Here is a 65,496-nt window from a genome sequence, read left to right on the forward strand (position 1 = left end):
TTGCTTCATTCTGCCTTTCAAAAACGAGGTGTACATCTTATCCCAGGGCATGTTGCACATGACAGAATATGGTAATGTGCTTGAGAGTGAGATGAAGGGGAAAAGTGTAGGAAGAAAGCTGAATGTGATCACACTAAACCTCGAGCCACTTGAACAGCTGTTTAAATAAGTCGAGGAGTCCAAGTTGCATCCTACCTCTAAATCTGCTACATGGGTTGTGCTGCCAGGGCATATATTTAGGGGGTCTACTTAAACCACATTTAGATGTACCAATTTTTACAGGTTGATCATGACATAAAGAGCAAATTCTATGCACATTTTGCAGGTGTACCCCGGCAGCCCCACCCCTTGGTACCGATTGGCAGAGAAGCCCGGGGGCAGGGAAGTAGAATGATGAGGGGGTAGTGGCCATCTTTTTCACCTCCCTTCATGATGCCTTGCCAGCCAGTGCCTTCTCCCCACAGGCAGGCTGCAAAGCTGGGCAGCAGCAGCAGTAGCAGCAAGGACATCTGGCTCCCACTGGGGAGCCAGCATTTTATTTTTATTATGGGTTTTTTTGTTGTTGCTTTCATGGACAATCTCTGATTTTGCAATTTCCACAAAATCTGCAAACCACAATTTAAAGTAGACCCCTACATATATTTAATGAAACGTAGAGGAAAGGAGATTTTTTTTTCTACATGCATAATAAAATACCATGGGCTAGATCACTCCTTGATCTCTGAATCAAAATCCAAGGAGGAAAATAACCAGTGACTTTGGTTAAAAAACACAAATTGGCCTCTAACATTAATACGGCTCCAATCTGTGTTCATAGGCTGTATAAGCTGTGAGTTCAAACGTACCACCTTAGTGCTTCGTCCAGTCCAGTTTTCAGTGGCTCTATTAATGAGGATCTCCATGTTCAATGACAGCATCCACCATCTTCACATTCAGTTCACCGTATGACAATACACAGAACAAATGTAACAGCTCAGAGTGACAAGTGAAACAGCTTCAATTGAGCAAAGAGAGAAGTCGAGCTTATTCTCCAAATGTTCTGGGTCAATCACTATTTGTGTTACAAGACTGTAATGCATGTGTGGTAAGGTAGTGATTAATAGCTTAACTCAGGGCTGTCCAGCTGGTGGTTCACTAGCCATATCTGTCCCCCAAGGGGTAAACCGAGGCTCCCAAGCTCCCAGTATGAGCATCGCTGTTGCTCTCCAGCTGCTATCACTAGATTCACTAAGCCCCCCTCCCTCCTCCTGCTTCCTGACCCATGCCCGGGGGCAGAACAGCATGGCCCAGAGCTGAGGGTCCGCAGCTTGAGGGCTCATGGAAGTGCAGGGACCCCCCTCCCCGTGCAGCACACAAGGGACCCGACATAATCTCAACGCAGTGCAATGGTGGTGGGGAGAAACATGATGTGGCAGCACTGACAGTGCCGGGAGATGGGGAGGGCACGAGGCACGGCATGCAGCCTTTGCAGTGTGAAGCTAGACACAAGTTGGGCAGCCCTGGCTTACCTCCCCCACTTCTGAGGGATTTCAGCAGCTTCTGAAATGATAAAGGAACACAGCCATTATAAAAAAGCCATTTATTGTTTCACTAACCATATTAGATAAATATATACATATTTACACATGCAAAAAAAGTGACTTTATATACATTTACACCAGTTCAATTGTTATTACAGTGCAATTTTTTTTTTTTTTTTTAAAAAGGTACCAGACAGCCTTTCGGGAAGTTTTAAACAGATCTTTGGGTTAACCAATACAACAAAGAGAGATGGTAAAATGCCAGTTTTAATGATTTCATAAAATGGCTAAGCAACAATGTTTGTTCTTAGCAATTTTCTTGCGCTACACTCCAAGATGAACAATGGATTTTCTGAGGACTTCATCTCAATTAACAGAGTTAAGTGGAGAGAGATTTGAACTGTTTTTAATGGCTAAAGGTCCTGAGAAAGACACCGATTCCCTTTTAAAGATCTGATTCGAGGTGCACATAATCCAACACTCTGACCCAGACCACAGGGACTCAAATGGCAAGACATTCTTTTTATTAACTCTTGAAGCCCTCAAATCAGGGTGAACATTTTTTCCCTGCCTTGCTGAAAGGAAGTACAAAGCTACACATCATACAGAAAGAAAAAAAAAAAGAATTAGTTTGGGCAGTGTTGAACTAGATCAGTCCTTGATCTCTGAATCAAAATCCAAGCAGGTAAAAATGCTTAGAAGTGAACGTGTGCATTCAGTGCACATGGCCTCACATGGGTTTTGCAGCCAGACTTACCCACATTATAGAACAAAAATCCCCCTTAAAAAGAGCAAGGACAAAGCAATTAAGATTGGTAGTCCCAACTAGAGCACTGTTCAATCACTACACCAGTCTCACCTTGCATCTAATCTCATGACAGTTACGTTAGGGAAGGCAGAATTTTGTACTAATGAGTTTTTTTTTTTTCCTTTTCCTAATGAATCTCAGGTCAGGGGAACCCTCTACAGCAACCCAATGATACGCTTCAAGCCTCTGCAGCAGATGATGTGGAATCCAGGCTTTGCCAATTCCAGTTCAGACATTGCACAACCTACCCCAGCAGCCTGCTCCGATTGCTTTGTAGTGTATCTCTAGGCACCGGCCCTAACTGTAAGAGCTCCAGGTACCCAAGTCCAGGCAAACAACCTGTACTCGACACATCTTTTAGAGACAAGCATATCCCCACCTGGATCATGGTCCGTGGAAGATAGGGGAAGTGGGGGGAGGAGGGAATCCTGTTAAAATTTCTTTTTAATAACTATTTTACCACTTACAAATGACGCTCCTAGCCCTTTTCCTGTAGGTTTGCAGTTCCCCATTGAAAAGAGTGGGCTGTTACCTGGTTAAGGGTGCCAAAAGGTCCAATGCATTGAGCAAGGTGCTAGAATCTAAAAGAATTTAGAGAAACCCTGCAAAACTCTGTTGGCACAAAAATAACCAACCACCACCAACCCGAACAACATGATTGTCTTTGGGACACTGGACCTATCCAAACCCAATGAGTTTTCTCCATTCCCCCACCCATTTTACCTGCAAATTTCCTCACATAAAGTCAGTAACAACCTAGGTTCACTCCATATTCTAACCCATGGGTGCACAACCTCCGACCCACGGGCCAAATGCAGCCCGAGGAGCCATCACATCTGGCCCGTGGGGCTCCTTGCAAGTAAAAGTTTGGTGGCATGGGAAATCTGGTGGCATGGTGAGCCAGGCCAGGCACGAATCACAAGTTTGGGGGGAAAAGCAGATGTCAGTGCAATATTCAGACACGTAAGCCTTAACTGCCTCGTTCTACCACGTAGTTGTGCCACAGAGGTTGTCAGAAGGAAGCAAAACATTTTTCCTGCTTTTTGCATTTCAGGTGCAATCTGAATAGTAGCTGCATGTTCCACTGACTACTAGAGCAGAAAGTTAATTCTGATGAAAGTTGACATGGGTTTTTTCATATTAAGGTTTCAAAATAGACCCACCGAGATGAAGGGGAAAATTAATTCAATCGGGGAGCTTATTTCAGACTGCCAACAGATTCAAAACGACAGCTCCCCAACAATTCATTTTTATGCAACTACTAGAAATAGAGACTTTGTAAATTAAAGACAAAATTCTTGGCAATTCTATATATACTATAAAATAAAGGGCCCCACCATAAAACAAAAGAAAAAGATCTAATAAAAGTACCTCCAAAATAGTACACCTGGTGTTTCCTTTAAAATGTCCCAATTTGGTGATTCTTCCCTAACTCTCCAAGGATAGCTGCACGAAAAGTGTTATATATTCTTTAAGCAGACAGAATAAAATATTTAGAAAGGTTGAGAGAAGTTTTAAATGTTACTATATACTTCAACACATTAAATATATGCATATTCAGTGCAGCAGGAGTTGAGAAAGTCAGCTTTTAATGACTATATTCAAAAGTGCATGCTCATAAATTTGCCTAACCACGAGAGCTTCAGTACTAGTAGCCAAAGGCGTCTGTAAAATAGAGAACCTGCTCTTGCTCTCCATTATGGGGAACTGCTTTCTAGTCACAAACCATATACTTTTAATAGGTGAAGCAGCCATCAGACTGTCCCAAATAAGCTTTTGTCTCTGTAGACCAGACAGACGTACAACTGCCCTATCCGCCACCATGACCTCCACCAGGAAAATAAAAGGCTACTCAGGCTGAAAGTTCAATTACATCTGCTTGGTTTGTTTTACACAGCTTCAAGCTGATCTGCAACTGCCCAATGAGTGCACACCTACTAAACCTCAAGACATCCAGCTTAACCACAGGACATTGCCTTTTCTGATTTTGAGCAAAAGGCCAAGGTGTTTTTCTTCCTTTCTAAGCCCAACCGTTCTAGCTCACTTTTAAGACAGTTATTCACTAGAAGTCATTTTCCCCCCAAAACAGTTACTAACCTAACTCTTCCTCAGCTCATTTTTGTTGAGCGCGTTGAGCTCTATATATGAAGTGCCAAGTGTTATTATCCACCATTTTAATCCGTCATGACTTTAACATCCATCTTTATATTGTCCAGAGGCAAATTGCTGCGTTTTCACATTAAAATACTAAATGGTTACAAAGCAAAATGTGATGAACCGGGGGGGGAGGACTAAATGTTTTTGTTTAAGGAACACAACAAAGACTGAGTAATAAAGATCCCTCATGGCACTAAGAACTAATAACCACTTACAACCAGAGCCAGTCCATGGGGTAGGTCCAACACGGGCGGCTCATGCAGTGAGCCCCATGCCAGCTCCGTGCACAAGTGCCAGCACACACTGCATGCAACATGCAGGGCTGGCCCAAGACGTGCTGGATGAGCTACCCCTGCTGGATCAGCCCCGGATGCTGGCTCCAGCAGACGGGACGGGATGGGACAGGATGGGACGGTCCATGGGTCTGAGCCATCCTCCAGACCCTCCCCACATCTCGCATCCAGCCAGCAGGCCAAATGAGATTGGCATCCCTGACCTACCATGTACCATTACAGTATATGGTTAAGAAAAGCAACTAAATTCCTCCACGTATTTTTCCAAGTTGTTTCAAAATCCCTTGGGACAACCATTGTTGCAGATCTTTAAGAAAGTCCAAGTTGGTTTTGGCTAGTGTGAGTAAATACAAAAAGAGTTCTTAAAAAGCAAGTAACAAATCCCCAGTTTGTTTTCATACTCCAGGATCAGGCTGTTTCTCCACCAGTTGCCTTGTCAGGATCTGATATGAAGAAAGAGAGGCCACTCCTATGTGGAAGAGTATTTGCCAGATGTTCCTTAATCCATACAAGTACATATTGCATAGACAAATGGAGAAAAACAGTACAAACACCATCATCTTCCTTCCTGAACTGTAGAACAGGTACAAGTAACACTAGAACAGCACAAAAGAGGTCATGTTAGCATCCAATCAATTGTACATAAACACAGATCGCACAAATTATCAGCACATATGTCTGGGTGTCAAGAAGGTGAAAACTTCCTCCGAGTCTTATCAGTTACACTGTCAATCGGAAAGGGATCGGCGGCCTACATGTTGATGTTGCTGAATAATCTACAATGAAAGGAAGCCACCAACGCAACAGCATTCTTGTTGGTTCAAAAAAGGAGCGGCATGGATTCACGGAGCATGAAACTAAACTACCTTTTAACATCCAGGTGTGTTCTTTATAGGTCAAGGTTGATGCTCAAATGGCAGGCAGATGAGGCAAATTTACTCCTACTTCTGTTGTACCTAGTCAGGGCTCCAGGGCTAAACAAGGTATTACCAGAACAGAATTCACTTCAAGCCAGATAACGTCATTTCTATTAACGAGGGGATTCAGAGTCTGAGGGTTCTCTGAAACTCCCAAGGCAGGGTCACCCATTACTTCAATATATTTTAAGCATTTTCCTATAGTGTCTAATGACACAAGGTAACAGGCTACAAGGGCTGTTTAACTTGAGCAGTAGCCACTCGAGCATTAACACGGCAAGTCCCAGGTTTGCATCACATCAATGATGCAAACAGGGCTGACTTTGTAGGCAGCACTACTCATCCGAGTGTAACATATGTCTAATCACTCCATAAAGCTGTATGACCAGGGTCTAAGATGGCAAACAGGCCAAAACAAAGTTTGCTTGCTCTTCCTTATCTCAGGTGAGAAGGGAGGGGAGGGGAGGGGAGGGGAGAGACGGAACAGATCTAGTCTGCCAAAAGGTCCAATTGACACGCACTCAAGTTTCAGGAACAGATCTCTATCTCCACCTAATGATAGCTGGATATGAAACACCAGCCTAAAAGCAGCTATGTTTTTCTCTCTCTCATGCCTGCAAAAGACAATATTCCTGGGAAAGTCAGCAACTGTAGGATCGGAGCCTAAGACCTCTGGATCTAAGAGTAAAAGAGACTCGACTGCATGAGCTTAGAAGATTCAAGCCAGTCTTACCTCAGGGCAGTAGCAGCCTCAAACCTCTGTGGTTTAGCTACTAGAAGGGGATGCATATTGCAAGCATGTTACCTATATACCCAAGTGCGGAGTGGCTTCACTTAAGCTGCATCTTCCTTTTGTGGGCAGGGAAAACAATCCAATGAATTTAAAAGGATTCTGAAATACTCTCTTGCTGAACTGTATTGCAGAATGAAGGTGAGCTAGAAGTCATGAGATGCACCAAAGGTGTAATCCTGGAGTACCCTTTTAAATCCTGTAGTGACTTTTTTGCTCTGTTTCTGAAATAGTGCCTGGACAAAAAAAAAAATCTGAGCTATCACACTGCATTTTAATAAGCATTTGCCTATGGCACTGTAACACAGCAAACAACACCTTTCTAGTTATTCATACCATACGGCACTGTACCAAGATACCAGTGAAAATAATCCTATAATTTTTGTCAATGCCTTCGTTTAGAGAGGTTTGCAAGTGTATCGCACTTGGAATTAGAAGTACAATATCATGCCAATCATGATACTTTGAAACAGTTCTTTTTTTTTAATCTATGCTCGAGTTTGAACACGTGATGACACACAACCCTATAACCAGGATTTTAGCCACTTTCAGCTTTCTGGGAAAGACTCGCTTACCATGCTAAGCTGTTTGCCACTTTACAGCATTAGTTGCGCTGTATCAGGCCTGCAACTATCTTGTTTTGCTTTCACTAATATTTGTGTTATGTCATGAAACATAGTGAAATTCTGGAAGTGCCATCAGAGGCCTCGGTTCTCTGTGTGTGATATATATAAGAACCTTAGTTTGTGCCCCAAAATGTTTGCCCTTCTGTTGGAGATCTAACAGTGATCAAAGTAGCTCACTTACTCACTAGAAGAATGCCTGGACAGGACATAAACAGCAAATACTTAATAGGTTTCATATTAGTAAGATTCCTTTATTTTAGTAATGGGAGTTGGTATCCAAAGACAAGGTTAGCAACACTGAAATGTTATTAAATCAGGATTTTGGCCAAAACAGTTGCATTTTAAAAAGTAACAGGTCCTTTTTAAGGGTTATTTTTAAATAAATGGACAAAACTACACGTCAGTGTCAGTTATGCAAAGTTCAAAGTACTCAGAAAACTGGACACAATCAAGCACTACATGGCACTGATTTTTTTTTACTGAGGGGGGGCACTGGTATTTATTTGTACCTTGCCTTATTAAGACATGCACATTCACTCATTAAAGCCTTAGTGCAAGTAAAATCAGAAAGAACCAAGAGAGTATTTCAGAAACTGAATGTGCCAAACCTCTAGGGAATGCGAAGTGTGAATCCTTGTTTTTCCACCATCCTGCACAAAAGAAACCTCTTTTTTTGCAAAAATCACAGAGAAAGGAAGGGGGCTACTTTTAATGTAGATACAGTAGCTTCCATCTGAAGTAATATAAAAAAAAAAAACTTGATCCCTACTTTAAGGAAAGAAGAAGGGTGGAAGAACTCTTGGGGAAACAGCTTATACACCAGACCAAGTTCATTGCATAACAGCCTGGAAAACTAGAGCAACCTCTACCCCACCACCTCCCAGACCTATTTCTAGATAAAAGTACAGCAGCAGTAGGTAACACTAAAGTCTGTGAGAGCTAATCAAATCAGTCAAAACTGTGCTAGCTAATGCTAGAGTGGTCCATAGAGACTATCGAACCACAGCAACCTTTGGTGAGCATGCAGAAATGGAACGTCAGGTCAGGTTACATTGGTTTATCACTTGCTGCAAGTTACACCTTTTGCTTTAGCCATGCTTTTCCTTGAGGACCATAAGGCCATCACAATATCCAAGAGGACTAAAAATATGGAAAGATCTTCATAGCTGGCCAAGGGATTATTCATCAGCAGGAGAGGAAAAGGGAATCCCAACATAAGAACAATGACCAACATTCTGCATCTAACAAGTTATTTTGCAGAGCAAGCGGATGTGTCTCAACACTCCACAGATGTAAAGGCAGGCTGCGCAATTTAGGGATGTATTAAATGCCATGCTGAGTAAATGGCAGGATTGGAACAAAATTTAGGAATTTCTGGCTTTTCTGTGTGCGACGATTACTGTGAAGTAGGGCTGCATGAAGCTTTGGATGGTGATTCCATTTAGAGGAGATCCAGCCCGATTTGGTGGCTGAATCTCCGAATCGAATCAAGGGACCGGTTAAATGGTCTGAATCAATTTAAAGCTCTCTGAATCTTCGGAAAAGATTTGGAGAGCTTCGATGATTCAGGCAGTCCCTGGTGGGATGATTCAGCCAGTCCCTGCAGGGAGCTGCAGCTGACTCTGAGCTGGTAAGCACTAGGGGCAGGCGGGGGGGGGGAATTGGGAGGGGACCATGGGGGGGACCCCTGCCAGCTCCCATCCCCTGCCAGCTCCCCCAGCCACCCTGACCCCTGCCCATTCCCCCAGCCCCTGCCCCCCCCATGGCTGTCCCACCTGCCCCAGCTCCCGACCCTTTAAAGAAAAGCTCCAGTATTCACCAGGTGCTGCCAGGTGGGGCGTGATCCCTGCTGCCCCCCACTGTGTGGAGGGCTCTGCACGAGCCCCCTGACACCCCTCTCCATGCTCCCTCATAGCTGCCCCACCTGCCACAGCTCTGGCCCTTTGAGGGGGGAAAAAAAAAAAAAAAAAAGAAGAGAGAGAGAAAAACCCTGGGACTCTCCACTCCTGCAGCAGCCTTGGGGCTTCATGGGGCTCGTGCAGAGCCTTCCATGCAGCACAGGGCAGCATGGATCTCACCCCACTGGCAGGAACAGTGAGTCCCGAGGTTTTATTGTTTTTTTTTTTCCTCTTAAAAGGGCTGGAGCTGTGATATGCGGGGAAGGCATGAGGGAGCTGGGGGAGTGGGCGGGGGTAGGGGGGGCTTGTGCAGAGCCTCCCACACAGCGTGGGGCAGCAGGGATTGCCCCTAACCTGGCAGCACCCGCTGAGTCAGGGCTTTTTTTTTTTTTTGTCTCCCAAAGTGCCGGGATCTGGGGCAGGCAGAGCAGCTATTGCCAGGCTGGGGGGGGATAAGCATGGCTGATTAAGCCAAATTGATTAGGGACAGTGATTTGAATCACCAAATCGAATCACTGTCCCCCAAATCCAAACCAAATACTAGCCGCTTCGCACAGGCCTACTGTGAAGTACTGTAAACCCTGACAAAAGGTTTGTGCTACTGAAACTTGAGAACTCAGTGTTAAAAAACTGTTACAGTATGTGTGTGAAAGAGCTTTAAACTTACTAAAACTAAACGGTAAAGGTTTTTAATACACATGACCATGCCTTTTTGAGACTTTTAAGAGAAAATACAGCAGCACTGGAACACCACTAACCAAATCTATCCTTGCTTTTCAGAGTGTTGACTTTGTAAGCAGTTATTGTATAGGGGTATTTCAGAACGACAGCAATTTTGGGCCCACCTATAAAATGAAGGCAATGCAAAACCCAGAATAGGGTTGAGAAGAGCTTAGTCACTACTGCACTGTGTAAGACATGTACATGACCCTTTATCTGTACGTTGCATCTGCCAAGCATTATTCATGAGCATTCAACATCCAAAAGCAGAATCTCACCCAGCAAACTGATGATGTAAATGTTCATATTACTTCACTGAAGTGACTGATTTCAATCAACAAAACATTTTATTAGACTCAGCATGGTACAAAATATGCAGAATATCAAACAAAGCACAATACTTAAAGTTAACATACCTGAAAGATGCAGGCTAGAAAAGGTAGAAAAAATGCTATTACATTCCCAATTCCCTCATGGTCTTCCTGTTGAGGGAAAAGAATGGAAGAAAGAGAATTCAGAAGTTGCATCAGTTAAAATGTTAACTGGGTACTACCTTATATTTCAAACACGGCACTTCCCCCACTTTGGCACAATCAATTAATGTGAAGTCAAGACTGATGTTAAATCAATAGTCGCTGAAGAAAATGCCCAAAATTGAGAGGTACGTAGCAAGTTATGTCACAAAGTAAAACCGGAACTTTTCTAAAAAACATTGTGATTTAGCGCGATTCCATGATGAGCTCTTCCCCAAATCTGTAAAAATAAAGCATCCAAAACAAGAAGCATGCACTTTTTTTTTTTTTTTTTTTTTAAATGAGTACATTTTTAAATGTGCTATGTTCACATAAGATCACTCCAGGCTGGCAAAAAAATTAAGATTCTCCTCCACTTTTCAAACATTACCTCCCCTTCTACTACACCGGGGAAAAAAGATTTTGCAGTACACCCCAGTTCAAACTCTTCCAGATCTAATGCATGAAGTATATTCAGTCACCTACACAAAGCTCAGTGGACAAACAAAATACCTGTTGGAAAGAGTACAACTTAGTTGGCTGTTGCACACACCATCTGGCACCTGAGTAAACCTCCACCTCTACTTCCCACACCCACATTTCAACCCCAAGTCAAAGGCAGTCCAAAGTTACCTGAAAAGAATATTCTGCCAGGTGAACTCCTCGAATGAGATTCAGAGCCCCGCACATTATGTTGAGAATGAGAGACAGTATTCCTATGGCAGTCACCGGTTGCATTCTGTAAGTAGGAACTTCAGATGAGGGAAGAAAGAGGGACAGACAACAGTAAAAGTTAGTTTGAATTACTTCTTTTAGAGCCAATTCAAATATAGCCTGTGAGAGTACACCACCTTCAAAGCTTCAAGTACTCTGTAGCAAGAAGGACCTACGTTCTGATGCAAGACCCCCTGTTTCTCTTGCACTAGGACTGTTGAATTCTCTGGGGACCTGTAAACTCTGCAGCAGCTTCAAGTAAACTTTGTGCAATTTTTAATGGACCAAAGGACAACATTTGTGGCTGTGTTTGTTATGTTGCTATTTCAAGTCTGATTTTAAACTGCACCTAATGACAGATATTAGTATTCAAGCTGGGTCACTTCCTTCAACAGCACAGCCAGAAGCATTAGCACTCAGAAATTATGGGAGGTGGGTTAGTGTTATGGCACTCAAGACAGACACAGTAAAGCTTTTGGTACTGCAGAGGGGATAGAGATCTCCTCTTTCATGGCTCCTGTGGGCAGAGGTGACTTAATACATGGCAGTAGAAGTGAGCTGTAACTCCTGGTTCATGACCTCTGCAACTTTCCACAGCAATACTGTTGGCACTTGCAACCAAAAATGATGGATTAAAGGATATTATCCGCTGACATTTAAGATGCCCTTCAGACCCAGAATGAATGCCACCATTGAGAGTGCTATGAACAGGTACTTTACAGCTCAGTTACTGGGCCTGGATTTCTTTCTGCATCAACATCTAGGGAGAGAAGGGTCTGAAGCTCTCCAGGACCCAGTCAAAATGTAGCCAGCTGTTCCCAAACTGTGAAACTCTGCCACGTTGCACTCACTTCAACCCCCCGCCCCACACACACACACACACACACACACACACTCTACATGCACAGCAGAGCCAAGGAAGAGAGAGACATATGGCTCCACTAGCTTTTATACAGCTGAAAATTCTCCATGTGGTCAAGTCTGGGTGAGGCAGCTGTCACTGGATTCCAGCACTACTTTGGGGGCAAAGCAGCGGAAGCTATTGTTTTATTTTTCCAATAGCTGGGCAGCCTGAAGAAGGAAAATCACCCCTCCTGATCATATCCAAAAATGACAGCTTGCTTGATCGCGTGAGTTTAAAGCAAGCCGCACTGTTATTTTAATACAGTGATATGCATCTTTTATAAATCGCTCTGCAATCCACTCATCTGACATCCCCACATCCTTCCTGCTTTTCTTTCAGAGCCTGTAGCTATATTTATCTTATTAAGCAATAAGCCACGTTACATAGTGCTATTATACATTATTGCAACACAAGTTTCCAATTAAATCAATGATGTGGGTATCCCATCATTTTAAAATGTGACTTGGCTGTTCTTTATTATTATGGTGCAATGAAATGTAATGGACAAGCTGCTCACTGAACGACATTTAATTAGATATGCTGCCCCAATGCGTTTTGTTCTCACGATGCTCTGTGTATACTGTTAGCTGCATATTACCCTTGATGGATTCAATCCAGTTATAAAAAATGATGGTATACCCACCTCCCACACAGACTGCTGAACACAAATCATTATTTCCCCTTCTTTCAGACTAAATAACCCTTGGTTGCAAGATGCTAGGATTCACTTTTGAGTGGAAGATTGCCGTTACTGCCATTTACTGTTAGCAATGTGAGAATCATTCTCCCTGCTTGAACTAAGCATGTCACTGCTTTTCCAGTCCCCAATAAGAAACAATGCAAGTCTCAATAGTGTGCTTCCAGAAGATGAAGAATCTAGACTAGAAACTTATGGGGTTTGTCTCTATGCTCCGACACCAAATACTTGTCACTGTTTCCTTACTTGCAGTCTTAGATTATGGACAAACAATCTTATTAAAGCAAGTTTACAATGCTGAGACTTAATGTAAAACATAGGCATGTGGTAACTGCAAAGTTAAACTACCAAGACAGCTTACCCCAGGTGAAAACAAGACAGTTGCCTCACTCTAGCTTACACTTATCACAGGTTAACTGCAGATCCACACAATTAAACTGTATCAGCTGTCCCACACTAAGTCTGTGCCACATTAACTTGTTCTATTTTGACCATTAGTCCATGCCCTTCAGCAGAATTTGTGCGCAAAAGCTGAACCACTTTAACTGAATTGTTTCGATCCCTGCATTGGGATGCTTCACTTTCCTAAGTGATAAAGCTCTACTAGCAGAAAGTATTCTTACCCACCCGTACAACTGCACCCACACTAGCGGTTGTATCGATTTGATTACTTCAGTCAAATAAATCATACCCCCATCTAGCTGACAGTTAAATAAGTACAGAAACTTCACATAAGAGTCCTTGAGGATCACAATTCTGTGATTTTTAACCAGTGGCATGTGCATAGCAAGTAAGGAAATCAGGGAAACATCTCCTAACAAGACAGATTTTCCAACTCAGGGCTCTGGGGCTATTTAACCGAATACAGACATAAATACTTGCAGCAAACCCCAAGCTATTTCATCAAGGTATTGCACTGCAAGTGGGTACCGATGAGTCATACAGGGAAACAGAGCACCATTAGCAGGGCAAAATGTGACTCCAACATTTACATGTAAAAACTGGGGAACTGTGGCATTTCAAAATAAGCAAGACACTTATGAGGAGAGTATATCACACCCTCCTAAGATATAAAGACTTTTAACTACTGCTTTGCAAAGCTGTTCATGTGAGCATACAGAGGCTAATAATTTCAACAGGGAGAACAAAGCTGCACAACTTATTACCATGTTTAGCAAGCAATTAAAGCAAGATGCTTTTCTACTGATATTAAATCTGTTTAAGATGTAAATAGTTGAGACTATTTCCAGCATTTCACATTTTAGTAATACAACACCCCATTTCCTTCCAGAACTTCATTCAGCTATAGACACCATCGAGACAGGAATCCAGCTTGGAAGAGAGACAACAGCCTCATGCACACTGGCCCAAGAAGCATCTTAAGCAACTTTCTGCTGAAAATTAGATTTAATCGTGGTTCTTTAGCAAGGGCAAAAAAGAACCCTCTCACCCTTGCTAAAGAAGACAGGACTACATGGCTAGACTATACTGACTTTATAGCAACTTTACTGATCTTTCAAACCTCTTCCATGCTAAAAATAAAGGCCCAAGGGATTTGGTGACATCATGGTTACCAAGCGTAGACAGAAACAAACCTCATCAGTAGAGGCAAAAGCCTTGAACGGTCCTTGTTTTTCTGTCTATACTATAAGTTTTGAGAAAATACCATTGACAGTTCAGGTGCCCTATTTAGTACAACTGCCCCATAGATAGTACAAGTAAGAAAACTAAAGCTCCTGTCTCTAGGACTGCTTCAGCTACTTGGAAGCAGCAGCGCACAATTTGGCTGCTACTGCCAACGGAAACAGACATACTGATGAAAACCAGAAAAGCTGGCTCAAGCTACAGCACAGAGCTGAACATGAAACCTGTTCTTAAACGAAGGGCAGAACGATATACGCAAGTGCTCGTGTTTGACTACTGAAGACTGCCACAACCACAAAGCCAAATGGAAAAATGGAGAAATGCCATTACCATATTTACTTAAATAGAAGACGACCCCGATCAAGACAATCCCCCAGTAATTAGATTCAATATATGGAACATTTATCAATTTGTTACAATTTTCCAGGTAAAGACTCTAATGATTGGAGGTCTGTCTTGAATTTGTCCCTCTCCCACTGCTACAGCAGGGAAGACAAATCTGGGTGGGGAGGGGTCAGGTAGCCCTTTGCTTTCTGCTTGCCCCCAGCTTCTTTCCCTGGAAGCCCCTTCCCCCTCTCCTTACTGTCAGACCCTGTTCTCCTTGAGCACATGGAAAGAAGAAGCAACTTTGAAAACAATAAGCTTGAAATTAAACATGACTGTAGCAATTTGCATATAGTATCTGTGCACTTCGTTTATCCAGAATTGATGCATGTTACCTTTTTTTTTTTTTTTAAAAGCTGCTCAAGTTTTAGCACAGGTACTCCATAAACCTTCTTCTGAGCAGCATGTTGGCACCTGATGTTATGGATGATGTTAGTCCAAAGCCAGAAGCTCATGATTTACTACAAAGTTCATTGGGCAGGGGCCCGCCAGAATTAACAGCATCTCAAGCTATGGTGATGCTGTAGTTCAGCACTGCTCAGTATGTGCATGTACTTCAGATACCTCCACAAAGGATCCATGAGCTAATTACTACCCCCCTCCCATGCCTGGACCTAGGTGTTCTTGTTACAAGTGCTCCAAAAAAATATATGCATATGTAGTGCAGGGCAACCTGGTCTGGCTTCACCTCAGGGAAGGCAGAGTCACACTAATATGCATCAGGCTGACAGAAAGAGCAACAGAGGGATGCTGGGTCAACTGTATGGAATGCCGTGGCTAACCATGACTTGAGAAAGAGTTGGCAGCAAGGGGGACTGCACTCAGTGGGCATTTCCATATGTGCTACACAAACCTATTCTTGTGGTATCACAACATCAGCATGTTTGCCCAATGTGGGCCATGCGTTTTACAATCATGCTTAGTGTTAGGCTGCATTTAATCAACTTCACAGCTAGTTTCCATTGCTGAGCACATGCTGTTTTTGGCAGCAGTTTAATGATAGACAGCATATTTACTGAGATTTCGCTGCATGTCATTTTAAGACAAGGGGCTTTTTTTCCCCCCATGCCAACAGGGGGGGAAAACATTCTGCTTGTATTCAAATAAATACAATAAGCATATTGGCTTGGAAACATTTACCAGTGCTGAAAGTATTTGTACTGGTCCAAAGAATTTCAAGACCTGACAGGTCATGAGATGAGGTATTTTCCCTCTAAGCACTGTTTTGAGAAGCAACTTTAAAAAAAAACAAAAACAAAAAAAAACTTGCTAATTAAATAAGCTTATTTTATAAATTAAAATTTCTCTTTTAGTGCTGTGTAGTCAGCCTAAACTACACAAGCTAGGCTGAGTTCTGACTTGCCCATCAAGAACAATAAGCTGATGCAAACAGAAATAAAATGTATGGTTTATGGAACACCAACAAAGAGAATCCACTTCATTGTCTCATGCCATTGGCAGAATAAAGGCTGCCAACAATATTAAGCAGACAAGGTTCTTTGGGTAAATCTGATATAATCTTTCAGGTATAAATACTAAGAGGAATTTTTCCAGCTATTTGAATAAAAGATACTAGATTTACCCAAACAACCTTGTCTGCCCGTTTCCTTAGACCAGCATGGCTACAACCTATACCCATTACAATATTAAACAGCATTTAAATGTATTTTATTAAGTAAATGAAGCATCAATGACTTTGGATATATCCAGCAACCAACTTATATAAAGCACCATTTTTACAAAAATTATGCACAGTAAGACAATGCTCAATGTGAGGGAAACATTTCTCAGTATTTGTAAGAAGACACCACCTTGTTAAACCACTTCGTGTTGTTTGTGCAAGCTGTTTACAGCAACCTGTAAAATCCCAATTCTGGTTTTTATGAACTGAAGCTTTAAAAATGCAAAACATTATATTATCCAACTCCTGGGAAACAGAGAAAGTACAGGGCTGTGAACTAATTCAAGATGCAGGAGATATCTGCCCTGTACTTAAGACATTTATTAAGTAATTTTCATCCTTAAACCTAAATTAAATCTAGCCTGGAATTATGCATTGGGCCTTTTTTTCTCACAAAGATATAATGTCACATTTTCCTCAAGTAAAATTCAAGTTTCAACTTGTTTAAATGCAGGGCAGTCCTGATTATAATGAGCTTCCACACAGAGACACTGTAGTTAAAAGTGCATAACAGAAGGAGACTTCACCATTTATTGGCCAGAACACAAAGGACTGATGAAAAAGTTTGCCTTTCCCCCAAATGTATGTATTTATATGGATTCCCAAGTACAGTGAAGACCACGGGTTTTCTCCAAACATCCCCCCCACCCCAATCAGTGGATGTTCACAAGAGACCTGCATTGCTTACTTTGCGTACCAGCACTTACCAGACCCCATGTAAAGTTGTGTGTGCCCACCATTCGTCAGCCCATTCATCAGCTCCATATCCTCCAGTTTCAGGAGCACAGGAGGCCTGAACTTCAGCTCTTCCTGAATTTTCTCCAGACTGATCTTCATTTGAGAGCAGCCCGTGTAGTTAAAGTGATATTTCACTTTTTGAATAATATTGTCTGTAACATTTTGTCAAAAAAGGCTTCAATTAGCTCAGGCTTAAATTAAGACATTGGACTGTTATAATTAGTGTGATTCCTGAAGGTCTTCCCCCTTTGTTTAAGCTTACTAGTACGAGGTCTAGCATTGTTTTGTTCACCATTTCCAGCCAACTATCTTGCCTTCTACTTGCTTTGTAATGCACGCAGCTTAGCTCTGGATGCCAATCAACCACCCTATCCCCCCACCCAATATGCTTAAAATATAGGCAAGGGAGAGGTAACCTAACCATCTTTTAATTAAGCCTACAAACTGTTCTGAAGCTTGGAACACAATTAGATCCCACCTACTCTGCAACATAAAGGCATCTTTCAATAGTAGCAGGTATCCTAGATTTACTACACAGAGACCTACAGTTCAAGCAGTGCTGGCAGTAGTACAGCTTCTCTGGACAGCAAACACCTACATCTGAGACTTGTGCAATACACCACCACAGTAAGTGTGCTATAGTCAGATTTTTATAACACTGTTCACATACAAACCTGTCTTTGCAGGTTTCACAGCTGATTTGATTCAAATTGCCAATGCACTAAGGTGACTAACTCCACTAAGACCTCAGTAGTTGTTACCCATCGCTCCAGGGTTTGATCCCATATCACCAATTGTTCTCTCGCTCCACTGATTTTCCCAGTATTGACTTTAAAGTGTTCAGGCTTTTGCACTTTTTAAACACAAAATATTGAAATATTTAAACAAAAATATTACTTCTAGTGTTACTCTGAATATTGGCGCTATTGAAATGTAGTAATCTACTAACTGAATACAGGGAATTTGTATTTACGTCAAATAGAGACATGATCTTTCAGCTGGAAGCCAAACAAAAAGAGCGATACCATGTTATTTAGGTTAGCTACTGTTGCTATGGAACATCAAACATCTGAGAAAGCCTAAAGGAAGATTACAAACTGCACTAAGTGCTCTGAGACAGAGAACAGGGCATCAGGTGAAAATAGAGGATTTCAAGCCACAACCACCAGAAAAAGCTTAGCACTGAAATATGCTGACTGAAAAAGCTGCAGAGATCCATAACTGCTAAACAGCAGTTAAGATCTTAAGCTATATTCAGAATAATGCATTCTCCTGGATTTTATTAACCAGCACGTAACAACGTGAAAAGATGACGACACAGGGAAAAATGTGATTCTGAATACAGAAAAAGATGCAAGGAACCTAGAACTTCTACATATTGCTCTCTCAATAAATGGCCAAAACTCCCCAAGCCAAAAATGAAGAGGTATGCAAATTCAGCACAGAAATAGCCAAAATTAGAATGGGGCCTGCAGCCACTTCCCTCATAAAGACAGACTTCCACACGCCATGTTTTTCTCTAGGGACTTATTGTTGGATGCAGGACCTGAACTTTCTTATTTCAAAGCTGGATGCTACTGGATCCAATGCATTCTCTCATCACTCAGAGTATGGATTCTCTCATAAAAAGGGGATTGAAGTTAACTAGATTTTTCAAAATAGTGAGGATCACCCCAGAGTGCCAGATGGTTGACAAACCAACCATGTATTTACATCCACAAAGAGAAACCCACCCTGTATGTTTAAATGTTTCACTGCAGCACTTAGGTTCCTATGTCATCTTCCAGTGTTTTTTGCTCCCAGTCTCCTTCTGTTGCGATTTGTCTTAAATTATAAAACGCACAGGGCAAGGACAGTCTTTTTGATCTGTGCTTCTACAACAAGCACAAGATGACACTTGTCTATACCTGAGGCTCTTGGGTACCACCACCACAACAACCTATTGGTGTCACATAATTAAGAGTCATTTCTCCCTTTCTGCTCTCTCATGCTGTCTGTCTTCCATCCAAGTAAAGCCACTGTATATGATTAGGCATTATCATTGCTCCTCATTATAACCAATCAGTTTGGTACTAGAAAGAAAAAGACTAACAAGGGAATAAAACTACAAACCAAATTCGAGAAAAGCATATGGTCTGGAAGCCAAACCTATGCTTGTAGTGTCATAGGCAGCAGCAAATTCCCACTGGAGCTCCTCCAGGAAGCAAAATGCCATGATGGTCGAGTAACTGCTGGAACAGATCACCATGGAGGCGATTTCCCCAGAAGAGAGAAAACTGAAAAGAAAAATATCCATTATAAGTCACAAAAATGTAGCAGGATCCTGGAATCAAAAACAAGTCAGTTTTAGATGTGTTGCTCACAAAAACATACCAGAAAGGGGGAAAAAAGGAAACAAACAAACGCAACGCATCTGGTTTGTGTGTCAGTTATAGTTCTGTTTAAAGATAGCTAGTCTCCATCTAAAAAAAAGAAGAAGCCTTTTCTGATTCATCATTCATTCAAAGCATTTATGCCCCCACCACCACCACCACTTTGTGCTCTTCTTCATTACAAAGAGCATTAAATCTAAAACTTGTTGCTGACAATGTTGTAAGATTAGAAATAGCATCTTTATTCATGCCTTGTAACATCTGCTCTAAAGGAAGATTAATTAAAATGGTAGCTCTTTTTTCACTCAGTGAACACCAGTTCATTCAATCTCTACTCATATAACAACACGCACTCCCACCACTACTTGCAAGTTTTAGTTCAGGACTCCTGCACGCAGTGCTCAAACTCTAACCAGAAGCGCAGGCTCAGATATGAGCTAAGATAAAGCACCAAATTAAGCCCAAAGATTACGGTTGTAAAAATTAAACAGTAATAAATATTCCTTTTAGGAATTGCCAGAATACCCACAATATATACTTTTCTTAACATATAAAGTCTGTGCATTTTTTTTGGCATCCTTTCCTCATAACACTAAAAAAACATTCTCCTGTAAAACAGGTTTCTTAATTTCTTGTCCACAAATCTTAAGAATTCAGAGCCTACAATTTTTAAGTTTTACAAGGCAACATTACTTATAATTGACAGGGGAAGGTTTGTTGTTCACCAGGACTTTCAGATTACTAATTACATTACCTGTGCATATTATAGCACGTATCTTATGGTACACCACAGGCAAGGATCTGAATAGTTCTGCTACCAAATTAGAGTTTCAGAAGTGTAACTTTGCAAAGGGTACATTATTAACCAATCCATGTCAGAATGGCAAGAGGTTTCAAGTGGAGTCTGCGCCCAGTGCTGTTCAATGTGTTTATTAATGGGTTTAGATGCTGGCACAGAAAGCTTCTTCAGCAAATTTGCAGATGACCTAAAACTGGGAAGGATTGTGAACATGCTGGAGGATAGGAGCACAACTCAGCAGGATCCCAAAAGACTGGGGAAAAAAATTGTTTAAAATTCCCAGTTTAGGGAAAAAAAAACTCACAAAGAGGGTAGCAAAGCACTGGAAGACTACCCAGAGAGGTGGTGGACTCTCCGTCCTTGGAGGTTTTTAAGATCCGGTTAGACAAAGCCTTGGCTGGGATGATGTAGTTGGGGCTGGTCCTGCTTTGAGCAGGGGATTGAACTAGATGTGACCTCCTGCGGTCCCTTCCACCCCTCATTTTCTATGGTTCTGTGATTGGAAAGCTGGGTCGGAGCTAACAGGATGACAACCAATACAGACAAATGAAAGGTGCTACACCTCAGGAAGAATAATAAAACAACCCACAAATACAAAATGGGTGATATTCCTGATTGTATGGCAGCACTATGGAGAAAGATTTGGGAATCCTGGTAGATCAAAGACTCAGTACGAGTCTGTGCTGCAATACAGCTGCACAACGGGTAAATGTGTTTTTGAGATGCATCAATCAAAGCATTAGGAGCAAGACATGGGAGCCAATAGTGTCTCTCTACTCTACACTGGTTAGGCCTCAACTGGAGGACTGTGGGCAGTTCTCATCCTTTTTAAAATGTGGAGCCCAGGAGACATTAGAGAGGGTGCAGATGTGAGCAAAGATAATAAAACAGCTTGAAAAGCAAGTCATATGAGGAGAGGCTAAAGGAGCTAGGTGTGTTCAGCTTGCACAAAAGGCACTTAAGAGGGGACATGACGTCAGTCTTCAAATACCTGAACTGCCATAAAGAAGAGGAAAAGTAGCTTTTCTCTCTTATTGCAGAAAGGAAGACATGAACAATGGCTTGAAGTCGCAGCAAAGTAGGTTTAGGTTGGATATCAGGAAAAACGTCTTCACTGTTAAAGCAGTGAGGCAGTGGAAGAAATGCCTAGGGAAGTTGTGGACTCTCCATCACTGGACGTCTTCAAGAGGTTGGACAGCCTTTGGTTCAGGATGATCTAGGTGCAACTATACTTCTGTTCTACTATGGGTATTTCCCAAGCTTCCAGGTTTTGCTAGTTGCTCCTGCACTTTCTTACGTATCAGCCTGTTTTTAAGCCTCCCTCAGAAGCACTGGGTGTTGGCTGCAGCCAAGTCTTGGTATTTGACTGGGCTGTGTCAATTCTCCTGCTGGAACTAAAGCTAGAGACTCCTGGTCCTTGCCCCTCTGTGCAGGATCAGACCAATGAACATTTATGGTCGGGAAGTAACTTTCCCCGTGATCAAATTGGTATGGATTATGGGGTTTTTGCCTTCTTCGGTAGCAGGAAGCATGGCCCTCTACCTGGGATCCCATGAGCATTTATTGACAACATTTCATAGAAGCAGGATATTGGCTATTGTGGTTCCCCTGCTTTACCTGTGGCAGGTTAGGGTTGATAATAGTTTTTGGAAGAGTTTAAATTACAGACTGTACAGGATGGTTTGGATAGGGATGATCCTCCCTCAAGCAGAGGGCTGGACTAGATGGCATCTGGACGTACCGCCCCCCTCTACTTCTCTAAGTGCTTAAGAGAAGACTACATCCAAAAAAAGGATTTGGATAGGTGTTAGTCACCACAATGCTAACATTGCGTCTCCTAGCCCCCAGAATGGAATCCAAACTCAAAGCATTGGGCACATGGGCTCCCTACTGCCTGAATGGGAAAAAAAGAGAAGATGAGTGCCTTAGAAGAAGGAGCCAAAACAGCCAGCACACTGAGCAAGTAGACAGGAAGTCAACAGGAAACAGCAAGCACAGGGCCATGTCTGAAATCCTGCCCCTACCTAGAGCTCAGGTGCCCAAGGTAAAGCCAAAGTTGGGATCCGGAGCCAAGGATCCCCTTCTGAAAGTAATCACCAACAGAGCTCACCGGTTTCTTTTGAAATTATGAAAGCATAGCAGCATCACATTCTCTGGGTGCTTAATATATAAAACAGGTAGCCAGGGGGAGGATTTGCCTCAGAACTGGGAAACCACGGCTCCTCAGGCAGAGGGAATTTTAATCTATATCCCAAACCTCCCAAGATAATGTCCGAACAACCAGCCTATGTGCTGGGCTGGGCAGGGGCCCTCCCCAACCCTTGAGGCTGGGACACTGCAGAAAGAAACCGGAGAATCATGAGGCCTGAAAAAGCACATGAGCAAGAGGAAGCACGGCCCAAAGGGCAGTAGTGAGGGCACTCACTTGAAAGGAAAGTCCTAGATTACAAAACGGATCGGAACTCGTGGTAGAAGCGATCTCTTTTATTAGACCAACTAGATTTTTGCAAAAGAAGTTTAGTTAATTGCAAGCTTTTGGGCACAAGCATAGACGAAAAGACTGCACAAGTTCTCCTGGGTAGAAATGAAAGTTCATATTTCATAGGAGAGTTGAAGGTGTGGTCAAGTCCTCTGCTTGGAATGCACCCAAGATCAGCAGTATTATTTTACATGGAAGAGTCCCTGCAATAACAGAAGCTCCTTCTTGTGCCCTTTCATCCTGGCAGTGCTTTTTGCACCGTGGCACAGCACTAACAGGGAGTCACAGACTGTAGCCCCACCCAGCCTACCTTATAACCCCATGTTGAGGGAACTCTTAAAAGGCGATAGAAAGGAGTTTGAACCCCTTCTAGCTGAGGAGGGCACAGAACACTGGTCTCCCACCGTCTGGACAAGAACTCAACCACTAAGCTACTATACAGTAAGATGAGCACTAACATAATGTTTTCATTCAACCACATTCTAGAAAGTAAGCACCTGTGACTGCATTTTTGTTTTTTTTTGTTTTTTTTTTAATAGTCCAGATTTTGTTCCAAAGTATGCCAACACCTCCTGGATTTTGCCCTTCTGGGGTCCTTAGCACTCAACCTAATTTCTGGACAACTAGGGAACTTCCAAGGAGGCATCAAGTATAGGCAGCTCCAGTGTTAAGCAGATTATGAACAGGGGTCTGGGGATAGTAATTTTGGACTTAAACAGACTTTAGGCACTTCATCTTTTCTCGATTCTGGTCCCTAGGTGGGAGGCTCCTACTTGAAATCAGTTATGTAAGCCTGAGCCATAGGGCATACCGTTGCTGGTCCTAGAAAGCACTGTTAACAGGTTTTAGAATCCATTTGCATAAAAACAGACAACTGGTACTTATTAAAAAAAAAAATAATAATGTATCTCAACATATGCCTGCTGTGCTCAGTAGGAGTCACGTGGCTGAAGTGCCAAATGAAACAGAATAATCACAGATCTCAAAAAGCACTGCTGGCAGTTTAAAATCTAGATCCGTGGGTTGAGATTTTAAGAACCACCTATTTCATAAATTTCATAGACATTTGGGCTGGAAAGGACCCCAGAGGATAATTGAGTCCAGCCCCCCACCTCAGGGGCAGGAAGTCAGCAGGGATCATAGGATCCCAGCAAGATAAGCATCCAAATGTGTTTTGAAGGCGTTCAAAGTGGGCGCTTGAACCTCCTCAGGTGGCAGTCTGTTCCAAACCTCAGGGGCTCGAACAGTGAAGAAGTTCTTTCTTACGTCCAGCCTGAACTGGTCACAGTGGAGTTTGTGACCGTTTGATCTTGACATCCCTTGGGGCACTCTGGTGAACAGCTGTTCCCCCAGATCCTGATGAGCACCCCTGATAAGCTCATAGGTGGCCACCAGTTCACCCCGAGCCTGCGCTTTTCCAGGCTGAATAGCCCCCTTGCTCTCAGCCTCTCATCATAAGGTCTGTTTTCTGACCTCTGATCATTTGCATGGCTCTTCTCTGTACCCTCTCAAGCTTCTCCACATCCTTTTGAATTGGGGAGCCCAAAACTGGATGCAGTACTCCAGCTGTGGCCTCACCAAGGCCAAGTACAGCGGGAGAATGATGTCCCAGGATCATAAGCTAAGAGTGTTAGACCCAAGAAGACATGTTCCCTCTGGAGGAAGTAGAGAGAAAAATAAATGACATAGTATGAAATGAAATAATGACTGACAGGATGAAAAACAGAAGAGGAATTTTGTTATACATGATCAAGACTACTATATCTGAAGTGTCACTTCTCAGACTTGGATATTCACCAATCTAAGCATTAGATCTACACATTATGACGCAACAAAGGCAGCTTTGTTTTCATCAAATACTCTCACAGTCAACAAAAGCCCAAGCTGGTTCTTAAACCAAAGTAAGTGGCTTCCCAGGATTTGGTTGGAAGGGCAATTTGACTATAAATGTGCATGTATAATTTTGCAGGTCAGGCTAAGGAGACTACAGAAGAATGCCAAAGCCTTAATTAAAACTGAAGGATATTTTAATATCTAATGTATTACCTTACTCAGGTAGAGTTGAGTTATTTTTATATTAATAACTAGTATAAGAGTTTTAAAGTGTGTGTTAGGATGCTTAAGATAGCAGGGGAGGGCAGGAGAGATACAGATTAGATGCAAGAAGATAACAAAGAGGGAATTAAGTGCATGTAACAAACTGATAATACAAACAGTCCTTTGCATTCATATTTTACCTATAGGCATGTTCTAGGTACTCTTGAATCATACAAAGTAAATAAAAACAAGACTGCTTACCATTAAACTAATGGTAAGAGAGCAAACACTTCTGTAAAGTAAAGGTCGAAAGAAAAATGATGGCTTACTGTATGCTGAGGTCACGTCCTCTTGCTGTACCTCGACTGGGATACTGTGTCAGAATTAAGGATAATGCTTTTAATCTCTTCCTGCATTCTAGAAAGTCTTGGCTGAGATGAAAATCTGTTGAGGCCGAGAGTGGGAGTCCGTCCCTCACCCGCACCACACAGGCAAAGAAGATCATGGACATCCTCCGCAGGGGTACTCATGAGGACAACCTGGAAATAATGAGAGCAAAGGTGAGACCGCATCATTTACATAACAGTGTAATATGCAACCAGGTAGCCTGTTAGAGCATCTGTTTAACTGTTTCAGCACTGGGGTACTGAACAGTACCTCATCAACTTTCAAAAGTACATCTAAGAAGTTTTTAAGTTCTTTAAAAAAAACAAACCACAACCTGGAATTGTACCCTTTTTCTGCTTCCTGTTTACATAAAAAAAAAATCCTCAAAAGGTCTCTCCTTGGAAGAATTCATCAACTTTTTCCTCTCCATTTACCCCAAAAAGGTCAGCAACATTGAGGAATGCTTCTAAAAGTACAAATGGCAGCTGGGCATCTACTTCCCTAAGACAAGTGGTAATTTCAATGGTCTTCCAGGCATTTGGTACTGTAGTCAAGACCTGCATTTCTAGCATGAACACAGATATGAAATAACTGTTCTGACTGACATCTTCTAGGCCTTCTTTATAGGTTACATAAAAAAGAAGAGAAGACAACCTTAATACTCTCTAATTAGTAGGTCATTTCACAGCAAATTAAGCATCAGGACTTACCTAATGCATGCAAGCAGCATAGCAGATATGTCCCTCAAAGTAACCAAGCGTTCACCAAAAATGCCAATACAGGTCTTACAAGGTTCTTTGGGTAAATAGGATATCTTTTATTAGACCAACTAAATAGTTGGAAAAATAGTTCTTTGCAAGAACACATCGTTCTTTGCAAGACAAACCCTCTTCTTCAGGCAGAGGGAGAGTCGCTTCCTACTGAGCAAGGATGTTTGTGCCTGAAAGCTTGCCAAAAACAATTTCTCTATTTAGTTGGTTTAATAAAAGCTATCACACTTACCTAAAGAACTGTGTCTGCCCATGTCCTTAGACCAAAACGGCTACGACCAAGAACCCTAAATAAAGGTCTTAGGCCTCTACCGCACAACTGCATTTAGGTGCTGCAACGTCTCATTCTAGACACCTAGACCCCAGAGCAGAATCAAAAACCCACTTAGGTGTCTAGGCTCCCTCGGCAAGTCAATAGGGAGTCAGGCACTACAGACAGATCCAAAAACCCTGCACACTGGGTGGGAAGATGTCTAGAGCCGCCCAGTGAGAAACACTAAGCACATGGGTACTTCCGAACTTCCACTGCTCTCCAGGCTTAGGCGACAACGCCTCACCTAACCTAGGCTGCTTCACGTCAGAAGTTCCTCTAGCAGACAAGAAGGTGTCATAAGAGACAGAGCCAGCTCAGATGCATGGTCATGACTCTCATCAAAACTACATGGCACCCCTACAGCAGCCACACCAGTCGAAGGTGAACAATACTCACAGCTTTGCTGGCAAACCTATGCCAAGCCAAAGTCAAAGCTGTAGGCAGGTAGCTCCATTTATGCCAAATGCAGATCTCACAGTCATCCCTTGAGATTAAAATGCCGTCTATGATTCATTGCCGGCAGTCACTGTTTTTCTCTTCAAATGTGGCTGCCAGGACAGGAAAAAGAGGTGGTGGCATTGCCATCTTTCTACAACAGCCTAGCAGCTAGAGCACTTGCCCAGGAAAATGGAGACCCAGTTCCATGCCCTCATTGACATCAGGGGTTTAAACCAACATCTCACGGGACAGCGCCTGAACCACCAGGGCAAGTGGAATGAGCAGCCTCTTGTGGCATGCAGAGGATTGGGGAGGCAGCACAGCAGCTTTTTTGGCTGATGCTGATGGCCGATTATTAACTAGCCATATCAGCCAATACTAATCCAACAGCCAATATGCAGCCCAGCAGCTTGGAGAGCAGCATCCTGCCTATAAGTCTGATGGGGGAGGGAAGAGGTGTGGGTGGAGGGAAGGGACGTTGTGGGGTGCAGATTCAGGCCCCCATGGTGAGGGAGGGAGTGGGGCAGGGGCAGGCACTGCCCAGCCAGGGCAGTGAGTGCAACCTCACTTGGAGCAGGGCAGAGTTGTGAGTGGCCTGTCTGCAGGGGGGCACAGGGGGCTGGGAAGGAAGAGGCAGCTGCCCACCACTGCACACATGCCCAGGGGAGGTATGGGGGGCATGTGCCCCCCAGATCTGTGTGCAGGGCGAGGCCCAGCTGCCCACTGCCGGTTCAGGGCCAGGGGCTATGCTAATCTCGTCCTGGCAGGGGGACTGGGCCAAGGCAAGCAGCAGCAGCACTGAGAGGGGTGGATATGGGGTGGGCGATAGCCACTCCATAGCCCGCCTTCCCAGTGCCACCGCTGCCCACCCCACCCTGAATGCAGCCCTGGCCCATCCCCCACCCCCACCAGAAAAAAGCCAGCACAGCCCCTCGCCCTGAGCCCACAGTGGGCAGCCCACCCTTGCCCCATGCACATATCCATGGGGGCACATGCCTCCCAAAGGGGTGCATGCAGCAGCAGACGATCACTCACCCCTTCCACGCCCCGCCCCCCAGTCTCCTGCACCCCCTGGATGAGCCACCCACAACTCTGCCTCACTCCCAGGGGGGTCACATTCAGTGCCTCCCCTGCGCCTCCCCCACTCACTGGGGGGGGACACACTCAAACTACATCCCCTCCATCCCTTCCCCCATCACAGACATACCAGCCAGATGCTACTCTCTACACCACCAAGCTGTACTCCTGGCCATGTGCATGTTGCGACTGTGTGCATGCACACAGCATTTATCGGTGACATTATCAGCTACACCAGCCAAAAAAAGCCAATTGCCAATGATGTTAATTTTCCTTTTATCGGTGCCGATCTGATATGGACCAATATATCAGTGTACCTCAACTAGAAGCTTTACTCATATGCCAGGAGCCTAAAACTGTATTATTCAGTTTAAGATTGATCCAAGGATAGCTTCACTGGTGGACCATCAAGACCATTAAAAAGAAGAGAGGGTCGTTGGAATCATCTATGGAATAAAGAGTTTAGAAGGGATCAGGTAGATTATACTGACCCATGAAGCCAAGTGGCTCCCCCAATACTGCTGCCACTCCCAGGCAGTTGGTTTTAAGTTTTGGGTGGAAAAGGAATCAAAGAGGGGTGCAAGCATACCAGTGCATCCTCTTTCTCCTTGGATCTACCCCTGGATACAAGCTAAGTGGGTTGGGAGACCAATCCACCCCTCCTATGGAGGTTGAGTCACAGTACACAAAGGGTGCTTAGCCCATTTTAGCCCATTTAGTTATCACCAAAAAAATCCCACGGTACAGAAAGGATTCACAGAACCAGGGATCAAGACCATAGCTGTGTAGGACAGAGCAGGACACTCAAGTGGGAGAGGGTCTGTCTGGAGTTATAGTTCCTGCTCCCAGTTCCATATATTCATTTTATAGACACACACGCACACACATTATAACTTCATTGGATTAAGAAAGATAATCCTTGCCCACTAAAACGTTGATTTGTCTCAAAAAAACATGTCACTGGATCTCATAATTCCCAAGCACAGGATCACCTAGCAAAAAATTAGAACTGGCTATATCAAGTACTTCATAATGCCTCTGATCGCCGTCTAAACTTTCCTGTTCAATGGTAAAATTAAGAGGGACACAACTCAGAGAACCTGAGCTAGCTTCTCCACCACCCTCATAAGAATAGTTTCTGCAGCACCACAGAAAGCTAATTTATATCCAATTCATAACTCATACTAATAAATCTGGGGAATGAGACAAAAATTACACTGTGTAACCAGGTGTTTGGTGTGCTGAATAGGAATGAAACACTTTACCATACAAGAAATTAAGGCAATAGTTGTGCACATTTTTGTTGCTGTTGTGCAATTCTGTTAGCAAAGCACACAGCTGGAGGGAGCACAACCTATCTTTTTAAAATTATGCTGATATTAGTGATACCATTGTATTTATCCAAACTATGAAATAAAGAAAGAAGTCACTTAGGGCTTCCACTCCAGTAAAAAGGTCCATATTTGCTAGGCTGAAAGACAACAGAACTTGTTAGTTTTGAGCTTTCAAAATGGAGAAAATTAAAACTTTAAAAGATGCCTCAACACTATTCCCGTAATAATTTATGCTAATAAAATAAATGATATTGTAAAATCAAAAAGAAAGTCCAAGAATAGTTGCACTTTAACATACCTCTCCTTAACAACAGTTCACCAGCTTAATGATAAGATAACTGCATGTAGGATAGTGACCTTTAATTTGCTCTGGTCAATACGAATGTAAGAAAAAACAGTGCACAAATATTTTAGCAGGTTAAAGTTTCAATAAGTTTGTTGGTTCAGAAGAATATTGGCAGTGACTTTCAAGTGAAATCCAAATAGCAAAATAGCAGCATACTTTCAGTCATCAAGTGCAAATACTAAGTTCAATTTAGTCTGCTGTACAAAATTAGTTTTGGAAATATCTAAAATAATGAAAAGGCGTAAAGAAGAGACATCTGGCACTTGTACTGATGCTCTCAGAAGAGTGAGGGAACATGCCAAGCAAGGCAGCAAACTGAAAACAGAATAAAGGGTTTTTATTTCTTTATGCCATGGGCTATAATTAACCTATGTCACTGACTGACTCAATATACCTTGGATGCCAAGAGCTTAGAATTCAGAGAAGGATTAGATATTTGTACAGACAGCACCTTTAGTTAAATTACCCAGGAAAAACAATTTTCTAACGGATAAACCCAAAAGCATGAAAGTGTAAGTCAGTCACTCATTACCAGGGCATGTTATTCCAAACCTGGTTATTCCAAACCAGGGGGCCTCTTTCCTCTGAAAGATTTGGTCACCACCGGACCACGTGCCAAGTGAGACACCAGCAGGCACCACAGTAGAGAGGTCTAATTATATTCCAGGCAGGAAGAGTTTAATCCTAAAATGTAGCATCAAACATGGCAATATTAAACAGAATCAAAGAGTTAGAAGAGACTCTGAGGGTAATCTGACCCCTGCACAGCTGCAGGGTGCCCCATTCATGGACCAACCCAAATTGCTGAACAAGCCCACCCAATTTCTTTTCAAAATCTTCCAGTAAAGGGGATGCCACAACTTCCCTGGGAAGCTTGTTCTATTACCCTTGTTCCTTTTTTTGTTGCAGTCCAAAAGTCATGGTTCAAACCCACTGCCTCAGATCTCGCCCTCTATGGCAGGGGAGAACAACTGTTCTCTAATTCTTTAGGGCAACTTTTCAAATATTTGAAAACAGCTATCATGTCACCCTGCTTCCCACTCAGCCTCCTTTTCTCCAAACTAAACACACTTACAGCTTGCATTGCAAGAGTAAAACAGTGCAAGCTGTAGGAGCAAAGGCTTCTCCCCATACAAAAAGAAATCAACTTGTGGTCTTCATCCATCTGAAGTTTTGGTAAAAATCTGGCAGGGATTTGATTAAGACAGGTGACAGTTAATGTTACCATGCACACAGACAGCAATGCCTAATAGCAGCACAAGGCTGTTCGACACATCTGTTTTATATATCACACCATCAGTCAGGGCAGCACTCAAATACACCCACCTCTCTGAAAGGATCTCCTTTTGCATGCCTTCCTCCCATTCCTATTCTGCAGCAAAACCAAAAAGCACCATAATTTTCATCTCTGCAACTTGCTTACCATTGCCCTGCAGGCACAAAAGACCATTCAAAAATCCATTTACCAAATTTCTTCCCACTAATTCATTAAGCTCTTAACAACTAAACTTTGCCACGTCACCCAGCATCAGCAAATGCATACCACAATGACAAATCCACCCAAAGTAAATCAGATCTCATTACCGTAACTCTTACCCTGCCTCTCGTCTCCTCAGCTTGTTTTTTCTGTTTGCATTTTATCGCTTGCCTGAATTTAAGGCCCTATCCAGCAACCAACTCTATGATGGACCTTTGCTCTTGTACAGAGTCCCACTGACTTCATGGAGGAGCCAACTATGTGCACGGATCCGGTCATACAGTTAAAGGTTTGGGGCCAGAAAATACATCTTTACTTCTCTGTTAAGCACCTGTCAAGTCTTTTGATCCTCAAAATTGAGTGCAATGATGTGTTCGGAGGATTCATTCAGAGACACCATCCACACGGAGGTGAAACATATTTAATAAAAATACCTCATTAGTGCAGCTCCACATCAGTGGAAAACAGGTATAACTTTGCTTAATCATTTCAAGTAATATGCCAGTAGGGTAGGATAGAACTTTTCAGAGACAAATTATGAATTTCAGTGGGTCTCAAAAATACTGGTCAGTGTGACAACAGCTCGCAAACATGCTTTATAGCCTATGGCTCATTTCAAGAGTGGGCAATGCGCTACATATAAAACTGACATATATTACAGTGTTATGTAACCCTCTATACAAGTTCAATTCCCTATTTATAGAGGCCATTTCTTCTACAGATTTCTATTACACTTGTCCTTATTTTGTGAGAGAGAAAACACTGCCAACTAAAAGCCTCAGAGCACAGGTGGAGAGACAACTAGACAACTGCCCAGCTGCTTTGTCTAAAAATAATGATCTTTTTTGTTGTCAGCATTAGAGGAATTTGCTCCTTAAATCAGTCTCATTCAGCAGCAATAGGAAGCTGCTAGTACTGAGAAACCTGAAGTGTCTCAAGTCTCTCTCATGGCCCAGCTGAGCCTTTCCCTTGTTTGAAGGCAGTCCATGGGACGGTTTCAACCCACTTCCAGTTGCTTGTCCAAGTTCTGACCTTGGCCAAACGTATGCAATTCTACTGAAGACAAAAGGAAGGTGTCTGTGAAAGTTATCCTCATCTGGAAGTCTGAGGCTTTTTAGCTGTGTATCTTTTTGATTAGCAATGGAATTTTACTATGTATAATGAACCTTCGCTCTCCTTTTCAGATGGGCTAAGCACCCATTGTGCCTCCTAATAGCAGAGGCGGAAAAGGGCATCTAGACCTACTCCAGAGTCACTGTATGTGCACTCCAAGGCAGCCCTACAAAGAACCCGAACTAGCTCTGGGTGCGCAAGGGCCATAAAAAGCAACATGGCCACAGTCACACAACACTGTACCAACTTAAATCGGCTCTTCTGAGATGCAAGGATTACGGCCTAGACCTGTAGTGTCAATCTGATCCTGCGGGCCTGATCCCACACAAGGGTCATACTGCAGGCACGACCTGGTGCTCTGATGTGACCCCACAGCAGGAACCTGCATACCGGCCGAGTCTTGCACACCAGATCGGGCTACAGCACAACCCCACGGGTCATGCCAGATACAGCCACAGATTTCATAGATTTCATAGACATTAGGGCTGGAAGGGACCTCGGGAGATCATCGAGTCCAGCCCCCTGCCCAAAGGGCAGGAAGTCAGCTGAGGTCATAGGATCCCAGCAAGATAAGCATCCAATTTCCTCTTGAAGGTGTTCAATGTAGGTGCTTGAACCACCTCCGCTGGCAGACTGTTCCAGACCTTGGGGACTCGGACAGTAAAGAAATTCTTCCTTATGTCCAGCCTGAAACGGTCTTGCAGGAGTTTGTGACCGTTCGACCTCGTCATCCCTTGGGGCGCTCTCATCTGGACTATGGAGCTCGATCATCTGGACTATGGAGCTCTCCCAGGTCTGGAAATTTGGCAGTGGGGGAGCAGTGGCAAAGCTAATTGCCATGGCTTCCCCACCACCAAGTTTCCAAACTTGTGGGGAACTCTTCAGGCTACATTTGGTCAGTGAACTGGAATACCACTGGTCTAGACTCGCTAGTAGCTCAGCTCCCAACATGCCCTGAGCTGCAGCCAGTATTTCTGCACAGTGAAAGCAAGCTAGTTTGTTCTCCGCCAGATCTAAGCATCTCCGCACCACACTGCCTCATACCATGAAAAATATGTGCCCTAAAACTCTAGCAGGGCAGGGAAGATGCACAGATGTCTCTAAATGAACGAGCAAGAAGGAAGGATCATGCACAATAGGCTTTACAGAGCTAAAGTGTCTGTGCTGCTTTTTTTTTTTTTTTTCCAGTCTCAGACTTCACATAATAAACTAGGATGAGTTAATATATGTGAGGGCGGGACCACGGCCAGTTACTTTGGCTAAGGAAGCAGTGCGTAGTATGTCCTCCCCTCTTTCCCAGCAGCCTTCAGTGACACTACAATAGTTCACCACGCAGCCAGAAGGTTGATGCCAGGTACCAAAGAGCCAGCCTCCGGAGTGATTCGGGGGGGGCACCTATCAAGCCCGCTCAGCTACTCAGTTTTCCACAGTCGCACGCTCAGCCTTGTCTTTTGTTTTCCAATTGCCCTCTCCTTCGTATACTACCTGCTTGCAGCATGTCATTCCACAGCATCTGAGGACCTGAGTTCAGCACCAAAAAAGGGGGGTTTTTTTGGCAAAAATATTTATTTCTAATATATACATATATATATATATATATATATATATATATATATATATATAAAAAATAATGTGCGTGTGTATAACTCCAATTCCACCTCTCTGCCAAGTGGCCCCTATGGTTCACTTGGCAGATCAAATCACACCAAAAACCCGTTACACGGTTGGCACCGTGCAACCTGCACTCACTCCCTCGACACACACATGCACAAAAAGAATCTCAGTAATCAGAAGCAGCGGGGCTGGAAGGGACCTCCAGAGGGCATATCTAGTCCAACCCCCTGCCTGAGGCAGGCTCACTCACTCCTGTCCAAACCACCCCATACAAACCAGCATCTAAACTCTACATAAGACTCCCCTCAACCCTGACAACACAGACCGAACACCCCAGCCCGTCACATGGAAAGCAGGGGAACCGCTCAGCCGATGTCCCGCTTCTCTGAAGTATCAATATGGCCTCAAGGGATCCCAGGGAGAGGCCGTGCCCCCGCCCGCACCAACCAGATTGGGGGTAAAATCCCCAAATGACCCCAAACTTGGCATCGGCCTGAGGCGGAGCAGACGGACGAGACTCACAGGCCAGGAACCCCTGGCTGTGGTCCCAGCAGAAGCGCTGGCAGACACACTTGTATACATACGTACATACGTGTGCATGCATGTGTGTATGCAGATATAAGTGCACACGTGTCCGTGTGGACATATTTGTGTATATGTGTATGTATGTCCGCGTATATCTATGTGTGTCCCTGTGTGTGTATGAGCGCGTACGTGTGCACAGGCATATATATGTGAGCGTGTGTGTGTGCAGCACACCCCACCCCGTGTCCCCGCTGTGGCGGTGCCCATGCCGCCGGCCCGGACGCAGACGCCCCCCCGCAGCCTCGGCCCCAGTCCCAGTCCCAGTCCCCCCCCGCCGCGAGGACCCCGCGGCCCCGGACCCCGCCCCCCCGCGCTCTCACCTGCCCCCGCCCCGCCCGCGCCGCCGCGTCACTCGCCGCCCCGCGGGCTGCGCCGCCCCGCCCCCTCCGTTTCCGCTTCCGCCCGCCATAGAGATGGCGGCTAGAGCGGCGCGCAGGCCCGGAAGACAGGGCGCAGGCGAGTCCGCCAGGTGGAACGCCCTCCTCCGCAGCCCGGCTCTTAAAGTGACAGGCCCCGCTGTGGGGGGCGTGGGGAAGGAGGCCGCCGTCTGAGTGTATTGTCCTCTGCCTGGCAGCAGGGCCAGGGCTGGATTTGGGGTTATTTAGTGCCACGCCCAAAATTTGGAGTTGGGGGATGACCTCCCTCATCTGTCCAAAAGGAAAGGATGAACCATTGTGCTAGAAATCTGCATTGTTAAGGTTTCTTGAGAGGTTTTGCCTTTTCCCACATGCTGTGCTCTGCCCAACCCTCCACAACGTCCGCCCCTTAAGAGATGACTCTTCCCCGAATACCAAACAGCCTCTAATATTGATGATGTAGACTATGAAACGCTTCAATAATATTTATCCAATGCTCCGTCAAATAGCAGCAAGCTGCCCCGGAGGGGTGGGGTGGGGTGCGGAGTGAAGGGGCTGCCTCCGCTCGCAGGGACTTCCAACACAACCTGGTCCAATCTGCTGGGGGCAAAGGATCTGCTCCCCTGGATGTACTCCTCTGCACAGGTAACGAGGGTATGCCAATTATACAACACCCTTAGTAGGATAGATATATATGTATAAAGAGAGAGCGATCTATACATAGATCTATATATAGATATATAATATATATTTAGATAGGTATCGTATTCTATATATATAGGTAAATATTACAATACATAGCAAAAGAAAACTTTCCAAAAATATTCTTAGTAATATCTTTTAACAGCACCAAAGGTACACAGGTAAATATTTACAATACAATACACTAACCACCCATCATACCAAACTAACCCAATTCCATAACATTTTGTACAGCATATTTATAATTATGGTAATCATACAAAATAAGAGGTGCAGTTGTACATGATATAAGGCACATTTACCCCTGGATCCCAGCTAGCAAGGGGCGCTTCCCCTTCTATGGGTCTAGCTGAGCGGGAAACTTCCACCCGGGCCTTCGCGGCGGCCGGCGGGAAGGGGATTTACCTTATTTCATAGTTTCATAGTTTCATAGTAGCTAGAGTCGGAAGGGACCTAGGTAGATCATCTAGTCCGACCCCCTGCCTTAGCAGGAAAGAGCACCGGGGTCAGATGACCCCGGCAAGGTGCTCATCTAACTTCCTTTTAAAAATCCCCAGGCTAGGAGCCTGCACCACTTCCCCTGGAAGCTGGTTCCAGGCCCTAGCCACCCTGACTGTGAAGTAGCGCCTCCTAATATCTAATCTAAACTTACCCTCCGCCAGTTTGTGACCGTTATTCCTGGTCACTCCTGGCAGCGCACGGGGGAACAGGGACTCCCCCAATACCTGCTGATCCCCCCTGACCAGTTTGTAGCAGGCCACAAGGTCCCCCCTTAGCCTTCTCTTGTGGAGGCTAAACAGGTTCAGGTCCCGTAGCCTATCCTCATAAGGCCTGCCCTGCTGACCCCTGATCATACGAGTGGCCCTCCTCTGAACTCTTTCCATATTGTCCACGTCCCTCTTGAAGTGTGGCGCCCAGAACTGGACGCAGTACTCCAGCTGCGGCCTGACCAGTGCCGCATAGAGGGGGAGGATCACCTCCCTGGACCTGCTCGAGATGCATCTGTGGATGCATGATAGGGTACGATTGGCCTTCTTGACTGCCTCCCCACACTGCCGGCCCATGTTCATCGTGGAGTCAATGACGACTCCAAGATCCTTTTCCGTCTCCGTGCTGGCAAGAGGAGAGTTCCCCAACCTGTAAGTGTGGTGCCGGTTCTTCCTCCCCATGTGCAACACCTTGCACTTATCAGTGTTAAACCCCATCCTATTCTCATCCGCCCACCGTTGCAACCTGTCAAGGTCAGCTTGTAGCCTATTGCACCCTTCTAGTGCACCCACATCCCCCCACATCTTAGTGTCATCAGCAAACTTGAACAGGGTGCTTTCTACCCCCTCATCCAAGTCACTGATGAAGATGTTGAACAGTGCAGGCCCGAGGACCGAGCCCTGCGGAACCCCACTGCCCACATCCTTCCAGGTCGAGAAGAACCCATCCACTACCACCCTCTGGGTGCGGCCCTCCAACCAGTTGGCGACCCATTTGACCGTGTGGGCATCGACACCACAGTCTCCCAGCTTTTTGATGAGGACAGGGTGAGAGACAGTGTCGAAAGCCTTCCGGAAGTCCAAAAAGACTACATCCACAGCAACCCCTGCGTCTAATGATTTGGTGACCTGATCGTAAAAGGCCACCAGGTTGGTCTGACAAGACCTGCCACTGATAAACCCATGTTGGTTGCCCCTGAGCATGCATTCCCCCGCAAGGCCCTCCTGGATGTGTGCCAGGATAATTTTTTCAAAGAGCTTACCCGGGATTGAGGTCAGACTAACTGGCCTGTAATTTCCCGGGTCCTCTTTTTTTCCCTTTTTGAAGATAGGGACCACATTGGCCCTCTTCCAGTCCTCCGGCACCTCGCCAGAGCACCACGAGTGCTCATAGAGCCGCGCCAGGGGTCCCGCAATGACCTCGGCCAGTTCCTGTAGAACCCTAGGGTGAAGATCGTCCGGACCAGCGGACTTGAACACGTCCAGCCTCTCCAGAAGTACCCTAACTAACTCCTCGCTAACCCTTGGCCCAGGCGTGTCTCTCTCGGGGCCCGAGGGGGGCCCAGCAGGGAGGTGGCTGAACTGGTCCCTACTTAGGAAGACAGAGGCAAAGAAATCGTTAAATATGTTAGCTTTGTCATCTGGCGTGATGACTAAGTTGCCCATCGTGTCCTGCAGGGGCCCCACATTACCCGGGACCCTCTTTTTACCCCCTATGTATTTGAAGAAGGACTTCTTATTGTCCTTAATCTGGGAAGCTAGTCCTATCTCCAACTCTGCCTTGGCCCTCCTGACTGCCCCCCTACATCCTCGGGCGACTATAACATAGTCCTTCTTGGCGATGACCCCATCTCTCCATTGGGTATATGCCTCCCTTTTAGCAAGGAGACATTCCCGGATGCTCTTAGTGAGCCATGGGGGTTTATGTGCTCTCCTGCTCCCTTTGACCCTTGTTGGGATTACCTCCCTTTGGGCATGGAGGATCGTCTCCTTAAGGAGCAACCACTCACCTTCGACATCTGATTCCCTTCCCCTCTGGGTCCTCAGCGCTTCCCCAACTATCCTCCTTAGCTTGTTGAAGTCAGCCCTCCTAAAGTCTAGGGCTGTTGCCTTGCTGCAGCCCTTTGCCACCTTACGCTGGATGGTGAATTCCAGCAAGCGATGATCACTGTCTCCCAGGTGGCCCATCACCCGCAGCCCCCTCACCAGGTCATCACCCGTGGCCAGCACTAGGTCCAGCAAGGCGTCTCCCCTGGTGGGACTGTGCACCTCCTGGGTTAGATGGAGGTCCTGCAGTCTGGCTAAGAACCGACGTGAGCGATCAGACTTGGCTGACTGCTCCTCCCAGCAGATGTCTGGGAAGTTCAGGTCCCCCATGATGACCACATCCTTAGCCCTCACTGCCTCTGTAAGCTGACCTAAGAATTCCAGGTCGAGCTCTTCTCCCTGGTTGGGAGGTCTATAGTAGACTCCCACCGTTAAGTCTCTCTCCCCTGGACTGCCTTTTACTCTAACCCAGAGCACCTCAGAGTGCCCCCCCTCTACCCCCATGCTAATTAACGAGGAAGTATATTCCTCCTTGATGTAGAGTGCTACTCCTCCACCTTTCCTTCCTATCCTGTCCTTCCTGTATAGCCTATAGCCCTTGACACTCACCGCCCAGTCATGCGATGAGTCCCACCACGTTTCTGTGATCCCTACTATGTCAGGGCTGGTGACAGCTAGGAGGAGGGCGAGTTCCTCCTGCTTCTTCCCCATACTTCGAGCATTCGTGTAGAGGCATTTGAGGCCTTCAGCGGTTGTGCCCACTGACCCCCTAGTCTCAGCAATGCCCCGTCCCCCATCGCTTACCTGTTTCTCCGTTTTGACCATTGGTCTGGGCTCGCTGGCTGTTGCTGGGCCTGGTATCTCATCGTCTCCTCCGCCCTCATCTTCCCCCTCCCCCGACGAGCCTAGTTTAAAGCCCGCCGAAGGAGGTTCACCAACCTGGAAGAGAACACACGCTTACCTTTAGGGGAAAGGTGGAGCCCATCCCATCCCAGCATGTCTCTCATCACGATGTGCCGGTCATGGCTGAGGAAGCCAAAGCCCGCCTCGAAGCACCATTCCTGTAGCCTCCAGTTGGTCTCCGCAATGCACATCTCGTGACGTCTGCCGCGTCCGCTCACTGGCAGGATGGAAGAGAAGACCGCCTGTGCGCCCATCTCCCTCAGCACGCCTCCCAGAGCATGGTAGTCCTCCATCAGGCGATCAGGGGCTCTCCTGGCCGCATCGTTAGTACCCACATGGACAAGGACCATGGGGTAATAATCGGAGGGCTGGATGATGGACTGGAGCATCCCCTTCACATCCTGAATCTTTCAGGTATGTTTCCCCTGTGGGACCTGACTCCACCAGTAACTTACAGTTTTTTTCGAGGAGCCATCGACCAGGTCTTAAAGTCCTTTGCTCAATCAGAGTCCCCTTGAGCGTTGTCTGAGTCCGTCCGAAACCCCTCCGGGTCCTGTGCCCCGCTTTGGGCACCGAGGGCTCTTCCAGCTCTCATGGGGGGCAACCTAGCTGCTGCTGGCTGGGTTTACCTAGCCTTACGCCTGGGCCTCCCCTTTCCCAGGCCCTGCTCTAGGCTCCAGGGCTCTTCTAGTTCTTTGGCACTCTGGAGGCCCCGCCCCTGAAGTCTGCTGGACCTGCAAAGCGCAGTCTACAATCAGGTCCAGGAGCTCCTCGCCCCGGGAATTCTGAAACCCCGCCCAGCTGTTACCTGATTGGTAGAAATGTTCCACCAATCCGGAGTGTCTTTCTCCAAGCCGGGCTTGCCAAGCAAAAGCAGCAAGTCCACCACGCAAGGCAACGCACATTTTGAATGCAAGGGGATTCATATTTTTAAAGCTGCGTCCATCTGCACTGAGAGATTTTAGGCACTCCTGGCCTCTCAAATGTTAGCAGCAGTTGTCTCATTTGACTTTTATTATAAGAGAAGTCCTAAATTGACCTTGCCCCTCCTGCAGGCTCGCCGAGTAAGGTCATACACCCAGGAAGTCATCCTATCATTTCTTATAGTGAGGCCATATAAAATCAGAGGGAAAGAATAGCATGGGAAATACTTGTGGCCCTGCTGCCGCAGTTTCTAGCCATGGAAGACAAATTCATATATAGCCGCTGAACAACGTAATCAAAGTCCATCCAAAATGAGGTTAAAAGGCAAGCTGATAATATAACATGCTTCTCATCTTCCTAATAAGTTCAAGTTATTAACACAAAAGATAAGACCAAGGTCCATCAAGGCTCATCACTAAAGGCATGAGCTCATCTGAATTCATAAACGGATCAGGGTAAGATCAGATCTGTATGAACTGGAGACCTCCCATGACAACTTAGTCAGACAATGCAGCTTAGTTTTGCAGGAAATTATATTGGGATTATAGCAGGAGTTTGTCCCTCCGAGTCAGCATTCAGCCAGAAGGATGGTTATAAAGCAATAAGGACTCATGGTAGAGGTGATATCTTTTATTCAACCAACAAGATTTTTGGGGAAAAAACCCAAAAAACCTTTAATTGCAAGCTTTCAGGCACAAACTTGTTGATCTAATAAAAGCTTCTGGGAAGAAATCTTGTTGGTCTAATAAAAGATATCATCTCTACCACAAGTACTGATTGCCTTTTCCTCTAAACCAATACAAACTGAATACCTGATGCATGGTTCTAAGAGCACTCAGTAACACCAAGCTCCTGACCATGGTCATTAAAAAACATCCTGTGACACTTTTGCAAGAGCTTGTTTGCTAGCTCTGATGCACTGGACAGTTTCCAAATGGTACTTAACCTGGTGCTGTTGTGGGGACCTGTCTGAAGTGTGGTTGCCCCTCTAACCTAGTTCAAACATGATGCATTTCCTTCCTCAAACAGAGTCTTCTGTTTCAAACACACCCCTGAATCGTGTTGGAAATCTGAAGAGTCGGCAGGTCATCAGATCATCATAATCGCTGTTTACTGGGTCAGACCGTAGGTCCATCTTGCCCAGTATTTATGTCACGTGGGGGCGGAGAACAGGTGCTGAAAGGGAAACGAACAGGTATTTTGCACTGTTCCTCTCTCAGTTGCAGCCTCCAGCATCTAGGACATTCTGATTCAAAGGCCATGCCCCTCACCCCCATGCTCAATAACAACTAATACACCTTTCCTCCAAGAATTTGTCCAATCCCTCCTTGAATCTCACTAAATTCTCGGCTTCCACAACATCTGGTGTCAGAGTTTTACACTTTAATTGCACACTGGGGGTGTCTACACATGTATTTACAAGTGCCTAAACTTAATGTACCTTTGCTTAATGGGCATTAAGGCAATTGAGGCATATCTCTACATGCGGATGCACTAATGCACATTAAGAGTTCATAGATTTCATGGACATTAGGGCTAAAAGGGACCCTGAAGATCATCAAGTCCAGCCCCCTGCCCCAGAGGCAGGAAGTCAGCTGGGGCCAAAGGATCCCAGCAGGATAAGTGTCCAAACGCTTCTTAAAGGAGTCCAGAGTAGGTCCCTGCACCAGTTAAGGCGCATTAAATTTAGGCATGAATAGCTAAGTCACATTAGTGCATGTGTAGACATGCTAATTCATATTAACACAGCATGTGTCCATTGACGCACACCGTGTTAATGTGCACTAGCACTTCTACATGTGAGCTAATGCAACTTAGCTTTTCGGACCTAAATTTGATACCTGCTTTATGTGGGTATCAAATTTAGGCTCACATAGCCTTAAACAGCCATTTTAAAGGCACATTACAGGTGTGCACGTGTAGATGTGCCCTTAATGCACTTCAAAATGATGATTTTTAGGCTAAGCCCACTTAAAAGAGGCACATGTAGATGAACCTATTGTGCGAAAAAGAACTTTCTTTTGTTAGTTTTAAACATACTACCTACTGGTTTCATTTTGTGACCCCCTAGTTCTTATCTGTGAGAGTCTATAAATATTTACCCTCTATTTACTTTATCTTCTCTGTTTAATATTTTGTAAACCCTTATCATGTCCCCTCTCAAATATCTCTCTTCTAAACTGAATAGTTGTAGCCTCTTTAATCTCTCCTCGTATGGAAGCCGCTCTATACCACTAATCATCCTTGTTGTCTTTCTCTGAACCTGCTCTAGTTCCTCCATGTCCTTTTTGAGGTGTGGGGACCAAAACTGGGCACAGCATTCAAGTGCGGCATAGTGATAGATTCTGCTTTGTTCACAATTCCTAACATTTTGCTTGCCTTTTTGATGGCTGCTGAGCACTGAGCTGATGTTTTTGGCAAACTGTCCATAATGACTCCCAAATCTCTTTCCTGTGTGGCAACTGCTGATGTACAGCCCATCATAGTGTAGGTATAGTTTGGGTGATTTTTGCCCAGGTGCATCACTTTATGCTTATCTACACTGAATTTCATGTGTCATTTAGCTGCTCATTCACTCAATTGTGCCAGATCCTTCTGTAGCTCCTCACGGTCTACCTCAGTCTTTACCACTTCGAATACTTTTGTCATCCACATATTGGCCACTTCACTACTCATCCCTTTTCCAGATCATTTATGAATATGTTAAACAGCACTGGTCCCAATACAGATCCCTGTGGGACCCCGCTGTTTATGTCTTTCCATCCTGAAAACTGATCATTTATACTCACTCCTTGCTTTCTATCTTTAAGCCAGTTTCTAATCTATGAGTGGACAATTTCCTGTGACTACTTAACTTCATTAAGAGCCTCTGATGGGGGACCTTATCAAAGGTCTTATCCACCTGCTTACTGACACCCTTAAGAGAACTCTAGTAGGTTGGTGAGGCATGACTTCCCTTGTCAAAAAGCCATGTCCCTCCCTCCCCAGCAAGTTATGTTCATCTGTGTGCTGAACAATTCCTATTTTTTTATTATTGCTTCACCCAGTTTTCCAAGAATAGAAAGTAGGCTCACCATCCTGCTGTTCCCTGCATCCTCTCTAGAGCCTAACAGTACATAATTCCCTTCCTCCTTGTTTCATTCACAGGAAAACAGCATCAACCTTAGAAAAAATGTATCCACCAGATCTCCTTTACACCAATGTGCCAACCCCATTCCAAGCATAAAACATCCCTTTCCTTTTTCCCTGTACAAGGAAATAGCATGCCCAGAAAACACAGTTTACTGTTTCCAAAACTAACACCATGATCCAGTTTCTGTATGAGATTGGACAACCAAATACTTCAATGGGCCAAATCTATAAATCAGAGGGATGCCCAGGTCGACCAAGACTAAATTTGATCTAATAGGTTTTAAAGCCTGTATTTACTGAGTACATTGGAAATCAAGCTATATACCATGAAAGTGAATTCAGTGTTTGTCCACCAATAGAGCTCCATTTTCTGATCCAATGACCAATGTGCCAGTGCCTTAGGCACACAGTCTAGGCACATAGTAGCACGGTGCAAAACTTCAAGCATTCTTTGGTGATCTACTTTACCTTTAAATGTCAAAGTTTTACATCTGCTAACATCACCAAAAAGAAATAAACAGACATGCGTTCTCTATTTTGTTCCAACTGAGAGTCTAGTTAGGAACCTACGGCACTTTAAGACAAGACACACACATAAATGGTAATGGTACAATAGGTAGTATCAAAAAAATGCCACCCTGAGTCAAGCCACAGGTCCATATCGCTCACTATCCCATCTGAAGCCCTAGAAAGTCCCAGGACCTTCTAGTCAATCTCCTCCTGGCCCTGGCCAAACTGTCCACTTACTAGACTGGAAGAAGGTGCTGGCCAAAAGGAATCCAGATGACACCACAGCTGTCTTCCTCTACCATGCCCCTGCATGTCTCCAAGCAGAGTTTTATTAAGCAGCATCAACTGGTTCCTTAGATAACTTCAAGGGGCAGTGGGCGCTAACTCAAATGATACCCTAGTCAACCTAGAATCTTCACTCCTGTGTCTGTTTTCCTATTATCTGTTTCATTAAGTTAGTTATCACATATTTAGTGGCCTCTCTTTAGCTATGGAGAGGCACTTGTAGTTCCTGGTGGACCTAGGCCAGTGATTCTCAACCAGGGTGCCTCAAGTCTAAAAATAAAAAATAGCCCACTGCTATTCTACAGCAAATAGGCCCACAACTCACAGCAGCCAAGAGTACGTACTGAAGCAATGCCCAGGGATGTGTTGGAGCAGGGATACACAACCCCAGCTTTAAGGGCCACTTGCAAGGTGAACTTCCTAAAGGAGAGCTGCCACTCATGTGAACTGCTTAGACAAAATGTGAGCCCACAGCACATTTGCAAGCAAGAAGCTGGACTGCAGATGCAAGCACATATGCCCACTAACAGTGGCAATGAGTAGGGGGTGCATGGGGGTGCACATGCACCCCCTGAGAGCTCTGGTGCACCCCTAACAGGCCAAGCTCCCTGCTTAGGTGATGGGCAGGGAAAGTAGGTGGGAGCTCTGGTACCCCTCCCCCGCCAGCGCCAGCCAGGGAGGGGAAGAGCCGGATGAAGCGCTGTGGCCACTTCCCAGTCGGCGTGATTGGCCACGGGGGGACCTTCCCCCGGGTTGGTGAGATTGGCCATGAAGAACCATCTCCCCCGCCAGTCGGTGAGGTTGCCACAGAGGGACCCCCCGGTCGCTGACTGGTCGCTGGGGGGGGGGGGCACATGCCCCCCCCCCCCAACTAAAGTGGCACTGTGCCCACTAACAAACCATGGTACAGCAAGGATTTTCAAATCCTTTGTTATTTGATAGAGTGATTTAATAAAGAATCATGGTGTGAGCCACTTTTAGCAGGTCACTCACTTCATCTCTAGATACAAGGGGGTCCACTCAAGCTCTAGAGTTTCAAACTAGTTTGTTTTACACAGAGCAACCTTGTCTCCAAAATGAACAAACAAGCAAGAAAAAAAAATTTTGTTGTCTTTCTTCAGACATTAGGAGGGGCAAACCTTGCTCTATGTTTTTCCCTTAGCACTATAGCCTGTCCTCTCTCCCTTTGCACTCTCCTCCTGGAGTTTTTAACACTCTTTGTGACTCCTCTGGGATTAACTGATATCAGCTCCAGCTGGCTCCCAGTCTCCAAACCAGGCAGCCTATTAGCTGCTGATCACCTGCAGCTGCATCCTGATCCTTGAGGAGGTAAGCAGCACCTCCTTACAGCTACCAATTGCCCTACTGGGATCCATGTAGTTCCTAGGCTATATGTTGAGCATCCTTGTGCTAGAATAGGGTTGACCAACCTGTGACATGTATGACTTCTCCACTCCCCCTACCCCACAGGTTGAGCACCACTAGGCTATGGCAAATGGCAGGACATCTTCTGTGTGGCATACAGCAGATCATGGAGGGTGCAGGGAGCACAGCAGCAGATATGGCAGGAAGCAGAAAGCAGAGCAGCAGATTAGACAACAAACACAGGGTGGAAAGCAGAAAGTAGAGCAGCAGAAAGTACAGGACAGAGACCAGCAAGCAGAGCAGTGGATCAGGCAGAGGAAGGGGATCAGAGTGGCACTGGGTGAGGGTGCAGGGCTTAATTTGTGGCATGCCTACCAAAAAGGTTGGCATCTACTGTGTTAGATGGTTCTGTGCATTTAATCTAAAGATACCAGGTTTTGGATGAAAACATAAAACTAGGGTCATAAACTATTATGGCCACTGAGATCCACAGAGTGTTTTATGAAAAAAAAAAAAGTAACATCATTGTCCTTGTCATAGTCCAACCTAGTGTTACACTCTTTCTCAAGCAAAAGCACTTCAATTGGCTATGGCAGGGGGCTCAACTTCCAGCCCACAGGCCAAGTCCAGCCCATAGAGCCATGGCATCTGGCCTGCAGGGCTTCCCACAGGGTAGGAAATTTGGCAGTGGGCAGTTACACAGCCACAGCTACCCTGCTGCCAAATTTCCCAGGTCCTTAACAGCCGGGTTGGGTCCAGGCTATGCTCCTTCCTCCCATATGACAAGATTGGGGCCAGGCCATGCTCCTTCTCCCTGCTCCATGCAACTGGATCAGGCCCATGGAGGGACTGGGCAATGTTCATCTGGCCTATGAAGAAAAAAGGTTGAGCACCCCTGTGCTATAGTGTTTTTCTTCACTTCCTGTACTAAACTGTGGGTGCTTCTACAAAAGGTGTTTACCGTGGAGCTGCCTAATTAGCTCCACACTAACCATCTCAGCACCTACACGTGTGGCCCTATTAGGCCACAGTAAACTAATATGCTCAGCCATAGGTTACTACTTGTAAATACAAGTGCTCCTGCGGTAGAGTTTTTCAGTTTGCAATGCACATATAGACACTGACAGGGCTGGATGGGGCATTAGAGTGCTTCAGCATGGATGCTGCCTGCTGGCTAGCCCCACACTGGAGCACCTGCGTGCCCCACTCAGCCCCTCCACAGCATTTTGAGCCAGGTCGGAGCAACCCTGGGCTGGCAGGCTGACCCCCGCAGACCGCCTGCCAGCTGGGGCAGCCAGCTCAACGTGCTTCACTCCTGGGTGTGGACTGAAATGCAGTGCCCAGGAGCAATAAACTCCAGTGCAATATGCACTGGAGCGTATTACTTTGTGAATTAATTGCACATGTCAATGCACCCCATGTCTACTAGTGTACAGTGCTCTTTTATCACCAGCTGCATTTCTTTAATGGGTTTAACTTATCTCCACATATATTGAATGACATCTTGGGAGAGGCTGCATATCTACAGCCTCCATGTGGGTTAACGGGAGCTGAGGCATATGGCAGCTCTTAAGGTTTAGCCTAGCTGACTTGTTAACCAACTTCTCAGAACAACTGTTTCGGTTCTTGTCCATCCCTCTGCAGTTTAAATAAAGGTCCCCTGCTTACCTTTGTTTTACATGGGACAGACACCAGCATTAAGGGTTAAGGGAGCCTTCCAAAAGAGTAACTGCCAATTCATGCCAGCCCAGAGTGTAGCTATGTTGCTTGTTATTAGCATCCTAATATTATAGTAGTCTTGTTCAGCTTAGTACAATGACCTTCTTTAAAACCACTATCAGCACTTACACATTTTCGCTACATAACCAATATGCCCTCACTCAACATACATTAAAACGCATTGGAATTAATATGAAATCCTTGATCATTTGTTACCCAACAAACAGCCGTCTTTGAAATCTGTTACTTTTATAATCAGAGGGTGCATCTACACATGCACTTTACTGCAGAGCTGATTAATTAGCTTTGCAGTAAAGCATCATTGTCTACATTTGCACTGGTATTAGGACACAGTTAATTAATTAACTCTGCCATAAGATAGTACTGACAGGGAGAGTACTATCCTATGGCAGAGTAATTACCAGGCATGCTGGTTTTCTCTGACTAAAAACAATCCCAAATGTTCTGGGATAAATATTATATATCCCAAAAAGAATATATATATAGTATTACATATAGTTATATATAATATATCATTATATTGTGTAGATAGATATAGATATTAGTGGTGTTTCATTTTAATCATGGAAAAATGCGGATTTTGGGTTATTTTTTAAAATCAGAACATTTGGGATTCTTTTATCAGAGAAAACCAGGATCACCAGCAATTACATATGCTGAAATGCATGTGTAGATGGTGACTGGGGCTGGCTGGGTTATGAGGGTGCTAAAGTGCAGGGGCTGCCTGCTGCACAGCTCCACACTTTAGCACTCTCGTGCCCCAGCCAGCCCCACCGCTGCCATCCATCATCACCTGGAGCCTAGGGCTGATCCCTTGAGGCTGCTGCCAGCCTGGGTGGGGCTGCTCTGTCCCAGCTCAAACTGCTGCAGTCCTGGGTGCACAGGCAAACACTGCACCCAGAAACAGCATGAGCTATGTGGAAGTTTATTGTTCCACGTGAACTGAATGTGTAGATGCACCCAGACAGCATCTGATGAAGTGAGCTCAGGCTCACAAAAACTTATCTTATGCATCTCTGAGTTTCAAATCTACCTTGACTCTGACCTTTACAATCACCAGTTCCACTTTCTGAATGTCCCTTCCTGTCGCCCATACAAGAACCATCTTTGTTTAGCTTCTATAACCTAATGAAATTACTGCCCAAGCCAGTATGGCTGCAAATACTAAAAGAAAATGTTATTTTCTTAATTCATATGAGTCAATGCAGTTGGGAAAACCCCAACAAAATCCTCCTGCAGCCCTTTTATCAAAGTTTCACCCAAGAATCAGGAAGCCGTTCTTTTTTCTCTGAAGCAGAACAGGGAGCAAACAAAGTCAGACAGGGTCTGGTGTCAATAGCAATTCAACAAACTTAAAAGAGTTCAGTCCAGCAAAGAGCTGAGAACCGTTAACTCTCACTGAATTCACTGTCATAATTTTAGTACAAGTCTTGAAATATTTAGTGTTTGACTTAAAGTTCAGGCTTCTGGGCTCATGATGTTATGTAAAAATCCAAATTTCCAATTTCAAAATATAAGTAAGCTTTCACAGAGACAGGGTAGAGTTTGGGAATTTAAATCCTGAGGCATCAAAAGCAAAAGGAAAATAAAAAGAGCCCAACTTTTTTTAAAATGTTCATGTCCCACCTTTCTTTTTTAAAATAAATTTCATTATCTGCGTGGGCCTGGCTTGTGCGTGTTGATTGCTTAGGGATGTCAATGCTGCATATATATATTGGGAAGGGATAGACAGAGTTGAGATGACTCATCTCCTCTTGTCCACGGCTAATGAGTTTGCTACCCTTATTCCTGGGAGGAAAGAGAAGCCGCCTTATAGTAGGCTTCATCACTGGCACCAAGTTTCTCGCGTTAATAAAAAGTGTGCACTGAAAGATAAGATAAAGTGGCCAAACACCTCAAAACATTTTCTGTGGTGATTCACTCAAACACAAAAATTGTTTGCTTCCATTGCTAACACCCAATGACTACATATGTTTCCCACAAATATTCTTGGGGATGTTGTTGTAGCCAGTGTTGGTTTAAGGACACAGCAGACAAGGTTCTTTGGGTAAATGAGGGGGGAAAGGGTAAAAAGAGGGGAGTATTGATGGGTGATAAACGTCATAAAATGTAGCTACATTTTATCACCAGTCAACGTTCCCCTCTTTTGTGTTTCCCCTCCCACCCCAACCTACCTGTCTCGCACCAGTTAACTCCCATCCCCTCTGATCTTCCCTGCCCCGCATTTGCATTTTCACAGACCTGGATTTTGTATATTGGCTTAAGCTTCCATTCCACACAAGAGAGCACACAAACACCAGCACACTCTCCCTATGCCCGAAGAAGGGTGTTTGTGCCTAAAAGCTTGTACCAAGCAATTTTTGCAACTATTTAGCTGATCTAATAAAAGATATCACCTTTACTCAAAGCTGAGCCTGATCGGCAGAAAGCTTGACAAATAACTTCAGCAGGCAAATCACTTTATAAAAACCTTAAAACACAAAAAGAGGATACATATCTATTGATGACTTTGGTTGCTGTAAATTACTTGCTTTGCTCTTTTGCAGATGTTGCAATCTTGTCATATTTCTTGCTCTACATTTTCACATCTTATCTGGAGATTTCCCATGTTGGTGTGGGCTAGTTCAAGGGATGCTGCTTAGGTACCCGATTTTGTTTCCTCCTTTATTTTGCTGTAACCCACACAAAAATGGCCTGTAGAGAGAAGGTGTGTGACATAATGACACAAGTCCAGTTCGATAAATGCAAAGGATCAGAAGATGTTCTCAAATAGAGCAGTTTCAGGCCACAGCTGTCTGGAAATGAATCTCCTATGGACATTTCATTTGGACACTGATTTATGCAGTGCTCTGGCATGGAAGAGAGTGGGAAGAAAGTTGGAGGATAAAACCAAAAAGAAGAGACACAAAGTGAGAGGCTTAAACAGATGCTGTGTTAGAGGGTGAGCAATTTTAATTAGGATATTAGGTGGAGACTATGGGGTACATAGTGCTCTCATTTATCTTGCAGTGAGAATTTCACACAGTGACACTGAGACTTTGCCAGCAATAAATCAGAGAACAAAACGTGTTTGAGAAACACCTGCACCTGAACAATTAATAGGCCTGATCTAACATCTAATGAGGCCAATGAAAAACCTGCTATTAACCTTAATGGCTGTTGAATCAAGACTTTGTCCAGGTTATTTAGACCAGACTGACCAAGTTACCATATGATTCAGAACTCATACCTGAAGCCTGATTATATTGTCCTGAATGTGATCTACCAATATTGGCTACTAAAGGTGCTTATATACTTCATGATGTCACCATGTACATATGATGAAAATTTCCCTTTATGTGGTTTAATGGCATTACATTTTACACGTATGTGTAAATGAGCTTACATTGTCACAAACTAAGCCACATCCTGATGTAGTTTAGTTTGCAGCACCGCAACTTGGAATGTTGCAGCCATTAATCTGTCGGCTCGCCCCCCAGCTGTGGGAGAGGTGGGCAGGCTCTGTCGAAGAAAAGGATTGGGCCTCTCTCCCCTTCTGCTTTCAGCAGGTGCCTGCATCCTCCAGGACACCTGGGGCCACCCGGAAATGGGCTGGCTTGCCCCTGGGGTAGCACAGAGAGGCAGGAGGAGGGTGCCTGGGTATGCTGGCAGCTGGAGAAGGTGGTAGGGACAGTGCGCAAGGTGCTGGAAGCCCAGGTAGGCTCAGGAAAGAACTGGACCGGGTGCCTCCAAGCTGGGGCAGCACCCAGCCTACTAGTAGCCTGCCCAGGCAGCCCCGGAGGCACCACTGCTTCAATGGGACGGACTGGGGCTGCCCACAGCTCAGAGGCTACTTGGACCACTGGCAGCTCACCACCCACCCCCAGCCATGGGGGAGGCAGGCAGGATCCACTGAAAAAAAAAAAAGGTCAGGGTCCTTGCTGCTTCTGCCGTTAGCAGGCACCTGCAGCCACCAAGACAATCATATGTATACAGTGACACAAAAATAAAACCCACCATTTCAGTTAAAAACTCACCATTTCAATGTAGGGGCATAGAATGCAACCCTGAAGGAATAAAGCCCCGTCCCATGCACAAGCGCCGTCATGTTCCAGTTCAGTTTAAAAGAAGACAGGGGGAAATATTTTCTAATGCAGACATGGAAGGAAGAGAAGTTTTATCACTATGGAATTTTCCTGGCAGAAGGCAGCAAAGATCTGCACTGTATAGACTAACTAAATCAGAGATGCCTAAGCTTCTGTAAGCAGAAGTTTACTTAATTAGATGCTATGAAGGGACCACAGGAAGTGTTGTTCGCCCTTCGTGGGCAAAGATGACCACATCCAGCAGGGGGAGGGGAGGGAAGAAGAGAGAAAGGAAGTGGGAAAGAAAAAGGGAAGGAGAAAAGAGAACAGGAGAAAGAAGGAAACAGGGAAAAAAGGGAAAGGGAAGAGAACAAAGGTGGGGTGGAGGTAAGGTCACTTGGGTATGTAGGTGACTTATAAGTCCGATCTTTGCTTTAAACAATCTGCTGCAGCAAGGGCAGGAGAGCGATGAGGACTGGATATGGGAGGTTTTCGTTTTCCTGGCTGTGCGTTTCTTCATTGTTTCTGCCGTGTGTTGCTGTTCAAAGGCCAGTGCTCCAATCTGGATTTGGGACCTCCACGATGGACAGTTGCAAGTGTTTTGCTCCCATGACTCTGGGTCACTGCCAAAACTCCTTAGGGACATCTTTAGGGTGTCCTTGTACTGTTTCTTTGGTGTGCCGCGAAAGCGTACTCCACTTGACAGTTCACCATAGAAGACTTTATTTGGCAGGCAAGTGTCAGGCATTCGTGAGAGGTGGCCAGCCCATCTTAGCTGTGCCAGTTTCAGCAGGGTGTGAATGTCAGGGAGAGTTGATCTTCTGAGCACCTCAGTGTCCAGGATCTTGTCCTGCCACTTGATCTTTAGTACCTTTCATAGGCAGAACAGGTGGAAGTGGTTTAGTTTTGTGGCATGATGCTAGTAAATGGTTCAGGTTTCACAGTCATAAAGGATGGTCAGAAGGATGATGGCTTCATAAACCTTCAGTTTTGTCAGCATTTTGATGCCTCTGGTCCCAGACTGACTTATGGAGTCTGCCGAAGGCCACGCTAGCTTTCGCTAGTCTCTCATTGATTTTGTCATCAATGTGGAGAGCACAGGAGAGCGTGCTGCCTAGATAGGCACACTTGTCGACCATTGACAGTTGTTGGCCTTTAACTGAGATGTGTGTGTCATGGGGAGGAACAGGAGGGAAGACCCCAAAGAGCCAGGGGGGAGCCCTGGGGTCAGGAACCCTTGGAAGAAAACAAAAGTAAATGAAAATGAAAACTTCTTACCTGCAGCAAGATCCATGGCAAAGCCAGATCTGGAGGCGGGACCCGTGCAGCTCATTAGCCACGTTTTTATACAGTTGCAGCTGGCTGATGATGTCAGCTGCAAGAGCCGGTCGGCAGGCATAAAAGGAGCCGCCGGCAAGGAAGGGGGGGGCAAATGGAGACCAGCAAGAGCGCCAGCAGGGAAGGTTCTCCCTGAGCCCCTATGGGGGGAAAAAAAGCTGGAAGCTGCTTCTCCCAGCAGGGGAGGACACAGCAAAGCCCACCACGGGAAAGGCACTGTCGGCAGCAGCGCAAGGAGCGAGGGACCAGAGGCAGCTCTCCATGACTGGGGATGCAGATTGGAAGCCAGAGAGAAGCAGGAGGATCTCGACACCAGGGATCACCACCGAGAAGCCGGAGGGTCCAGCATACACCAAGACACCAGACCGGGTGGGACCATTGAGGGTCCCGGAAGACCTGAGGGGACACACCAGGTTGGAGATGGGGGGCACAAGCAGCATGAGGGACTGCAGAATACAGGCCACAGTGGCACAGAGCCACCCCGACGGGTGACGTGGAGACAGGCGTATGGAGAAGGACCACTGAACCCACGGGCTGGGCGAAGAGGGAAGAGGAGTACGGAGTAGCCTGCAGACTACCCCTGATCCATTTTAGGGCTGAATAGGGGCCTTGGGTACCTGGGGCCCAGCACTGGTGGTTAGGCCAAAGGAGCTGGTGATAAGAAGGCTGCGGGCCTCTCTTAATGTTTCAGCGTTATTTTTTGTTGTTTGTATTTTATGTTTCCCATTAGTGGAGGGGTTGTGGTGCAGGGTGTGTAGAGCCTGAGTGTTGTTTGAACCTAAAGGTGGTTTACAGCCTCAGGGGAGGATAGGCAGTTGCGAGGCACAGAGAATATATTGGGGGTTAGGCCCTGCAGGCCAATAAGACCGTCTCTGCAAACGCATGTGGGGCCTCAACGGTCAGGGACCTGACTTGAAGGACATCTGGAACCCGTCAAGGCAGGGTGTAAGGGTGAGGTAGAGGGGAGGTGGTGCCTCGCAGAAGACCACCAGACAGACGTCCCATAGTCGAGAGACCAACGGTGGTTGGACACCCACCATTGAAACAAAATCCTAAGTCGTGGCAGACGAGATTGGGAAAAGACTACACCGAAGGGAGACACCCACTCGGCAGAACATCAGGAACAGACAGATGAACACCACCGAACATCCGGGCCCGAGCGGCACATGACCGGATGTTCGGGGCCAGATGAGCACAGTGTGGTTCCTGGGGTGTTGTGCCAGGTGCAGGTTGAAACATCACTTTAGTCTCCTTCATGTTAATAGTGAGTCCAAAGTTGTCACAGCCTGACGAGAGTAGGTCCGCGGATCATTGCATGTAGTCACCAAGCATGGCTTTCTGAACTTTGGAGCTTGCTCAGAGCCTCCACAGGTTGAAGATGTTTCCATCAAAATGGTACCTGATCCCCATACCAAGGTCATCATGTTGGAAGGCATCCGACAGCATAGCAGAGAATACCATGCTGAAGAGGGTAGGTGCAAGCACACAGCCCTGCTTGACGTCATTTGTGACCAGAAAAGGGTCAGAGCATTAGCCATTTGCAAAGACATGTGCCATCATGCCATTGTGGAACTGTCAAACCATACTGATGAATTTTTCAGGGCATCTGTACTTCTTCATGATTTCCCAGAGGCCTTCACAGTTCACTGTGTCAAAGGCTTTGGTTAGATAGATAAAGGTGAGGAGAAGGTTGACGTTGTATTCTTGGCATTTATCTTGAAGCTGCTAGGCTGCAAACACCATGTCAGTGTTTCCACATCCTTTTTTGAAGCTGCATTGACTCTCAGGCATTGGGTCGTTTAGCTGGGTGGTCAGCCGGTTGAGGAGGACTCTTGAGAGTATCTTTCCAGAAGCTGAGAGAAGGGAGATGCCACTGTGGCTGTCACAGAGTTGGCAATTTCCCTTCATCTTGTACAGGTGGACAACCAAGGTATCCTTGAATTCCTGGGGGACTACCTCCTGTGACCACATACTGCAGAAGATCTCCATTAGTTTCTCCATAAAGCCATGACCACCTGATTTGTAAGCCAAATCAGGTGGTCACAACAGGAAGTACAGCTTCTAAATAGCAAGCAGTTATTCAAATACAAAGGATAGGGAAGCAGGAGGAAAAAAGAAGGGTGAATGCTGGGAGATGCAAGGCGGTTAGGAGAGAGAAAAACAAAGCATTTAACCCACTGCGGAGTACAGGGGTTATAAAAGCTAATCCAGATAGTGGGCTAAGAATTCATAGTCTTGGTTTAGGTCAAGGGTGGGTAATTATTTCAGCTGGCAGGACACTTAACAAGTTTTGATAAGCACATACAATCTTTCCAAAGATTATCATATACTTAAAATCAACCATCTTCTACAGCATATTTGAATTTTATTACAAAAAGTGTTTTTTGTCCTGAGTTATGTTTGAGTCGTGTATATAGAGATGATTTCATAATAGCTCAGAATAAAGTCTTACTCTTGTATCTTATGTTTGGAGGGGTGGAGAGGTCGGGGGGCTGTCCATGCATCAAGTCCTAAGACCCAGCTGGGGGCAGGGGGTGCGTGCAGCAGAACTCACTCGGGTGGTGCGATGCCTGCACCCATCCCGGCCCTGACCCTGGCCAGTGTGCCCAGTATCCTAGTGGGTGCCTTCCACGCACTCAGTTGCTCACAGATGGCTGCTCATCACACCCGGCAGGCGGAGTGGGTAGAAGACAGCCAGGAGCTAGGGATGGAGTCCCATACACTGGGGCAGGAGCTGCTTGGCTGCAGCTTCCCCCCACCCACCACCACTTCCCCATGCTTCCTAATGCCGGGAGCAGCACAGCAGGGCCAGGAGGAGGAGGAGTCACTGGAGGTGGGAGGAGCCAAGCAATACTGGGGTGGCTGGGGCAGCGGCAGGAGCATCCCCGCCAGGAAGCTGTGCATGCTGGCCAGGGCTGAGGCAATGCCGTCAGCGATGTCACGGGGCAGGTGTGGGTTGGAGTGCAGGACAGGCTGCCCTGGGCAGGGCTTGACCCTATGCAGAGCACTAGCCAGATACATTCAGTCGGTGGGCCAGATCCAGTCTGCGGCTATATTGTGCCCACCCCGATTCAAGCCATACTAAACACAATCCAGTTTGTAGATGATTTCTTGTTCTGCGATCTCCCATTCGAGTTCATTTGTAACGTTTTGCTGTCCTACCACAGCTATTTTGAAGTTAGCGGTGGGATGTCCAAGGAGGTTACACTGTTCTGCCCCAGGCTTGTATTTCTTTCTGGAACTGATGTCAAATCGGTGCTCTTTTATTCTTTTCTTCCTCTCCTTTTGCTACCCTTTTTATTCAAATCGCTGCTTCTCTTTAGAAACTCTGCTTTCTGAAATCCCTTCATAGCAACTGATGAAGTAAGCCTGCTTATGAAAGTTGATGCATGTCTGATTTAGTCTATAAGGTGCAAATCTATCCTGCCTTTTGCCTGGATAATTTAAATTCAGAATGTTATAAGCATTGGAAAGATGTTTATTGTACCTGCAGTACAGCAAGGATGTATCTTGACCATAGACTAAATCTACTTAATGCTAAGAAATTGCTCCGGTCCCTGTAAGAGAAAGGTGTTTTCCTATATATAGACTATATGCCTAGGGCCTTGGTGCACTGGACATTTGAAGAGAAAATGGAGCTCTGTTGATGGACAGGCACTGACTTCACCTTCATGATATATTCAGTCTGTCCTTTTTCTCATTCTTTATTCATTTTTATTCACAGTCATTGATTATATCAGTAGCCACATGCTCAGTGACATTTGCTTTGACAGATCTGGCTCTGTATTATGATTTTAGTTGACGCTAATAACTGCACAGCTGAATTTCCTCATGGTTTTTTCTTTAATATCCCATTAGCACTTCATTTATTACTGGCAATAGGAGAAAAGTCTAGTTATTCAGTATTTCTCTCACAAGGATCAGCCAATATTTTCAGATAAATATCTTCCAACACTGAGCAGCATAACCGAAACTAATTGGGTGTAGAGGACTATAATACAGCTAATTTTCCAATTGATGTATTATTTCCTTTTACAGAATGGACTGACAAAAGCACCACATATTAGGACACCTTTCCCAAGATGATCATAGACTACAGTTTATTCTGAGATAGGTGACAAATCTGTGCTTATACATGGAAACACTGGTCCTCTTGTTGATTCGATGGGAAGAAAGACAGCAATAGAAATTACTTAAGGTGAGGACTTTTGTTAAATAAAATCTAATACATTAGTAGGGCCAGTTTCTACCCTCAGTTACCCCAATAGATGCCTGGATTTATACCCATGAAACTGAAGGTCCTGTCTTACAGTATTAAGTAACAGTTACATGGCAAATTTTGAACCCGCTGAAGTCAAAGGAAGATTTGTCTTTAACTTTAGGAGAGGCAAAATTTGGCATAGTGTACAGAAAATAGTTAATGTCTTTATTTCCTTTGAAAATTGCCCCTGCACTTTAATTTGATTCATATGGCAATTACTTCCATTAGACCATCAAACATTAAGTTAAAAGTACATTTACAGTATACCATAAAATCCTAAGCAGTCGTTGCTTATTTATAACAACAACCACTATCTGTTAGACAACTGTGGCAGCACTATTTATATCTTTAAATAACTAGCATTCCTCTCTGCTGAAACAAGCCTTTGGACTGCAATTCAAATGATGGCTCTTGCTCTAATCGCATAAATTTGGGGTTCTAGAATTTACAATGCAAAATAAATGTCAGTCGTCTTATTTATATGTACACATTTCAATTTTATTTTTAGTTCCTGGTTTATCATAAGATCAATTGCTCCCATGCAGAGATATAAACAAGGCCCCTCACTAGATCACGCTGACAGTTTTATAGGTTTTTCTACCTACAGAGATCTTTTAGCATCAAATTAAGTGAGGTCGAGTCTTCTGAACTCCCTGGACAAGTAATTTGCTGTGGCTGTAGAATATAGAAATCATTGTTCCCAAATAGATCAACGCAGCATCCTGTGACTGACGAGGACCAGAGTTACATGCTTTAAAAGAGAAGTCAACCCTTTCCCCTCATTCTAGGTAGATGTGGACTTACACAATAAGTCTCACACACACACACACACACACACCACGATTGTTTGGTCCCAAACAATGGAAGGGAACAACTTCTTGATCCCAACTGGGCATAGTTTTATGCTTGTCTTTGTCCTTATAATACTGATTCTAACGATAATACTAATATTAATTAATGCTAGCAGAAAGTTGCGCACTTTGCTTATTTGTAGCTGAGCAAGTTGTATACATCACAGGTTCTTTTATTCCTCTATGTACCACCCTCCCATTCACCTCTATTTCAGGGACTCCCTGCAGCCATCCCACCCTCTTCCTTGCGCTCGAGTTTCTGTGAGCCATCCATTCTCCACACGTCTCCATCATTATTCTTTACTTTCTCTCTAGGGGATGAGCCATGTAGGATGTCAGCTTGCTAAATTGCTTAGGAAGGATTGGCAAAGCTGTGATATGGGGGTGTTGTTAGGATGGAAGTCATTGACTTTCTGTCCTCTGATTCTTCAGTCTAGAGACAATTACAGACCTCAGATGAAGCTGATGGGTCTAGTAACCACCTGGATAAGTATGGTGCTTATCATTATCTTTATGCCTTCGGTTTACAACATGCGTTAGCACGTGCACAAAATACAGCAGGCTGTGACCAGCCAAGTCATGCCTCCCTGCCACAGAGAGATATGTTTACGGTACTCTTCACCATCCATAGGAATACAACTTTTTAAATTCATGGGATTAAATGCTCCATTTCCAGCATCCTTAAGGCCATAATCTGGTGTTACTCCAATGTGCTACAGATCACCTTTTCAAAGTATAAGATCACTTTAACTTCTCTGACCAGGTACTTGGTACCTTCTTAGCTATTCTCTGAGGGTGTGCTTTACTTTGCCATCTAGATTGATGGCAACATTTATTAGAAGTACTGCCCTGGTCTTTTAATGATGTTCTGTCAGGGGGGTGGCACTGTCCCTATCACTATCATCATATCCTGGTAAATTTTGGTTTCATCCTCTTCTAGAACTGATGTCAGCCTGAATTTGTACCGCATGCCAGTGGTGTTGATTAGCCAATTGCTGACACACCACCTTGGTCAGGGCATTGTGCTGTTTAGAGTCCCCACCTTGATATATTGGATTGTATCACTAGTGAAACTGCACAGTCTACACTCACTGGGCACATCTTTCAGTATAAACGTATGTAATTATTCATAACAATAGTCTAGTCCTGGACAGCACAAAGTTATTTGCTTCCCTAAAGAGCTCAGCTGCAAAGACAAAGCACAGATAAGAACTTGAATGCAAATCTTTCATGTAGTGGCTTGCAGTACTATTCCTCCATTCATTCCTGAGCAGACCTCTCCTGTTGTTAACAGTGGTTAAGCTGCAGCCTTGGATGGCAAGAGCTGTCATCCATAGGGTTATACAATAAGTGATGCTAACTGGAGTTCTCAAAGTCCTCAGTGTTTGTCATATCTGTACATGTGGGACTGAATCAAATGCTATCTTTCATTAGCATTTTCCACTCTTTAGAAGTTTCTCTGGTACTCCAGGAGTTATGAAAAATGAACAGTTTCCTCAGCCAACTCTTCAAAGTCTCTTTGGTGCAAGTTACCTTCGTCTGCTGACCTAAAAACCTTTTATCCATAGATGATCTTAAACAATTTACTAAGCTATTAACCACCTGGAAACTACTTCTTCATTCTCATGTAATATATGAGCATATCATCCTTTGGCTTTCCAAAAAGAGAGTAGAAATATTTATTGAACACCAGTGTGGACCTAGTGGGGGGATGCACTGGTGCACTTGCACTCCCCCTTGATTCTTGCTTCACCCAAAGTTTAAAACCAACTACCTAGCAGTGGCAGCAGAATTTCCAGTCAGTCAGTACTGAGGGAATGACTTGACTTTATGGCTCATGATAATCTACCTGATCCCCTTTAAACACTTCATTCTACAGGTGTTAATGACTTTCTCTTCTTTTTAATGCTCTTGATGTTCTGCCAGTCAAGCTATCCTTTGGGTGCTTCTACACAAGACACTACTGTGAAGTGGTTACTGCACATTTATTTAACACATGTATGAGCAAGTACTAAATAAATGCACAATAACTGGAGTTACTGCGCAGTAGTGCTAGGGAATGCCTTTTACATGCTGATACTGTGCAGTACCCTAATACTACTATGCAGTAGCATCTCGGCATGGATTTTGCCATGCAGCACTACTGTGCAGTTATATCAAGCTACTGTGCAGTCAGCGTCTTGTGTAGACGCGTCCTTTGTTCTGCAATTCTGTTGTCTGTTAGCTGCTCTTAGTAATGAAAGTCCTATTTCACAGCCCTGCAGATTAACCCATTCCACTGAAGTTATGTTTGTTTTTGCTTCAACCCTAAACTGAGCAATACAGCCCCAGGCCCCTAGTGTGTTAGTAAAGCTTCTAGTTTATTATACCTGGAAAAAAATATGTGTTCTTTTAGATGTGATGGTGCACCTCACCTTCTGCAACCCCCGTTTATAAATTCTAGATTTCATGGGTTTCATAGACATGAGGGGCTGAAAGGGACCTCACAAGATTGAGTCCAGTCCCCCTGCCATAAGAAGGAAGTCTGGTGGATGATAAAGCTACTACATTAAATGGGTCAAATGATCCCAGCAAGATAAACACCCAAACACCTTTTGAAAGAGTCCAGCGCAGGTGCTTGCACCACCTCTGGTGGGGAGTCTGTTCCAGACCCTGGGCACACGGACTGTAAAGAAGTTTTTCCTTATATCCGGTCTAAATCGGCCTTCCAGGAGTTTGTGACTGTTATACCTTGTTATCCCTTGGGGAGCCCTGGTGAACAACTGTTCTCCCAGATCCTGATACACCCCCTTATATACTTGTAGGCTGCCACCAAGTCGCCCCTGAGCCTTCTCTTCCCCAGGCTGAAGAGTCCCATGGCTCCCAGCCTCTCCTCATAAGGCTTGCTCTCTTGACTTTCAGTCATGCAGGTGGCTCTCCTTTAGACTCTCTCAAGCTTATCCACGTCCCTCCTGAAGTGGGGGGCCCAAAACTGGACGCAGTATACCAGCTGCAGCCTCACTAAGGCCAAGTAAAGCTGGAGGATGATGTCCCTGTTTTGTTTGAAATGCATCGGTTTGAAAGCCACCGATCTGCCTGTGCTGAACACTTCTGTCTTTTCAATGTCATTAGAAGCAGCTTTATGATCTCCATCCAGTAATGGGCCTAAACTATTTCAAATGAAATGAGATTTCTGCTGATCCTTGTATACTAAAAACACCTCCTTATTTTTCTTAGTCCTGTCAGCCATGGATTTTTCCTTGATGTCATTCTCCTCCCACATCAAATGTTTGTATTTTGTACCTTCAAACATATATCAATTGCTCTTTTCTTTTCCCCTGTGTCTGATGTATTAAATTACATTATTTCTAATTGCTGCCTCAGCTTTTCCACTGAACAAGTATAGCTTTTCAGGCCAAATTTTCCTGGTTCTTTTCAAGGAACAAGATCCTATTGTGTTAAATGCTGTACCAAGGCAGAACTAAAAGCCAACACTTTCCCCAAGAAGCTTGAAGTCTAAGACAAAAGACACCAGGTAGATGCAAAGAAACAGGTGGCAAAGCATGTAGAAACAGTGAGAAAATCTAACGTGTCTTTTTATGAGAGTAACTTAATTTTCAGTTCTGTGACAGAACTTTAATTGGTTTCTGTGGGAGTTTCCATGTGCAAAAGCCAGGTCTCAAGTTATTAGCCTCCATCATGTCCTGTGGCACTGAGTTTCACAACTTAATTCTACATTATGTAAATTTATCTCCTTTTTAACCTCTTTTAATTATCATTGAGTGAAAAAAATGATCAACATCGATTCCGTCCCGGTTTCATCTGCAGTGGATTCAAATCCTAGTTCCAGCTAAATATGTTTAACTGACCAATAATAGTATGACTGAGTTGCTTGTGAAAGGCCCTGGACTAACGTGCACAGATGAAAATGGAAAATATCCTGTCAACTCCACTAAATGAATACAATTTTCAAGCCCAGTACAGTTCTCAGATAAACACAACCCACCTCTCACTCCTAAAATCCAACATATACAATAAAAATACTAGAAGTGAATCAAGCTCTTTCTCTTCCAAAATGGGGGGAAAGGGAAAAGAAAGAGACATTTTGTTATTTCCATATTAAAATAGCTTGGAAGCCATTAAGATACCTGGGATCATATACACACATATACAGAACAATGGTTTCTTTGGCAACAACATGATTTAATCCAATCTTGACCAGTCAACAACATGATTTAATCCCATCTTGACCAGTCAAGCAATTTGTATTAGAAACCAGATTCCCTGGAACTATGTTTACACTGAAAGGCAATTCAATTTCTTAACTCCGTTACATTGCTTTTTGCTCACTTTTTCGTTTGTTGTTTGCATGGGAGACATTAGTGCTGGTGAAAGTTATATCAGTCTGACAGCCACAGAGAACGACGTTTCCCAGCCCTGTAATGAGAAAGACACAGACAACAGTAAGGCAACCTTCCCATAAATGGACTGGGCCTCAGATGGATTTTCCATAGAAATCATTATTCTGTCTCCCTGCTGAGATTTCCACGTAGGGCCCATTGTGGTACAGGTTTCTGTAATTTAGGTGCCTGTAAATTAAGACCACCATAGGGTTGTCAGATAGCAATAATTTTTAGCTACTCTTAATATAACTTGGATTCGGATCAGCAACCTAGAGCTGACATTTTATTTTATTTTCCTATCCCCAAGTTACTTAGTCCCTTTTATGATTCTAACTCAAGAGCCAGCAAAGATATTTTTAATTATGCTTTCATTGTTTTAAGTATGCTTAATGGATAGTTGCCTGTTAGCTATTTTAACTATCTGTTTTCTAATCAGTGAAGGATTTCGTCATTTAAATGCTTTCCCTCTACATTATTCCGCCCTGCGATATTATTAGTCAAGAAAAAAGAAACCACAAAACTGGTTTTGCCTGACTCAACAGCTAAAGGGAATACTCTTGGGTCCTGTTCTAGTCTTCTTTGTCACACAAGTTTCCACATATAGCCACAGGCTTTGTGGATTGCCGCTGTCCATGAGGCAACTGGTGCCTCCTGAGTCTGGGAGGGCCACCAGATCACCAACTGAGGTGCGGGGGTACCCTGTGGCCAACAATTGTTGAGCGCTTCCAGTGTCACAGCTGGCATTTCCAGGGGGTGCACGGCCAATCTCAGGAAGTGCACATGCACCTGCATGCCCCCCCCAGCAATGCCCTGTCTTTTGCTTGAAAGTCTGACCTTCAAGGGGCCTCACTAAAATTTCTGAATGAGCTCCTCACTTGATATGATTGACTTACGTCACTTCTCAGTAAATGGGAATCCAGGCCTTTGTGTGCAGAACAGATACAGAATCAGTCGTATATTTTGCAGTCATGACCCAGGCATGTAAATGTGATTTGAGTCCTGTACAGAAAAATTCCAGGTGCTATGAGGTTATGTCCTCACACTTCCTTGTCCATCACTTGTAACTAGGATGAACTGCAAATGCAAAGTATATATGGTTCGTTATGTAGTCTTTAAGGAACGGACTAGTTCTTTAGTCTTTGTAATACTGTACTATAAATGATATAGTGACATTATCTATAGTGGCAAAATCAGAATAATTGAAGGGCAAGAATTGCTTGACAATGGAGGCTCAGAAAATAAGTCACTTTAATTTCATATATGCCAGCAGTTAATTTTTTGTATGAAAATTCCAAAAATAATGAGGTGAAAATGTAATTCCATAAGCTACAGGGGTATGGGTTGTAGCTGTGATGGTCTAAGGATATAGGCAGACAAGGTTCTTTGGGAAAGTTCAATATTTTTTATTAGACCAACTGCAATAGTTGGAAAAATTCTTCTTTGCAAGCTTTCAGGTATAAATACCCTTTGTGGGGGGAGGAAACATCTGCAGTTGGTCTGGGCTCTTCCTGGATGCAACACTAAAGACGTCAGAATTTCCATAAGCTAAAACCATTTAACTACAATGGCAATGGTCACATCTAAATCAATGATTACCAATATATTCAAAGACACTTCCAACAACAAAGAATAGCTCACAATTTGAACAATTTCAGTCCAGCTGTTTTGGCTACACAGCTGTTCAAAGAACACTTGCCAAGTATGTCTTACAACTGGAAAAGTTTCATTTCTGCACACTCCTGGTTTAGCGACCTTCAGATCAAGTTTGTGCAAACACCTTTAAGCTGTCATTGAAACTATTCATGTGCATCACCAGTCCTACCCACAAATATCTGCTAAACAATGTTTTCAGATACAAAGCAAACTTAATTCAGCTGTTTCTAAAATCAAAAGGGGACCAGAACTGTCTGCAGAATTAGTGTTCGCACCTGGAAGAAATCATTAAAAAAGCCAAGGGCGGTTTGGTTTTAAGACATAACAAAAATAAAGAGTGAGTTCTTCAGCCAGAACTGTTGTGATTCAGTAATGTGTGTACAACTTCTGAATTTTGTGCTCTTTGAAATCTAAGCAAGTTTGGTATTGCTGGCATTTGATGGGCACTGGATCAGTCCTTACAGGTGTGTCTATACTGAAGAGGTGGCTAATTAGGGCCATGGTAAACATTGCACATCTACATGTGCAGTGCAATTAAGCCACAGCAGACTAATAAACTCTGCAGCAGGTAAGCACTTGTAAATACAAGTCTATCCTGTCGCTGAGTTTTTTACTCAGCAGTACCACACAAGCCACATGGCACGCCAGCTGGAGGAGGCTCATGGTGCAAGCAGCTTCTCCACCGGCTGACGGATACACCCAGAGCCGGGGGCTGACCCCAGAGCCCTCTGCCAGCCCAAAGCTTGCCTTGGAGCACTGTGCCAGCCTGGGGCTGATCCTGGAGGCTGCCACCAGCCTGGGCCTCATCCCGGAGTCTGACCACCACCACCCAGATCAATTTGCTGCTATCAGGTGCACGTGTAGATGCTGCACCTGGAAGTAGTTTATAGAGGAGCAAATTTCTCTGTACATTGAGCCACATAAATTGCTAGTGTAGACGCATCCCATTTTAACTAACGAAGCACCTGCAGTAGCTTCTATCAAAGGAGGAAGAAAAATAATTCTGTGTTACTCATGTACCTGTTTCATCATCTGTAAACACCGGACTAAAAATGCATGCAGAGTTTTTTTTTCTTTATTTAATAACTTTTCCTCAACTGAGCTGAATATTTATCAGCTTCAGTCCTAGATATGATTATGAGAGCTCAGCTCCCAAAGCATCCAACCTTCTAATGTAGTTCTTTATTAAAATAATTGAGGCTTGAAATTAACTTTTAATTGCTCAGAATCTGGTGCCGCCTGCATGCAAAGTGAGTAGAACATTTACAGGACTTTTAGGGTCTGTTTGTTTGTTTGCCTTTCGCCAACAATTCAGGTTCTAATGACTGAACATTAAATACTGCAGGAAGAGGGAAGGAATTAGCACAGAAGTATTTCCACTATGGGAAAAAAAAAAGAATAAGGACATGTTGTATTTAGTTATTTAGAAGGAGATCTGAGTGTGCTGAGATCAAAGGGGCAGAGAAATTACCTATGGTAGACTGTGGTCTTCAAACCTATTAAAGTCCTCATTCTAGTCTATTCATTTCTGAAGCACTGCAAAAGGCTGGTGCAGGCATATGGTAAGGGAATACTGTCAGATCAAGGAAATGTATGCTGCTTGTAGGGTTGGTTAACAGCACGACATCACACGCACAGGACTCATCCAGACTGGGGCCCAGTGCAAACCCCCAATGTCAGTGTGCTTCCCTGCTGCAAAGGAGCGCTTATAATTGATTGCAGCAGTAGATGCTTTCATCTGACACTGGGGCAGAGCATCTAAATGGTATATTGCACCCCCGCGGGCCTCACCCTATAGAGATGCACATACACGCAGCCATAGACATAGGCATGCTCATTCCTACAAGGGCTACATCTCTGTATTTTATTTTATTTTTCAAGAAATGCTATTATTGCTCACGTTTTAGCAAACAAGCCGTGTTATGTTCAGCTTTGGAGCTGTGAACAGCATTGTGTTTTTGGTGCACAGATGGTGACGACTTGTAAAATCTCTTATGCTTCCCTGCTGCTGAGCAGTTACTAAAAAAGAACAAGGGCATCGAGCACCTTTATTTCTCACCAGCGTTGTCCACCTGGCAACAGCAGCAGCCCGTTCTGCCGGGGGAAATGCTCCACCGAGCCCTCTCTTCAGGGCAGGAGAAAGCGTGTGTTTCATGACACTGCACGCGCGTCTGGTTCCCAGCACTGCTGTTTATCCCCTAGGGATGGATCATCCCACTTCTCTCAGGCCCCAGATTTGCCGTCTCCACTTCTTGGCACCACTGCAGGGCGGCGAACGCCAGCAATGAATGGAGGGGTGCTTGTGGGAGTGCATGGGGGGCAGTGCGTGTGTGTGTGTGTCTGATAGACATG

The 65,496-nt window shown here is 44.7% G+C and overlaps 1 protein-coding gene across 7 annotated transcripts; it reads right to left on the reverse strand.

Annotated features, from left to right (window-relative positions):
* Positions 1–1,564: 1,564 nt before the first annotated feature.
* Positions 1,565–34,547, reverse strand: SEC22C (SEC22 homolog C, vesicle trafficking protein). 7 transcript variants are annotated; one of them, XM_090047855.1, is made up of 7 exons: positions 34,465–34,547; positions 25,020–25,229; positions 19,116–19,279; positions 16,973–17,155; positions 10,875–10,993; positions 10,146–10,211; positions 1,565–5,374 (listed from the first exon to the last, which is right to left on the reverse strand). In XM_090047855.1, the coding sequence occupies exons 2-7, from the start codon at positions 25,199–25,201 to the stop codon at positions 5,174–5,176; spliced, it is 915 nt and encodes a 304-aa protein (XP_089903981.1). In that variant the 5' UTR covers positions 25,202–25,229; positions 34,465–34,547; the 3' UTR covers positions 1,565–5,173. The 7 variants fall into 7 exon arrangements, 5 of the variants coding, with proteins under 5 accessions (XP_089903981.1, XP_089903982.1, XP_089903983.1 ...); XM_090047856.1 differs by lacking the exon at positions 34,465–34,547 and adding an exon at positions 26,557–27,360; XR_016442399.1 differs by lacking the exon at positions 34,465–34,547 and adding an exon at positions 6,501–6,721 and having other exon boundaries at positions 5,240–5,374; positions 25,020–27,364.
* Between the last annotated feature and the right edge of the window lie 30,949 nt (positions 34,548–65,496).

This window comes from Crocodylus siamensis, chromosome 5, assembly GCF_052110815.1.
Source record: "Crocodylus siamensis isolate JL-2025a chromosome 5, ASM5211081v1, whole genome shotgun sequence".
Lineage (NCBI taxonomy): Eukaryota > Metazoa > Chordata > Crocodylia > Crocodylidae > Crocodylus > Crocodylus siamensis.

What these genes read in the sequence shown, in the direction of transcription:
- SEC22C (XM_090047855.1), bottom strand. Translation starts at nt 25,201, where the DNA reads ATGTCCATGATCTTCTTTGCCTGTGTGGTGCGGGTGAGGGACGGACTC. An exon ending in ATATGCTTTTCTCGAATTTG is followed by an intron (nt 17,156 to 19,115) that starts GTTTGTAGTTTT and finishes AAAATGTTACAG; the next exon opens with ACAATATTATTCAAAAAGTG. An exon ending in TGGCAGAATATTCTTTTCAG is followed by an intron (nt 10,212 to 10,874) that starts GTAACTTTGGAC and finishes TTCCCTCAACAG; the next exon opens with GAAGACCATGAGGGAATTGG.